Below are 59953 nucleotides of genomic sequence, written 5' to 3'. Positions count from 1 at the left end.
TCCTTACTGACCCCAAACTTTTGAACGGTAGTGTTTAATGTTACAAAATCGTTCTATTTCAGATAAATGCTGTTCTTTTGAACTTTCTATTCATCAAAGAATCCTGAAATAAAAATGTAAATAACTGTTTTCAACATTGACAATAATGAGACATTTTTCTTGAGCAGCAAATCATCATATTAGAGTGATTTCTGAAGGATCATGTGACTCTGAAGACTGGAGTAATGATGCTGAAAATTCAGCTTTGATCACAGGAATAAATTACACTTTACAATATATTCACATAGAAAACAGCTGTTTTAAATTGTAATAATATTTCACAATATTACTGTATTTACAGTATTTTTAATCAAATAAGTGAGCAGAAGAGACTTCTTTTAAAAACATAAAAAATCTTACTGATCCAAAACTTTTGACTGGTAGTGTATGTGTATGTAGCTATAAAATGACATAATCATCCCTGAATATATCATTTTATCAGTAACTACCTGTCTTTGATTGATTATAGCAATTTGTCTGAGTTACATAATTCGCATTGTAAGCAATAGCTCACTTTTTGACACCTACTGTTATTTTCTGATTCATTCTGATTCTTATCCTTTGCATTACGATCTTGACGGCTCCTGTTGTTATGTAAAGTCTACGAGCTGCTGCTGTGTCTTGTTGCTTTTTCCACTAAAAGCCCATACTTGGGATGATCCAGGAGAACAGTTTGTGAAATGCATGATTACATAATTTTCCAAAACCCAAAAAAGCATATCTGGTGTGTGATTAACAATCTCAGTAGGAGCATTGGCTAAATATGAACATGTCTTTACAGCTTCACAAGTCTGTACACAGACTCATGTCTTTTTAAATTCCTTTCACAACATGTAACTGACATTCGTAACAAGAGAATGTGTGTGTGTCATGTCTGTATTTCTCTCCTGTCTCTCTCTCTCTCTCTCTCTCTCTGCCTGGTACCGTCTCTTTCCAGAGGTTATGAGGTCGAGAGGAGAAGAGAGAGGAAGAACTAGCCGTCAACGTTACAGTAATGCAAACCCTGCTCCTTCATTCATGTAAACAAGTGCAGTGAAGAATCTTACCTTTGTGTTTGAGGTCAAAACGTCCTGTTTATGCATCAGTGTGTGTTACAGACGTCTTTATTTGTACTTCTTTCTCCATTCCCACTTGAGAAGTTTGTATGCAACCTGCCTGAGAGAGATACAGAGCACGACATGTCATTCTTTCCATTTTCCTTTAATGTAAAACCATCTGAGCACAACAGTTCCAGCATTCACAACACACAGAAACAGAAGATCCACATAATTAAATTATATATATATATATATATATATATATATATATATATATATATATATATATATATATATATATATATATATACACACACATATATATATAAACATTAGCCGTGGACAACAAAATATAGATGTTCAATTGAATAATTTACATAATAACAATAGTAGTAATAATAATAATAACAATAATACTTATTATTGTTGTAATTATATATTTCACAATACAATATTATTATCATCTATTAAATAAATGATATTACTTTTAAATAATAATAATAATAATAATAACAATATTAATAATTACTCATTTTATTATTATTATTATTATTACACTTAATATTATATTAAATTATCATTATTATGAATAATTTAATATAACAATACAAAATTAAATTATTCATATTATTATTATTATACCACAATTAAATAATAATAATAATACATTAATTACCACCTATTAAATATATTATATTTTATTACATTTGAATGATAATAATAATAATTGTGATATATTTAATAATACAATTATAATGACATTTAATTGTATAGTGCAATATATTTTTAATTATTATCTATTAAATATATTTAAAAACAATAATAATTATTATTATACTTAATATTACAGTAATAATAATTTATTATAATACAATTATTATCATACCATATGTAAATGTATTGGGAAAAAAACATATTACTTTTAAATAATAATAATAATTATTATTATTGTATTCTATCTGTTGTATTCTATTTTTTTATGTAACATAAAATATTTATATTTTATTATGTTAAACAAAACAAATTATAAATAAATACAGGCGCATTGGTTTATGACGTTAAAATAAATAAATAAATAAATAAAATAAAATAAAATAGTAGTTGTAAATAATAATTAAACCCTTTCTGGTTTCTTGTCAAATGTCTACACTGTAAAACCCAATAAGTTAACTCAACTCAAACTGATTGCTTCAAACCATTTAAGTTTAAAAACAAATACATATGAGTATATTGAACAATTACATACAGTATATTGAGTCATATTCACTCATAATTTAATGTTGGTTTAGTCAATCATTTTGAGTAAATGTAACTTGAATATTTTACATTCATTCCATTAATTCAGAGCTAAAATAACAAATAGGTTATTCATAACTTATTAGGTTTAAGTTCTGCTAAATGCATTGCAGTTTTTGAGTTAATATCAAATTTTTTATTAAGTTGAATTAACTTTTTTAAAATAAGTTAAATGTACTCATTTCGTTTAGTGACTTTCAGTGTTAGGTTTTACAGTGGCATCTCTATTATCTATAGCATCTTATCTTATTGGCTAACTTTAGCATCTATGTTTAGTTGAGCTTATGTTTGTTGACTGAGATTATTTTCTTTTTCTCAGATATATCAGTTTAGACAGACTGTGGTTTAGTGATTCACAGCTCCTCACCTTCTCCATCTCATTCCCATCAGCCCGACGAGAGACTCGTCTAACCGAGCTCAGGTGCTAAAGCTGTTTGTTCAAAGCTAAAGGTCTGCTGTCATCAAGAGCTCCCCACATCTGTCGAGAGATAACAGAGACACGCACACACACACTTATAAAGATCTGTCTTAGCAAGCATTGTTCTACATTAAGTGTGTGTTTTCAGTACATCCGCAGGCGAATCTGTCGAGACAGGCCTCACAGAAACAGGGGGATTCTTGGGAAATTTGGCGCCCAATCAAAGGCAATATAAACTGAATACACCCTCTTGACATCCGCTCAGTCGGATAAGGTAAACAAACTCAAAAAGATCATTCGCAGCACACAAACATGCGCTCGAAACAACCACCGGCCTTGTACCAACACACAAGGCCTGTCTGGCCTTCTTACGCACGTGTAGAAAGAGACTTTTGTGTGCGATTGTGTATATGTGTGTTTCTATGGAAAGAAGGGCAGCTGGACAGTCTTTTGGGAATGATGGGGGTGGGAGTGGAAGAGTAGGTCAGGATATGTCTAAAGAGAGATGTAAAAGAAAACCGCAGCTGTATAAGACTGCCGCCAACACGGGAAAATGCTTAAATGCATTGAAACGCATGAGAACATGTGAGGAACTAACGATGACTTGGGGGAATGGGAGGAATGCAAAAAACAGGTTTCTTTAATATTTCTCCTATAGATCAGTGGAGACTTTTGCTTCTTTGGGTAAAGAGACTCTATTGTTTGTCTCAACTGTGGCTCAAACTGTGCTTGAATGTGCAAAGATTTCAGTCTGCAATAAAATATGGATCTCAATACGACCTCAAACATTTCTCATCGAATTCTTCCAAGACCAAATTAGTCGAGCTGCTAGCCATATTAGTTTTATAGCTATATGTCAATAACGCTGACTATACGTCAACAATTTTTCCATTTATGCCTAAAATGTTATCAGATATTCAAAGCTCACAGAGTTACACTGCAAAAAAAAAATATATATATATTTTCAAGCAAAATGACTTGTCTTGTATGCTAAAAATATTTTAAGTGAGTTTATGCTTAAAACAAGAAAAAGAGATCTGCCATTGAGGTAAGAAAAATAATCTTGTTTTCCCTTTAAATTAAGTTTATTTTCTGACTCCTTTGTTAGATATTTTTTATTTATTCATTTTGATATTTTTTTAGCATACAAAACGTAATATTTTAAGCCATTTTGCTCCTCCAGTAAATGTATCTTGATTTAAGAATGTTTATATTTGTACTGGAAAACAAGACAAAAATACTGAGGAAGATTTTTTTTGCAGATTGCGCTTAATGTTGATTACTACATGTTCAAATACTCACTTATTCAAAAGTATAGCCACAAGCCATGAACAATATGAGTGTTAGCATGGAAACTGCTACTAACCTTTGCTGTTAAGTTATCTACAATTTTACAACTTTAAACTAAGCTAATAAAATAAATAATAAACTAAACTAATAAAGTAAAATATACTAAATAAAATAAAATAATAAAACAACTAAACTAAATAAAACAACTAAACTAAACTAATAAACTAAAATAAATAATAAACTAAACTAATTCAATAAAATATACTAAATAAAATAAAATGATAAAATAACTAAACTAAGCTAATAAAATAAATAATAAACTAAACTAATAAAATAAAATATACTAAATAAAATAAAATAATAAAATAACTAAACTAAATAAAATAACTAAACTAAACTAATAAAATAAAATAAAATATAATAAATAAAATAAAATAATAAAACAACTAAACTAAATAAAATATCTAAACTAAACTACCGTAATAAAATAAAATAAAATAATAAAATAACTAAACTAAATAAAATAACTAAACTAAACTAATAAAATAAAATATAATAAATAAAATAAAATAATAAAACAACTAAACTAAATAAAATATCTAAACTAAACTACCGTAATAAAATAAAATAAATAATAAAATAAACTAATAAATTAAATATAGCCTACTAAATAAAATAAAATAAAACAACTAAACTAAATAAAATAACTAAATAAAATAACTAAACTAAACTAAACTAATAAACTAATAAAATAAAATATAATAAATTAAATAAAATAAAATAATAAAACAACTAAACTAAATAAAATATCTAAACTAAACTAATAAAATAAAATAAATAATTAAATAAACTAATAAAATTAAATATACTAAATAAAATAAAACAAAACAACTAAACTAAATAAAATAACTAAATAAAATAACTAAACTAATAAAATAAAATATACTAAATAAAATAATAAAACAACTAAACTAAATAAAATAACTAAACTAAACTAATAAAATAAAATAAATAATAAACTAAACTAATGAAATAAAATATACTAAATAAAATAAAATAAAACAACTAAACTAAATAAAATATCTAAACTAAACTAATAAAATAAAATAAATAATAAAATAAAATAATAAAATAAAATATACTAAATAAAATAAAATAAAACAACTAAACTAAATAAAATAACTAAATAAAATAAAATAACTAAACTAAACTAATAAAATAAAATATACTAAATAAAATAAAATAAAACAGCTAAACTAAATAACTAAACTAAACTAATAAAATAAACCATACACTAATACAGTAAAATAAAACACAAAACAAACAAACAAAAGATAAATCACAAAACCAGAGTGTGAAGGTATAATTTCTTTAAAAAAAAATCATCATTATTTTTATTTGTTTTTATTGTTTTCATTATTATTATTATTATTAATTATTATTTATTTATTTTTTTAATTTGTGTGTGCCAACCAACATTATGCCTCAAATGCTGTCGACAAAGCTTAAATGAAACTGAAACCAAGAAAGTTTTTAAACAGAAAACATCATTAAGCTGACACCATAATCCCTCTGCATGTGCATGCATTTACAAACATCCGTCTAGATCGAGACTCTCCTTTGACTTCAATGCATGCAGTCTCTGCTGCTGCTTCTCATGGGAAAATAAGATGTCACCCATTGACATTAAGTCCGCCGGTCCGCCCATGCAGTGCCCTTTATCCACACTTACTCACACAAACGGATGACTAAATCCGAGATGAATGAAAAAGATCATGTGCGCTTTACTAGTTTTAACTCCAGGCATTATGTGGTTTCCATTCAAAACGATCAGTTCTAGCACAAACACGCTCTAATAAAGGATCCTTCAGCGGACACCAGATGAGGACACAAGGGCCTCATTGTATTTGTCATGGATATAATAGCTGTTTTTTTTTTGTGGAAATTCCTTTTCCACTGCGGAATTCTTTCCACGCTTTTAGGAATGCTGTAAATACACGAGGGACTCTCGTTGCAGTGCAGTGTCATGATTGTTGCGATGGATGTGATGGATTGATTTCTTGAGATGCAGCGGTACAGCTGGCAGGGAGATGCGGTGTGGGAGCGCTGCATGGAAAAGTTGTAAAGTGGGTGTTGGCGCTATAAAATTGGGAAACTCTGAGTGCTGAAATTGTGAAGAAACCACTGCTTTTTTCCTGAAACTTATAGGGATGGAAAAACAGCATTACCTCTATAACGCCCATGATTGCCTACTGACTGCTATAGATACAAAACATGCAATGACATGTACATGGTGGTAAATGAACACAGATTACCAGCCATGTACAGGCGGAGACACATACCTACACATGGGGCCCATATGGGAAGCCATAAAAAATGTGTAGTGCACAAACAAACCCTCGTGACAAACCTTGAGCATGGCAGGGAATGGAAGTCAGGTCATTCAGACCACAAAGAGGGAAGTTAAAGTGACGCAGGTACTGAAGACACACAAGGGTCAGGAAGGCAGCTCTTCACAAATACGGGATGCATGGGAAACCCCTCTGCGTTCCCACAGTATTTTTAGAGTTTGCATGAAAGGTGATCATTTATGTCTTCTGTCTGGTCCTCATTAGTGAACGCGGGCCTCACGGGCTCCACGAGTGCTTCTGATTATCGGATCTCAACTTGCCTTGCCTGCATTTCTGCGCACAGATAACAGAAATCAGATAACTGATAACAGCTTTGTTTATTCTCATGCCTGCGATAACAGTGCTGCTTTCAACTTGAAGACTTTGGGCCCTATCATACACACCAGGCGCGATGCAAGTGTTTTTTTGCAAGTTTCAGCCCGACGCAGTTAGCATTTTCACGTCCTGCGAAACATTGTTTAAATAGCAAATGCATTTGCGCCCATGGGCTGGTCTGAAAACGAGGTGTGTTCGGGCTCATTGTTGGCGCGTTGCTATTTTGAGGCAACTGAAATAGACTGCGCTGACCAACTGAAACCTGGTCTAAAGTCAATGGCAAAATATTGTTTTTGTTATTTAAAGAGCGCATTAGTAATATGCGCCTATAGGCGGGGCCAAAATACACGCCCACTTTCTCCCGTACATCTGTTTCCTCTCTGGAGAAGCAACCAGTTTTTCCGCTTGCCAATTCCGGCAAGTAAATAGCGAATCCGTCATGGCGCGAGCGGCGAGCGCAACTGGCTTTTCACGAGTTCACACTTACAAATAAGTCAGATAGAATAAATGCGTATTTGGCGTGCTGTCCGAGGAGAGGGCTCCGGGCTCGGTATTCGGCCCGAACCCAGAGTACTCCCCCCGTATTCCTGGCTGTGAAAGAACAAGCCAAGAGTGAGGAGTCGGGGTGGTGGAGGGGTGCTGAAAACTGTCAAGGAAGTTAGATGAGTTGACAGAGTGAATATATATATGCTTCCTCTCATGCTGATAGGGTAGACATGGTAATTGTTTGATGGGTTGATTGATTACTTGATTATTTGAACGTGCTCCTCCCGAACTTTGTTAATAAAACATCATTTAAAGGGAATTGGAGATGAGGCTCTGATTGTTTTTTTGCTCATTATGCCCAAAACACACCCATTACTCATTAAGAGAAAAGGGACAACCCTTTTAGACCATGCAACGGGCGCATCGACAAATGTTCCTGTCGTTAAACTAGTAAAAGTGGATTCAGACACGTCCTAAGTGCGCTTGCGCCGTGCGCTTTAGACCATGCACATAGATCCTTAAAATAGGGCCCTGAGTCTGACAGCTGAGAGCGCATATTGTGCACAAAACTGAAATGGCAGTTTTTGATTCACCAAAAAACTAGTATTATCCACAATTACATACTCTTTCCGAGGGAACGGTTTACGGTTAAAGTACACTTCACCGCTGAAGAGGCCGCCTTAAACCAGAGTGAATTCGATTGTGCCTGATTTATGCAAGTCAATAACAAAGCCTCCAGATCCAGAACCAGCTTGTCAGTTTTCATTTTAAATAAAGAAAATAAGAAAATGGTGAGCTTATTGAAGCGTTCCGGTCTTTAAGTCACCATGAAATCAAAATGGACAATACTTATTTTTTTAACAGAATATTGCAGTATTTATTATATGATCTATCCGTGCACATCATGATTATTTATTTTAAATCCACGTGCCTCGTAATCTTTAATCTAAATAACTTCCGCTCCTTCTTGCAGCAACATCTCAGCAAGACTCCAACTCTTCCAGCTAGTGACGTACCACAGCCATGCAGAAACTAACAGTATCTACTCAACCAACCAGCATGATCTTTTTAGTCATTAAATTCTTGTTAGTAAAGCCTGATAGAGACAGCAGCAAACCGGCATTCAAAGCAACATATGTTGGTCCACATTAAGAAAACTGAGCCGTCTCAGAGGAGCTCTGAGTGCCATGCCTGTACCCTACCCTCATACCCACTCACATCCAATGACTCAATCCAGTTAATAAAAGCCCTATAGTGAGATCATGTGACCATGCAGTTCCCAGGACAATGCTCACTTGAACAGCCATTAGCCATTTTGGCTGAGAACTCAGACACCTATTTGTGTTTTCATGAAGCGCTCTTGAAATTCAACACACCTCAAGTGGAAAGTCCAAGCTTTTTGACTTGGTCCTTGATTAAAATCTGCTCTGCAACGCTATTTGATATTCAAATCACTCTCCTCCCACTTTATTTCCACTCTCGACACTCTCTGGAATGATATTACCTCACCTTCGATGAGAATAACAGAGTATCGCTGGACAACTTGCTTTGCAAGTCAATACAAAAAGCTGTATGCACACATTCCAGAGCAGCATTTTTCCTTCCAGAGCAACATTTTTCCAGGTGCACAGATGCACCTGATTTATTGAACGATTCAAAGACTGGACAGTGTACAAATGATGACAGTCTTATGAGGGTGCGTGTCTGTACTGGTTGGGTGCAATGCACAACACTGTCCCGACACTGTGTTGCACGATCACGTTTGTACAGTATATGAATTGCAATATCCTCCAGTCATTCATTTTACAATCTCTGCAGAGGTTTTGAACTCTCCACAGGGTTTGCCCAGGGATAGTTCAAAGGAAGAATTGCGGTTAAGTTACTGACTGTAAATTCAGCGCCGCAAACGTCATATCATATCTGTTTGCTTAGTAGGTGTGTAATGGTGAACTCGGCTTATGGGATTTTTTTTACACTGTATACGAAATTTGCTGCATGTGGTCCAATACAATGTTTGGTCGAAAGTTGTGTTTACTACTTCCTTATATACAGTACTTACTCTATATAAGACTTTATCTCATCTCCTCAGATTGAAGTGACTCACGTGTGTGTCTATTATTAGGTGCGTCTGGAAGTGTGTACCTGTAAGGCAAACACAATAAAATGAAACCATGTTCACAAGTACATTGTTATCAAGATAACAAACACTTCACCATCTGCATATCTTCCAGAAAGAAACTGAAAATATCAGTTGAAGCATGCTTTGTTAAATATCTTTTTAGTTATTTAATTGTACTGTCCTCAAGAAGGCTGAATTTCTTTGAAAAATACTCTGAAAACACTATTGTAAAATATTATTTCAATTTAAAATAAGTGTTTTCTATAAAATATAACTTATTCCTCTGATGCAAAGATGAATGTTCAGCTATTTTTGTCATTAAATAGTTTTATTCGACAAAGATGCATTCATTAATAAGACAGCAAAGACTTAAAATGTTACAAAAGATTTATATTTCAAATAAATGCGGCTTTCAACATTGATAATAATCAGATTTTTTTCTTGAGCAGCAAATCATAATATTATCATGATTTCTGAAGCATCATGTGACACTGAAGTCTGGAGTAATGATTGAGCTTTGACCGCGGGAATAAATTAAATTTTTACAATATATTAAAATAGAAAACAATTATTTCAAATTGTAATAATATTTCACAATATTAATGTTTTTACTGTATTTCTTTAATCAAATATTGATATTTATTTATTTATTGCAAATGATATTATATTATGATGCATTATAATCAGGCCTATATTTAACTATATTTAAGTACACTTTTGAAGTATGCATTGACCCAAATGCATGACCAAAATGCATATCATCACTCACTATATATGTGTAAAGAAAAAATAGTGTCATGGGATCATATGCATTAGTGTCAACTAAAAAGCTCTACTGAAATAACGAACAACTGAACTCTCAAGTGGCCAGTTCTAGTTACCCATAATGATACATATTATATGACCATTCCCTAGCAAGAAAATAACTGTAACATAAAGATCAGAAGGACCAGAAACCGGGCACAGGTTCAAGATGGTGACGCTGGGACCCGTCTAAAGTACTAGAGGAGGAGTGCGCAGTTCACCGAGGGCGGGAGGAACATGATGCATTCAGTAGCCATGAGAGAGAGAGGCTTTTAATCCGAAACTGCTTTTGATCCACACTGAGTAGTTTATGCCAGGGCAGAAAGTTTCGTGTTTATTTCGATCTCGACGCGCAGAATGTAGAGTAGCCTCGTCGCGCAGGTGCTGCAGCTGCACATTTTATTGCAGTTCTGGTGACTGCCTGCATTGAATGAGACTTTTAAAGTGAACCGTGAGGATTTTAGAAATAGAAATCGAATAGAAATTGTGCTAGGCGATGTAGACGCGTTAAAACGTGCAGAATTGACTATAATTTTGACATAAAAGTCAACCATGGAGGTCAGAAAAGCGCTCACGTGTGTTTTGATCAGCGTGTTCCTGTGGACTGGTGACGCTCAGGACTCGGTACCTGATTCAGGTGAGTCGTTTCAGTCATGTTTTAATTCGGAGCTCAAGTATGAGATTTCGTATTCTTTAATCCACAGGACGCGGAACACAATTTATTTGAGTCTTATGTGATAATTCTAAACTTGGTGCCTGATTCAGCCGAGTCATTTGAGTCAAGCATTTCATTCGGATCAAAACCAGAACGATAAGGTATCCTGTATGACTCAGTAGGCTATGTTAGTGGATTATAGTGGTTAAATCAGCTTTCAGTACCTTCTTAACGTCTAGTTAAATACTCTTGGTAATTTAGGTAGATTATTACTGTTCTCCATACGATGAAGCACATTGGTCAATTCAGAAGTCAGTATTTGATTTGAGTGAGTCATGTTTTAGGACAGGTGATTCATCTGATTCAGGAGTCAGGACAGGTGAGTCATGTGGGTCAGTACCTGATCAAGTTGAGACATCACTCAGTACCCGATTCAGAAGAGCAGATCATCTTTTATTTTGCAACACACAAGAGCAAAAAGAAATTTCATGTTAGTTATTATTGCTTTAACTGCTGTTAACATATATAGCCTTAAAGTGTTAACAATTTCTTTAATAGTGCATTCTCCAGAGCAAACATGCATTGAGTTTGAGTGCTATAATAATCATTACTAATGTAAATCACTGACTCAGAGTTAACATTTACCTTAGCATTCTAGGCAACACTTTATTTTACAGTCTTTTTTACATATTACATGAAGTTACTATAGTAATAACTATAAATTATGCGTGATTACATGCAACTAACCCTACACAACAAACCTAGTCCTAACCATAACCCTATAGTAAGTACACATAGTTTATTAATCTTACGCAGTTCTTAAATGTATAATTACACTGTAACAAGGACACCTTAAATTAAAGTGTAACCATTCTATTCTATTCTATTCTATTCTTGGTTAATTCATCAAGATCTCAAAGCGTTTTAAACAATAATTTGACTGAAAGAAGAAATCTGGAGATATAGTCCAGTCATTTTAAGCCAAAATGGGGGTCAACCTTGAACAAATTGCAACAGAAGCAAACTCAACTGATTTTGTATCCTCAATATGTCCTGAGTAAGGGGAAAAAAAGTCCCAAAGAATCCCATTAGGGGAAAGTTTCGAAAAAGACCCAAATATAGCCTATTCATACGCCTATTCATTCTTTTTCTCACATGAATAGGGAAAAAATATCACCATGATATCACCATGAAAATTACTGAGTTGATTACTTACATCAAGACAAACAAAAAATGTATTACAAGTTTTTAAAATTGTTTGTTAACATGGACAAATGGAGCATAATCTAATGACGTATGTGCTAATTTGCATAAATACCACAACAGATCTAAACATTGGCTCTAGCCAGGTGAAAATGTCTTGTTGACTCTTGTTGACACATAACAGTAAAATACTAAATGTTAAGGTCTGGATGGAACCCATTTAGGCTACCCATGAACATTAATACATAGAGGCAGCAAGAAGTACTTTAGAAACCAGCCTTAAATCATTTTTAAGAGATGGGGTTTGGGGCTGGGTCTGTGGGACTGTTTCTGGGGGACGAGTCTGAGGGAGACAATGGTAAGGAGAAGGCAGAAGACAAAAGGTAGGTAAAATAAAAAGTGAATCCCCAGAAACAGTCCCACAGACCCATCTCTGCAATAATAATTAATAAATGCTGGTTTCTAAAGTACTTCTTCCTGCCTCTATGTATTAATGCTCATGGGCAGCCTAAATGGGTTCCATCCAGACCTTAACATTAAGTATTTTACTGTTATGTGTCAACAAGATTTAACAAGACATTTTCACCTGGCTAGAGCCAATGTTTAGATCTGTTGTGGTATTTATGCAAATTAGCACATACGTAATTAGATTATGCTCCATTTGTCCATGTTAACAAACAATTTTAAAAACTTGTAATACATTTTTTTGTTTGTCTTGATGTAAGTAATCAACTCAGTAATTTTCATGGTGATATCTAAAGGTTAAAATTCACGTGAGAAAAAGAATGAATAGGCGTATGAATAGGCTATATTTGGGTCTTTTTCGAAACTTTCCCCTAATGGGATTCTTCGGGACTTTTTTATACAAAATCAGTTGAGTTTGCTTCTGTTGCAATTTGTTCAACTTTTTTTCATAAAATGACTGGACTAATACTTTTATTTCATAACAGAGGATTACTTTCTGTTAAACATGACTGATGGAGCACCAGCAGACATACATTACAAACATGAGAGCTAGAAGAGAAACATGTGTGTAAAAGCATTTTCCTTCACACATCGTGTTAGGGGATTCTTTTCTTTCAACACATATGGTCCAAGTTTAAGTGATTCACGCAAAAGAAAAGAAAAAAGTTTATGTTGAATTAAAGCATTTTCTCTCTGCACTGTGGTCTGATTATCTTCTCATATTTTGCTGCGTTAATATTCATTCACAATTTGGATTGACAAAAAAATTCTATAATTGATGTCTATGCCTTACATTTTCAGGACTTATAACTGACAGGGAGTATTTGCTGTATGAATAGAACAGAAATAACTTCTTGTCAACACATCACTGACATGCACATTGAGTGAGGCGTGCAAATTAAAGGATTTTTCCTGTCAGTCACTAATGTTAGGCTATCGACCACTTTCACGAAAACAAATAAATGGCAGAAAATAGAGGTATTATGTACACTTTGCCTCTGTTGATGCCTATCATGACATCCCAGATCCCACTGCACTCATGAAACGCTTGATGAAAGACAAGCAACAGAGGAATTCATGCATGTATTGTTTCCAACTCGCTGACTCACTAGTGAATGTCACATTGTTCACTATGAGAGAAAAAACGATCGTATTCAAACACAGCTCAATTCGAACAGCTGAACTCAAACATGCCGTTTGCATGCCAGTGTCATAACATTTTGGACTTTAATCAGATTTCAAACAGCATATGTGGTTTAGACCCCCGTGGCAGATCCAGACAGGTGGTGCTGGGGAGGCGGAGGGCACAGAGTTCTGTTGCTTTTACACTAGCACTTTTGGTGTGTAAAAGTGTGTAAAAATATAAAAGTGAGGCATTGCTATGCATCGCTATGCATTTTGCCACCTTCTCCTGCGCCATCGTTACCAAGTAATGGGGTAAACACCCAAATCGGACCCAAATAATATAATCTGAACACAGTCCAGCCGGGGCAGGGGAGCAATCGATCTCGGGTTCAGACCAGGCAATCGAACTTAGTGTGAAAGCACCCTTAGTGTGTTCGTTTGGATGAGATAAAATATTCTTGCGATACTCCAAGACATATTGTAAAAGGTTAACAAAAAATGTACTGTTAATTAAAATGCAAAATTTTGGTATTGCATTGGGGGTGTAAAGTAATAGGCTTGGACTTGGTGCTGCAAACCCAATGCAAAGGACAATGGTGACACTAGAATAAAAATATAAGCTGAAAATACAGAATTATTTTAGAAGAACATGCTTGTACTCTGTCACTGACCAGACATATTTAACTATAATGTCAGTCATTTGGCATTATCATGACCCACAGATATTCCCCCATTGCATTGTTAATACATTATATTCAACAGTTTAATGTAGTGCTGACACTAAAACTCTGCAAACTTGAAATTTTTCTCACACGGTAATTTTAATTTTGGGTGAACTACACACAATACATATTGGCCCTCATTTATCAATCTTGCGTAGAAATAGGCGTATATATTGGCGTAAGATTATGCTTACACTCTTCTCATCGCCTGATTTATGAAGCTGTGCGTACCTTTGAAATTCTGGTGTACGCAATACCTGCCCTTGATAAATGCCGCGGCTGAAATCGATCGTCATTAGAATAACACGCCCCTATATATTCAAGTCTCCGCTCCCCCCACGCCCTCATTTTACGCCATGGACACACGGAAGACGGCAAAGAAGAGAAACTTCTTTGAGAAAGAGAAAGCGAAACCAGGAAAGTGGAAAGAAACAAAATTGATTTCTAGATTTTTATCATTAATGACGCTTATTGTTATTTAGAAGAATAATTTCGTTATTATTTTTATTATTATTTAAAATAAGAAGAATGGCATTTTTATTATTTTGTCAGTCTGAATTATTTTTTTGGTCATTGAAAGCCTTTCATTACTAAACCCAGTCCGTGCACACCTGCCGGGCCTAACCCTGGCCTAACCATCGTTTCAAAGAATAGTACAACGGCGAGCGCGTCGAGTATAAACGCCTCGTCCGTTTGGGGAGGTGCGCGCGCAGTCCGCGGAGACTCGCGCTGCGGGGCCAGGCGAAAGTATAAACAAGGCTTGAAACGTCAGGTAAAGCGCACAGGCTCGCAACTTAAGGAATACATATGTCTACAATTCAAATGCTTTGGTAAATTCACACAAATTAAACATTGAAGTCCATGTTGCACAAAAATAAACACTGAAGTTTATAATTACTGTGTTGTTGTTTTTTTACAGTGGGTCATAATATATTATATCTTTTAGTTTGTCAGTGCGTTTTGTGGTGTTAGGAATTGTTTTTCTGCGCATTCCCGCACTCAAAACGTGCGTACACCACCTCCTGAGCTGGCGTAGGATTTGAGCGTGCCGTACGCCAACGTCCATATTGATAAATCTCAAAGTCACCGTGGTTTTGGGTGTACGCCAGGTGTACGCTGGAAATTTGGTGTAAGCACTTTTGATAAATGAGGGCCATTGTCACTATCCACGATACACATTGTTGCATTTTTGCATTGCGATATATTGTGACACGATATTTTGTTACAGCTCTAGTCGAGGGGTCGATTGACTGTGGTTACACTGAAACAACCAGTCAGAACACGAATAGAGTTTCAAGGCTGAACTACTCATTTGAATCTGACTGCCACAACAATTGCCACTAAAATAAAACAATTATTTTGATGCCTGCCTGAACAAAACTATAGACACACTAACAGTGACTCACAGAGAGTAATTTAGGAAGAGCCTTAAGCATTTCGGGTTTGACTCCAGACGTTTCTGTATGCCACCGCACCCTGGTTCCAATCCGTCTGGTAATGGTAACACTTATAGGTTCAAGTGACCCTAGGCTCTTCTCTCTTAGCAAAGCGGAAGAAAACTATGAGAACTTTTCGATTTTAGTAGAATTCATTGGTTCCACTTGTGAAACTGACCTTCTTCATCACAAAAAATGGCCTACAGAGAAAGCGATTTGCAAGATTCTCTTATAATTCGATTCAAATTACGCCTCCAGATCTTCACACAGGACTTGGCAGGTTGCCGACTTTGGATTGTCTTAGGTGGCAAGGCGAACGCTTGGCAGCATTCATCTGAACCCTCGCCCACTTGCTCTTTTCTGCACACACTCTTTCTTCCTCTTCAGGGAATAGCCACTACATTCCTTCTTTTACTTCATATGGAACAGCCAATTCTCACCTCCCCCCTTGTTCTCCATGCATGCCCGTCAGTCCGGTTGTAACATCCAGTAGCAGGGCTGTTCCTTCCCCCATCTGTTTATGTTTATCAAGCTGCTCCAGGTTAGAGGGCTCCTCAGCCAGGAAATTCCTGTAAAGGCCAAATCAAATGTTCCATCTCTTTAAATATTGTGAAGCCCCCTGTTCTTCCTTGTCCTAATACATACTACTGTTTTCTTATCCTTATTTTAAGAATCTACCGTTCCAGCCAACTTCCTTTCGCAAATGACTAATTTCCTCACTTGGTTTCACACGTATCTTCGTTTGGCCGCTCTTTCTCAGAGTTTCTCCTCGTTTTATTGTGTTCGCTATAAACATTTAATGAGTTTAAATGTTGTGCATCCAAACTTGTAAAATCTTTCGTCAACTTCCAGAGTGAACATCTGAAGCTGTGCAATTGAATTAATTGAGGAAAATAATCGAATTGCGAGTAAAATGCTGTGCTTGTTTGTAGGGCTGCACAATTTGCCGTAAAATTTTGTGATTTTATCAATAAAACTAAAATAATAATAATACAATATTATTATTATTAACTTTATTAATAGTATTAATTATTTCTACTACTACTACAAAATCTTACCATTTAAGATATTTTTATTTAGTAAATATTACTAACAAATAAGTCTTAATGCAATATTCACAGACATATTTCAAAAACTATCATACTAACCCACATTTCCTTACAAACCTGTATGACTTTTTCTTCTGTTGTTTAGAAGTTGATGATGATCTTTTCCATAATGCAAAAGCAAATATTGACCATGGCATGTCAAGCTCCAAAAAGGACCAAAAAAACAACAACATTGTCAATAATAATAATAATGATGATAATAATAATAATATTTTAAAAAGTATTCGTATTTTTTAATACTATTAAAAAAATAATACATTTAATATTAAATATGTATTCAATTTTTATATATTAAAATATAATATTAACTCTATTACAATAATAAGAATTTAATGAAAACTATGAATTTATTGCAAACAAAATAAATAAATACATTTCAATTAATTTAATCAATTGTGCTTCCCTACAAGACTATAACCCCTAACCTTAAAGGGAAAGTTCACCCAAAAATAAACTTTATTCCCCACGAAAGTCAATGCGGTCCAAAACTCTAACACAGCTTAATCATTCTTTCCAAAATCCTCTTTTGTGTTCATTCGTGCAGGTTTGGAACAACATGAGGATGAGTAAATGATTACAGAAAATGCATTTTTGGGTCAACTATCCCTTTAAATATTAAACTTTGGGGGCTTGTTTGTTGTTAATGATATCTAAAAATCATGTGGCTTGTTGAAGAGAAATGTGCTTTTACTTGTTTTTAACCAACTGGACGATTTACAGCTGGCGGACAATAAAACGGGCAGATAATATACGACCATAGTAGCTTGACTATACACACACACAAACTCCTTCTCCTCATGCCTTGAAAAGTCTGGAGTGTTTCAGTGCTGCTTCAGTATGTCCTAAATAAACACTGAGATGTTAAACCATGAATCATTTACTTAAATGTTTCTGTTGTTTTTCACCTACAGTTTTGAACTGCTGCGAGGGCGATGTCCTGTTTCTCCTGGACTCCTCTGGTAGCGTGTCCTCCTACGAGTTCTCCCGCATGGTGGACTTTCTGTCAGAGCTTCTGCTGCCGTTCTCGCTGGGGCCGGATCAGGTGAGGGTGGGACTGCTGCAGGTTGGGACGGAGCCCCATCTCGAGTTCGGCTTTGACGCCTACAGCTCCCAGCGAGGCCTGCAGGCGGCCCTGGAGAGGACTAAACAGCTGAAGGGCGACACCAACACGGTGGATGCTCTTCTGATGGCTAGGAACCAGGTTTTGAAACAGGGTGTCCCGGGAGGTGCCAGACCGGATCTTCCCAGGGTTCTGGTTTGGCTCACGGATGGAGTGGATCCCGGCGAGATACGGGAACCGATGGCGAGGCTGCGAGAAGAAGGGGTGGCCGTACTGGTGGTTTCCACTGGTCACGGGAACTACCAGGTGCTGAGAGAGGTCGCAAGTCCACCCACAGAGGAGCACCTGTTCTTTGTGGACATTGACGATATCAACATCATCAGTGAAGACTTGAGGAATGCAATTATTGGTGCGTTTCATCGAAATATCTCAAAAACTGCATTAGGCCATGGCAAATACATATTCCATTTTACAAAAGTAAATATCGACCACACATGGACTGTCAAGCTCCAAAAAGGGGAAAAAAACTTTTTCTCATTATTGATAATAATAATTATACATTCAATATGTAATATATTTTTGTAATATTAAAATGGAATTTTAACTATATTACAATAACTAAAATCTAATGAGAACTATTAATTATTGCTGAAAATTTCTATTTAATGGAAGAAAAGATTCTATCATATAAATTTCAAACTCAAATGTGAAATGTTGGGACCCAATTTATGCTCATTGTTAAATTGAACATGGCATAAAAATTGATGCACATTACCCCCCCCCCCCAAACCTAAATATTAACCTAAAAACTACTGAAATACCATAAAAGTAGTCCATAATTATGACTGCTTGTATAAAGTCCTCTGAAATTATTCAGTTGACTTTTTCAGTTCTCAAATTTCATTTAAAACCATTTCTTGTAGAAATTCATACAAGTTTGGAACAAAATTAGGTTGAGTAAATGAGGACAAAATGATCATTTTAATTCTTTCCCCACTTGCATCTTTTAAAAAAAATGCTAGTTGTTGTATGAATATCTGGACATGCAATATGTCAAAAGAAAGAACCGAAAAAAAAAAACATTTTATTCTATAGTTTCATACATTAGTTTTCTATCCGTTTTATCAATGTTTCATTCAGTAACATTAGACAGTTTTGATTTATATGTTGTTTAATGTTTGATTTTACATATGCGTTATTTTACATATGCATCTGCTTACATTTGATATCACTTGTTTCTGCTTCTTCTTCGCCTGTGTTTTGATCAGGAGATTCAGTGCTCTTTCAGATGCAGAATTATTCAAAATTGATACTTTATGAAACTCTGTAGACCATGATTTCATATTTCACCCAGAGTAACAGTCAATCTTATGAGAGTGTTCTCTAAATAGGGCGAGTGATCTGATGTGTGTGTGATGTCCGCCCCAGTGTGCCGAAGGAATCTCGAATGCCAGTCAACTCCAACACAAATAGCTTGAGACGGCTCACAGATAAGAAGTGGCAGGAGGAAAAGGGGACAGAAACCGGCAGACACTGTAATGCGAGATGAGGGCTATTTATACAGAAGTGATTTTGTCATCACCCCCCCCCCCCCCCCCCCCGGAGCGCTAGACACAGCTATTATTAGTGGCCATTCCTTCGCACATATATAAGGCGTTACACATGTGCAACTTCCAGACACTTACATAAACAAACGTATTGATTGCACGCTATACTTCAGACCAGGTGGGGTTTTATCCTGTTAGAAACTGCCCTAGGCATGGATTTAGTGACTAGAGTACATGATTTAACTTACGCCATGTTTGATTTGTCTTTGTCTCTGATCAAACGCAGAGATTATCCGGGCCGAGAGACTACAAGTGAAGTCGGTCACTGCTACTTCAGCTCAGCTGGAGTGGAGGCCTGTGTTGGCTGGTACTGGCTACTATGATATCCAGTTTGGTCCCATCCGAACAGGGCAGACCGGAGGAACTGGAGGTCCGGGCACCAGTCCTGGCATTGGCTTGGGTCCGTTTCAGAGGATCACCCGGCCTGGAGATGCCAGCTCGGCTCAGCTGATCGGCCTGCGTCCTGACACTACATACAAAGTCACACTCACACCGAAAGCCAACCTGGAGTTCCTGAACTCGCTTCAAGCCACCTTTACTACACAGACAGGTGCTCAATATGCAGATTAATCATCATTCAAACTGAAGCTCATAAAGCCTGTCAATACATATATATATCCAGATCATATTTCATCACAAGTCCAAAAGAAAAAGAAAAAAAAAACCTATACTTTGCATAATGAAAATATTTTTTTCATGATCATTACTTTTTGGTCGTTGTGTCTTCAATGTTTAATTCATGCTTTTAATAATAATAAATAATATTGATTAGCATTTAATTAAATATGATAATTATTATTATTGCTATTAGTAATATTATTCATTAAATTAATTAATTATGAATGATTCTTATGGCCAGTACTTTTTTCATTGCCTTTAATGTTTAATTAATGCTAATAATAACAATAATAATAATAATAATTATTATTATTATTATTATTGTTAAATAGCATTGATTAAATACGAACATTAAATGTATTATTTTTAATTATTATTATTATTTTATCAATAATTCGACTTAATTAATTAAATGTAATCATATTTATTATTATTATTTTTTAAATTAACAAAATGTATTATTAATAATAATAATTTAATGTTCGTATTTTATTAATATTAATTTAATGTGAATTAAAATGCAATTTTAGCTCTATTACAATAATTACAATTGAGAATCACTGTGAAATTCTGAAAAACAAACTCAAAAGTAAGGCATATTCACTGTTAAATTCAACATGAACTAAAAATGGGTGCATATTATCCCCCCTTGTCTTCATACAAAAAAACTTTACCTTTTGAAAAGTAAAATGGGATGTGATCAGTTTATTGTTGTCTTTACACATGTTAAGCGACACAAAAGAGCCCTCAATATATTTTTAAGGGACAAAAAGTGAAGTTGATCTTTGAAATGTCTCCCCGTCATCCTCCAGTGAACCCTCCTCAGCCAGAGCTGGAGACCCTCTCCACAGTGAGTGTGTCGGAGTCGAGCAGCAGGAGTGTGCGTGTGAGCTGGGCTCCACTGCTCCCTCACCTCATCCAGGACTATCAGGTGGAGTATTCAGCTCTTCCTTCAGGCCCGCTCCGGGTCATCCGCCTCAGTAACACGCAGAGCTCCACCGTCCTGACCGACCTCCAGCCCGACACACAGTTCCTGGTCACCGTGAGCGCGAGGCAGTCCAACGGCAAAGAGAGAGCCATGTCGGTTAAAGCCTGTACACAGGAGGGTAAGGACCAACCCATCTCTTATGCACGCCTTTATAAGTGTAGGGGGAGACTAGGGACAGTTGGAACACTTTTTACTATTTTTAGCAATACATCAAAAAACATTTATACTGGAATAACCAATTTGTTATATTATAAACTTCAATCTGTCAGCTGCTGAAACAATGTATTTAAGTGGTTTTATGAAATATGTACAGGTTGCAGAATTGATTTTAATACAGTCTCTCCACTGTCTAAAACATGTCTAAAATATACATAATGAATCAATCATATAATCAAATTGGAAAATATTATTTATCAGACATGTTATTGTGACTATTCATTTCATGTTTTCAAGTAATGATTACCTTTTTTTCACACTTAAAATGAATTTATATTATATTTATTTTAGATAATTACCTTAAAATGTGATTTGATGACATTTTACATTTAATTTGCAATGCACAGTGCACATTTTACTTTTAATTTGAACATTAAAGGGAAACTATGCAGATTTTTTTAGCTAGATTAGTTTTTAAAAGATAAATGACACTTGGTTGGTGATACTGGGACAGGGGCGTTACAACCGTCCCAGTATCGACACCAACCATGTTTTCATCTCATGTGAGCTAGCCTGACTGCTAGTTTGACACTTGTTAGCCATTTCTATTTTTAGCTTACAAAACAGTGATTCTAATAATACTTGTTTGAATTCACAGACATTTGATCTTATAACAGCATCCAAAATAGTACATCAGAAAGAAAAGTAATTTTTTACCTCAAAAACAACCTTTTGGTTATATTTCGATATATTGTGCATCCCTACTTTTAGGGTCGCATCTCGTGACATCACATCCTGTTTTTGGTTCGTTTGCATGTCTTTGGTCCATGTTGCATTCATATATCATTTGAATGTGGACTGAGACCCATCTTTTCAGCGCTCTCGGTCCGCTTGTTTGGTTCACACTAGGGTTCGGATGGCAGCGTTCACACGTATTCAAATAAACCGCACTGACAGAGCAATCGCTCCAGAGTTCATTTTAATTGAACCAAACCTGGCAAGAGTGAACACACCTTTAATGCGGTTCGTTTGAATAAGTGTAAACGCTGCCATCCAAACCCTGGTGTACCACACAAGAGGACCAAGAGGGCTGAAAAGATGGGTCTCAGTCCACTTCCAAACAAACTCTGGTGCGGTTCGACGGAAATATGAACGCAACACGGTCCAAAGACATGGAAACAAACCAAAAACAGACATGATGTCACAAAATGCGACCCTAAAAAGGACAGAATGCTTAAGCACACCTGTTTTTTCTTGTCGTAGTTTCAATGTTGCCCATTAACAGTTCAGTACAGGTGTAGGAACTGGTCTCCTCGCAGCACATCTTCGTTTGTGTGACGGAGGGATTCCTGCTGCCGTTTTGACTCCTTTACACATTTTTTAAGCTCTTCAAAAGTTCTCAGCTCCATCATACTGTATGTTGCTACGCACATACAGCGAGCGCATTTAGCCCGGTACACACCACTGTTTCGGATGTTTGACAAGTTCCGTCGCAAAATATCTATACGTATAGTGTGAACGCTAAGCAAATCAGGACTAAATGTATCATTTTCTTTTTTTATCCGGACTTAAAAGAACCAAACTACACCCTTATTGTTGTTATAAGTTAATTAAGTTTATTCCTTAATTAAATTCATTTGGAGCATGTGTTGGAATTCCTCTTTCCTGCTATTATCCTTCCCACATCCGCTCACCTCGCTTTGATTCCCAGCAAGAAACGGGAAGCTTGACCTTTCTCCCTCTTTCTGTCAGTGTTGCCGGCTCTCTCGGATCTGCAGCTGACCACAGTGGGCAATGAGTCAGTGCAGCTCCGGTGGAAGGGGAGTTTCGACGGCCTGCGCGGTTACTGGGTCACATGGGAGCGAGGTCAGAGCCAGCACTCCACCCTGTATTTACCACCCAACCGGCTGTCCACCACCCTCACCCACGTGCCCTCCAGAGCCCGCGTCTGCGTCTCCCCGGTGTACCGGACGGCCCGTGGGGAGGGTCTCTGCTGCACTGCGTGAAGCGCTCCGGTGAGACGCCTGTCTGGGAAACATGGGGATTATGGGTTATTTTAGGACATGAAAAGAGCCTGGCATATGGCGTAATATAGTCTGAAATATCACATTGTTTGAAATGGAACAGTTTGTTGAACCTTTAGAGGAAATATATCTAAAAAGTTTTCATGTATCATATTTGAAATTTTTTGGCTCATAAGATAACATAGAGCTCACACTCAGAACAGAGGCCCAAACTGAGCAAAATATGACATTTGGTGCAGTTGCTGCTATTTATATGCACTTTATTTTTTACAGTAGGCTACACGATTTTATCAGCTTTTGTTAAAAATGTTGCCTTTTTTTTATTGATAAAATTTCATTCAAGTGTTGATTAAATAAAAAAAATGCATGAATCTAGAATAAAACACGTTTGTTTAAAAGCAGAGGCTCTGTTCTTTCTTCTGACATATTGTATGTTCAGATGTTCATACAACAAAATATTCTGGGGTTTTATGATTTTTATTTTGGGGCAAAACATACAATGCAATACAATGAGGATTGAGAGATGAACAAATAAACCTTCCTCAAAAGCCTGATCATGTTTGATTTTAAAATATGACATATTGATAACCATAAGGCGCTTCAGTCCAGTAAGTGTTCAAATTGAAATATTACTTACAATATAATAGTTATCTTTATGTTTACTTTATAAAAATCAGTAAAGATTGAATTGCAAAAAATCTAAAATCTCTTTTACTTGCTATAAAGTATGAATTATCAATCAGAAAACAGAAGGCATGTAGTAGATTGTGTTTTTTACCAAATTTTGGATCATGTTGATAATTTAGAGGCCTTCGAAATTTGCGTATCAAATATGATCCAGCAGGATTTATAGGGTTAAAAGTAAAGTCATTTTACCAAACAGAATTGTATGACGTAATATTGCATAAATACATTGGTTGGACAAACAAAAGAGGAATTGTTAAGCTCTTTACACTGCATAAACACACATTTATTATAATAACAACGCCACCTTTTGATTGTTTTTCTTCACAGCTGCGGTGATCTGGAACCATGGAGCACCGCTCTGCCAAACAGGAAAGATGGAGGGATGAACAACACCAAAAGTTTTCCACAAATGGACAGATGGGAGGACAGGGGGGTCCAGGACTCTGTTGGAGAACTCGTCACCCAAAGATGGTGATCTTTAAACACAGCAACACAACATGCACTGACACACACACCCCGAACGACACTTATAATACAGAGACTAAATGACTCTGAGCTCAAAAGTGACTTTTAAAGGAATGTTTGGGGTTCAATACGAGTTCAGCACTATTGGGCGCATCTGTGGCTCGCTGCATATTACCGCAGATCATTTTGTTTTCATTTGACTCATCCCTCATTTTGTAAACAAGCTAAATTCACATTTACAGTAATGCACTTATCCTCGCGCATACTGAGTGAAAGTTACAGGGTTTACGCGGCTTTATATGATCGTTGATGACTATAATAGACAAAATTTAACATTTTATCATGTGGCTATACTTTCCAAACTGTGCATTTTAACATTTATGTACTATGTCTTGAACCCATGATATTCCTTTAAGTTGCTAGAATGTTAATGCATTAGAAATTCAAGCTTTTATTAAGAGTTATATCACCGAAGCAATATTTTGTAAATATCCTACTAATGTTTATTGAGTTATATTTATCAAGAGACATAGTTGGTTACTGTATTTTTGTTTTTAGATTCCTCCACACAGTTTTAAAAAAAGGGAACAATAAGACACTATTAGGGGGAATCTGAATGACCTCCATCACTGGTTTTTCTTTAAGGTCAATGCAAACATTGAAGCCCTGCTTAACGTACACGTTACCATAGCTGCAGATTCTCTCAGCGGTGAAACACTGAAAATCTGGCATGGATCTTGATCACTGTGGCTAAAGTATTAAGACTTTGCAGATGTTGGTCGCAGATGTTTTGTGGTTCAAAAGGGCCACGGTTGGTTGGTTTGAAGAATAGTGACTTTTTCATTGGGTCAAGCTTTACCCTGTGCATGCATACTGTAGATTAGATTGATCATTTATTAATTATGTTCTCTGTAGTTGTGTCTTAACAGGCAAGCATAAGTTCGCAGGCTGGATCAAGGTCTTAAAATAGTGTTTACAGATACATCGTTTTGTTGACTTGACTTGACTCAAGACATAAAAAGGAAAACCATTTTCATCCCTATTTTAGGGCCATTCTGCAAGAATTTGTAGTCTATTTCTATAGCTATTCAAAAAAAAAAAATCAGCATCTGGTATTTTGTGCCTTTGTTTGTTGCATCATAATGGCAGGTCAAGCTTTATGTATTATGAAAAGGTGCTTGTTCATTCCCAGCTTGGCTGCACGTCTTACACATCACTGTTTTTAAAATGTTTTCAGTTATTAAATAAAAAAAGGATCGATTTCAATCCTTGTCTCCTTTGGTTTCTAAACATCTGTGCAATAAAGTCATTATTTATACCTTCAGAAAGTTATATTTTATTTCCTAAAAATAAGAAATATGTCTAATATATATATTTTTTTATAGGGCACCTTTCCCTTGCTCAAGGCAAATGAGTCACATTTCACCCCATAGTAAATACAAATAATATTTCTGCATAAAGAAAATTAAGCCTTTTATTATCCATTAACAAGCTTTGCTACTATTTGCATGACAATAAAGCACATTTCCACCAAATTTTTTTTTCCATTAGATTCTCATTCCTGTAATGCAGTCATTTACAATGTTATAGTTAAAAAAAGATGTATACATTCTTTACGTTAAAGGAATGATAAAAGCACTTGTCATAAAATGCAAAAGCTCTAAATAGTGCTTCATAGCATTTTCTTTAAGCAAAATATGATTTATATTTTGAGGTGAAATGTGAGATCCTGAAATTCACCCTTGTCGTGAATAAAATTTTAATACTACACAATTTAAATCCCATTTGAAAAGTTTATTTATAGGATTTCACTGCAGAATATGAAGTCGCCCAACTGTCTGGAAATGAAACGCTAGATTTTAAACCATGATTATTTGAATGCTCTATTCTTAAGTAGCTTTCAAAAACTGAAAGTAGGGGCAGAACCGAAAGTTTTTTAAACAAATGAATCAAAAATTCCCCAACAGGTTTAAATAGTGGTCCATCATTAATCTTAAACTCTTTCTCCTCTCAATATTCCAGATCCCTTTCCAAGTGTTCTTTGGCTGAGCTCCGATGGGTCAGCTGACATTAATGAGGGTTAATTAATTATGTTCGGTACAAAAAAAATCAACCGCCAACAATCTCACGCACAGCGTACAGCTCCACGTATCTCAATGCCATCCTCTTGCTAAAGAAACACGCGCTCAATCACACAACACAGTTCCTGTACATTCAAACTATTAAAGTTTCTGGTTCATTACACAGTGTACGGACCACCCAAGACTGATCAGGGTTCATATTTGCTCTAGATGCTCAGGGTGTTGAGCGCTGGAACAAGAGTGACGGCTTCAGGTCCGTTCTGATTCTGGTCATGTGACCCTTTGCCCTGTAAAACCTTCTGTTTATGTCTCTCCTCTTGCCGTTTCTTCTTTTCTAGACGCTGTTGCTCTTTCCTTTGTTTATTAGAGAGCTAAAAAGGATACAAATACACAAATACGTTATTATTTTCATCTGAGAAACTCGAATATTACATTTTTATCATTCAAAAGAATCTGCGTTACCTTGGGTTTATGTGAGATGCTGCTCTCTGTTGGCGATTTGATTTCACTACATTCAGCCTGCATGCCTTGACATAAAGGCTGTGTCCCTGAAGCCGAATCTCTCTGTGATGATTGGTTGTTCTGTTCAGACTCCAGCCAATCACTGAGGCACATCTGTGATGTGTCATTTGATTGACTTAGATTGTCTGATTGACCTGCGGACACAAAACAGTGGTGAGAGCATGTTGGGAGTGAAGGGAAACAGAATTAAACTGAATTAAAAATGGACGGACTGTCGGCACAGAGATCGCTCAAGATCAGCTCTTCATCTTCAGAGAGAGAGTGCGAGGGAGAGGCACCTCTCGACTTATCCTTCTGACCCTCTCCAAAGCGTCCGGAATTATTCAGACTCTATCGAAAGAAAAGATGAGAAAGTCACATGATAAGAGCTTAGTAAATCAGCATTTCTTTGATAAAAAAAAATAATAATACAGTAAAAACAGTAATGTTGTGAAATATTTGTTTTCTGTTTTTATATAATTAAAAATGTAATTTATTCCTGTGATCTAAGCTGTGTTTCAGCATCATTACTCCAGTCTTCAGTGTCACGTGATCCTAATATGATGATTTGATGATCAAGAAACAATTTTTTATTGTTTAAAAAAAAAAAAAATCTGGATCATTTGATGCATAGAAAGTTCAAAGGCATTTATTTGAGACTGAAATCTTTTGAGATAGAAATCTTACTGTCACTTTTGATCAATTTAATATGTCCTAACTGAAGAAAAATATTCATATCGTTCCAAAAAAACCTGACCCCACATTTCTGTCATCAAATCATCATATTAGAATGAACTGAAGGATCATGTGACACCGAAGACTGGAGTAATGATGCTGAAAATTCAGCTTTGATCACAGGAATAAATTACATTTTACAATATATTAAAAAAGGAAACAGTTATTTTAAATTGTCATAATATTTCACAAACCAGTCACATGGGTCTATTTTTTTAAATTGAGATTTATACATCATCTGAAAGCTGAATAAATAAATAAAGCTTTCCATTGATGTATGGTTTGTTAGGATAGGACAATATTTGGCTGAGATAAAACTATTTGAAAATCTGGAATCTGAGGGTGCAAAAAAAATCAAAACATTGAGAAAATCACCTTTAAAGTTGTCCATTTATGTTCGCGATTGTGCTGCATTCACTCACAAAAATAAATGTTTTATGTATTTATGGTAGGAAATTTACAAAATATCTTCATGGATCATGATCTTTACTTAATATCCTAATGATTTTTGGCATAAAAGAAATATCTATAATTTTGATACAACGTATTGTTGGCTATTGCCACAAATATACCCGTGTGACTTGTGACTGGTTTTGTGATCCAGGGTCACATATTACTATTTTACTGTATTTTTAATCAAATAAATGCAGCCTTGGTGAGCATAAGACACTTCTGTTAAAAACATAAAAATTCGTACTGATCAAAAACTTTTGACTGGCAGTGTGTGTGTGTCTGATGTTTGTTTAGCAGACAGACCTCTATACGTAGATGTGCCGGACTCTCAGAGTTGTCTCCAATCTTTCGGACGCTGTCATAATGGTCTCCATAGCGATATGCGATGTGTAGCTCACGGCATGACGGCTTCTCTGTACCATTTATCTAAATGGCAAGAAAAAAAGCATTAATAACGACACACTTTAGACTTAAACGAATCAAATACATTAATGCTCCATCACCTCCCACAATGGAGCGTTCAGCTGATGAATAACCACTTTCAACTGTTGGCTGCGAGCGAAGGCCACGATGGCGTCGTTACCGGCGAACATGCCCGGCTGGGAGAGGTTCGACACTGAGAGAGAAATGACAAGGATTTCTTCAATGACATAACTTTCCTGCAGGAATTCACTGGAAGAGCTGGATAACACAGCACTCACATTTAGTGTATATGTTACCGGCAAAGTGTGAAATCCCGGTATTGTATAGAATGCCTAGGCAATGTATAGAATGCCTGATGGTTTTTGGCAAAAATACATTACCTAATTCTATACATTACCTAGGCATTCTATAGAATGCCGGATTACACACTTTGCCGTAACATATATATATATATATATATATATATATATATATATATATATATATATATATATATATATATATTTACACACACATATATATATATATAAAGTTATAACTTGATTTATTTTTTATTTTAACATTGTTTAACATTTTACCATCATCAATACAGTGTTTCAATTTTGATATTTTATTTTGATATTTTCCATTTTTGGAATTTTACTGTTTATTTTTGTCAGTTTTATTGGTTTTAATGAGATCTAAATGTAAAAGAATAGTCCATTTCACAACTATAATGATGAACGGCACAGAGGAACAATATCATTGGAATCACTTTCAGTCAGAATATTATTTTTTTCCAGCTGAAAATGTTTTACAATGAACTTTTTGAAGCATAAAAGTGTTGTAGTCGCAAAGCTGCAACATGAGGGAGAGCAATTAATGACAGAATTTTTGGGTAAACTATTCCTTTAACGTTTAATTTTTTTTCAATTAACATAAATGTTTTTTAACAGTTTTATAGTGGCTTAAGTCAAATGTCTGTACAAGTTATTTTTTCAAAGTTTAAACCATAAGAATGAGCAATATTGATAGTGATCCTTGACTAAGCAAACACCACTAATTAATTAACGATTAACAGTCAAGTTTCTGCAGTTTCTGAAGTTAATGCGAGTTGCAATGCAATCTGATTATTTTAGTCCAGCTTATTTTGACCAGAAGAGGATTTATGGCAACAGACACACACACACTTTCGAGACTTCTCTTACAATGCTGTGTGAACGGCACTTCATCTTCAACGAAGGGCTCGAAGTCCTGCCTGTGCGAGGTCATGTACTGCACCGTCTCCTGCCGCAGATGCAGGTGACCCCGCGAATGTCCCTCCAGCTGATCTCCAAGAGCCCGGAACAAACAGTTACTGCGGGACAACATGAGAAACAGAGGCCTGACTCCTTAAAGAACCGTATATGGTCATCACAATCATCCTGTGACAAAAGCCCACACATACCCGTCTCCAGGCACCTCTCGGAGTTTGAGACCCAGAGCCTGAAGCTGGTTGGAGAAGCTGACAAACTCCTCTCCATCTTCCCCTCCTGGAGGCCTGTTCTTTTTGTCTTTGGCCAGAGCCCGACGGGCCGCCCGCTCGTCTCTCTTCCTCTCCAATTCATACTTCCTGTTTCCCTTTATGGGCTTTCCTGACTGTTTCCTTGACATGATGATGATGCGCTGTATTACACTCAGTGATGACACAGCCGTTTATCTATCGCATACGCAAGACCTAAAACACACCATAAAATTCATAGCATCACAAAATCAGTTATGACAAGGGGAAGTGCTTAAAATTAACATTTAACATGACACAATCAAAATAAACACAGTTAGCACAACTTTTTCCTCAAATAACATCATTTAATAATAATTAATAGTACAGGAATATAGGATTGCATTCAAACGGTTTAAATGTGTGGTGGCTAAAACCAAAATAACTTAAAAAAAGTGGGTAACACTTTATTTTACAGTGTTACATATGTTACATGTACTTACCATAGTAATAAGATTAAATTATGCATAATTACATTAGGGGTGGTGAAAAAAATCGATTATTGATTAATCGCGAGTATGTTATGGACGAGTATGAATCGATTATCAAATTTTCAAAAATCGATTTTTTATAAAAAAATAAATAAAAAAAAAATCCACTCTGCGTGCATTTAGAGCATGTTATGTTATGAGAGGCGAATCACAACTACTTCAGAAAACCCAGCACAGTATAGGAACTACCAGGCAGTGACGTATGTGTACGCTGAAATAAAAAGTATTTCACCTCAGAAAAACGGACGTTCCTGTCCTGTCAGCCGTTATACTGTACTCGTAGCGCACACTCTTCAATTGCACGCGCAAATGCGGAGGGGCGCGCCGTGTATCGCTTCACTGTATAGTGCAAAGTGCAAAGGAAACTACGAGCATGCAACGTTGTTACGTTGTAAATTAGTAAGTCATGAAATAAAAGTAAAATACCAATAAATCACGTTACTGGTACGTCGTGTGTTAGCTGAGAAGGATTTGCATGCAGGCATGATTTTCATTCTATTCACCAGGAGCAGTTTCCATGTTTCATTAACAGTTCTTGTTAGTATTGTGTATTCACCATGGTAACTGTCGTTTCAATATTAACGCCAAAATGCCACTTTATTTTCACTTTGTGTTATTTTTTATATTTGTAAAATACTGTGGTGGCTCATACCAACATTGTATTAAAAGCTAGTTTGGTTCAACTTGATGAGTCACAACACAATGTGATGTATTCATTTCTGTGTTCTACAGAACATAAGCTACATACAAATAATTCTGAAGTTATAACTACACGACACAGAAAGTGCTTTGAGTTGTTACTCAATAAAAGAGTTAAGTAATTCAGCAGCTGACTTTTTTTAATACTGCAATCACTTAGTGTATTTTTGTTTACTGTTGTGAACTGGAAAATCAATAATCGCTAATCGAAAATCGTTAATAATCGAAAATCGACTGTAATCGAATCGGGACTTCAATAATCGTAATCGAATCGAATCGGGAAATCAGACAGATTAACCACCCCTAAATTACATGCAATTAACCCTAAACCTAATCCTACCCTAACCCTATAGTAAGTACATATTGTTAATTATTATTACTCAGTACTTAAATATATAATTACACTGTAACAATGACACCTTAAAATAAAGTGTAACCAAAAAGTGCTGTCAAATCACACAGTAACAATAGTAATATTAGTATTATGTTTTTAAATTAATAAAACGTTCCTATTTCCCAGGTATAATCTGAGACCATATGATAGATAGATAGATAGATAGATAGATAGATAGATAGATAGATAGATAGATAGATAGATAGATAGATAGATAGATAGATAGATAGATAGATGTTGAAACGTATATAATTTTCTCTCATGGTAACGTTAATGTCATTAACAGTGGATATGTGTAGTGTTGTGCTTATGTATTTACTCACCTAAACTGAAACCAATGAATCATGTTTGCAGATGTGAAATGTTTGTTTGCTGTCTGTCTCTATGAAGTACTTAAAATTAAGTAATGAATCCAACAAGAACAAGTTCAGAGTCATGAACAGCAAATATCCCACAGAGAGTGATAGGAGAACAGCAGCGTGATGTGTCAGAAATGTCGCGTGATAAACAGTTTCTCTCAGATTTGGCAGTGATTACACGACAGAATGAGAATGTTTGTAGAAGAGAACAGAGAGTTAAAGTGTGTCATACAACTGTACTCACATTGTTTGCTTGACAATAAGAAACACGATCACAGCACGACAATTTGTCCGGTAAATCTAACTCTTGAGTCTGAGCTGTCCTGGGTTTGTTTACTTCCTAAAGAAGCCCGGGCCTCACTTCCGGTTCCGGCTTTGCTTTCAAAATAAAGGCACGGCCGAGGCAAGTCATTAAAAAATACATGTTTTAAATTAGATTATTTATTTATCTTAAAAATTACTAGAATTGTAATAAACGTAGTAGTTATTATTGTTGGTAGTGTTGTCTGAGTATATTATTTGTGTGAGAAAAAACATAAAAATGTTTTTCTCACACAAAATGTTTTGAATTATGAGTTCTTGGATTATGAATAATGAATCATAGTCTAGCCATAATAATAATAATGATAATATAGGGATGCACCGATAGCGATACTGGAATCGGGCCCGATACTGCGCTCTCGTACTCATAAAAATGCTCCAATACCAACAACCAATACTACGCAGTGTGTGTAGCCTACAGTGTTTGTGTCCAGACAAAGAAACACTTACAACAGAGAGTATATGGGGATAAAAATAAAAAGAAAGCTGTCTATGAAGTAAATGTACCTAATTAGTGGAATATTAAATGAAATTTAGTACCATCTGTATAGTGGTGCACGAGCTGATAAGAGAAAAACGACACCCAAATTATACAGTGATTAATATACAATGATATTTCACATTTGATTACTGTGTTCTATTGTATTTATTTGTGCTATTTATAACCTGATTATTTGTTCTTCTTATTTTATTACTGATTGCTTACTTGTCTTTAATAATGTTTTAAATTCACATTAATTACGCTAGTAGTTTTTGCTGTAGTATCTAAATACGAATAGAGAGTTATGATATTTCATAGTATCTGAACATTTGAACCATTGACACAATCCTCAGCACTGAGCCCTGCTGAAACAGCTCTGAGTATGCGCTGTGCAATTAAATGATATATAAAATATGATAGAGCAATAGAATGAACAGTGAAAGTAACAGAAACTAATTAAGGCTTGATTAAGCAAGAAAATTTGCTGAACAAATTAAGCCAACTAATATGATTCATAATTACAAATGCAGTGAAAATACAGGTATCGGTATCGGCAAAATTTAAAGTGTCGGTATCGGACTCGTTCTGGAAAAAGTGGTATCAGTGCATTCATAATATAATAATAATAATAATTATAAGGTTGAAAAGGTGTCATTCCCTTTATAGACAAACTTTCTTTATTTTTTAGTGTATATTTGTAGCATATTTTAATCACCATCATTTTTTTTTTTTTTTTTTTTTTTTTCTTGAAAGAAACCATTTTCAGAGTGAACAGAGAAGATTCCTTTATCCGATTTTCCTCCTAAGGCATATGCAAGCATGTTTATGTAATAATAAATGAATTAATTCCACAAAAAGCAAAACTGAGAGAAGACTCTTAATATGACATTAACAACAAAACACCCTCATTTTTTGATGCAGAATCAAAGTATCATCTTACAGTACAACAGAGTGATGCAGAGATTGAGCAAATGTGAATTTATTTAATGGCAGTAAAAGTTAGCACACTCTACACATGACTTTTATACATCCTTTATAAATAGTTATCATCTGATAAAAAAATCATTACACCACCTGAACAGACATACGTAACAGTCGTAAACTATCAAGTCGTTTCCCTCTCCGTGCTGCTCTGCAGCGCTGAGTACAATAACTGGGTCCATACGGTTCCTCATGACGGGTCAGTGCACAAGCAGAACTTCATTTTGGCTCAGCTTTTGTCATGTAGGCATAAACAGCATCAGGGCAGGAGCATTATGAAGCATGAGCTCTGAAGCTCATCCGCCTCTGTCTGATGGGCAGTTCCTTAGCCTTGGCCTCCATCGCAGCATCCATTTCATCATCTTCAGGGATGATGGTTTGTGGCTCCTGGACCTGCTCTTTTTCTGTTATGATCTCCTGCACCTTTAGCATCCCAAAATCCGGCTCCTCGTGGTCAGGGAAGAGGGAAGCGGCGACCTGCACTACACCGCTCACCATTCCCAGGACGGCAAACGTGCCGCCCACTAGGTAGACCTTCAGGCAGCCTTTGGAGGGACCGGACCTCAGCATCTCCTTAGCAAAAGGGATGATCTCATGCATGGCCATTTTCAGTTGTGTTACTTCTGTGAAAGAAAACAAGAGCGTCAAAGGTCGTGAGATGAAAATATAACAAAATCAACTGAATTGCATTAATAAGTAGCCTACTGCTGGTATGAAGGCTTATCTTAAAATCAACATTAAACGCTGTTCGCAAAACAGTTTATTTTTATATCTCATGAAATAAACTCAAAATTGTATATAGTGCCCAGGAATATGCATTAAAGGGATAGTTCACCCCAAAAAATGAAAATTCTGTCACCCTCAAGTTGTTCTAAACCTGTATGGATGCTGTTGAACACAAAAGAAGATCTTTCGAGGAATATTGGAATGGACCCCATTGACTTCCATTGTATTTTTTTCTCCATGGAAGTCAATGGGGTTGAATAAAGGATAAATGATCTTCTTTAGTGTTCAGCAGAATAAAGAAATTCATACAGGTTTGGAACAACCAGAGGGTGAATAAATGATGACAGAATTTTCTTTTTTGGGTGAACTGTCCCTTTAAGAAAATAAGCCTGAAAGCAACATTTGGTAACACTTTACAATAAGGTCCCATTAGTTAAGGTTAGTTGATGCCTGAACTATTATTAACTAACAATGAGCAATACATTCATTACAGTACTTATTAATCTTTGTCAACATTAATTAACAAAAATACAACTTAATTCATCTTAGTTCAGGTTCAATAATTTTAAGATACAAAAAAGATTATTATAGGCAACATTATTAATCAAAAAAATATCAAGTAAATGTACCATTAACTAAGGTAAATATCAAATTAAAGGTGCACAGTGTCAGATACAAAACCCCAACACATATGACACTAAAATAATCTAATAAACTCTAATTTAGCAAATTAAGATGAGACATAAAACGTACGTAACTGAGAAGAAAAAATTAAGAAATTAAGAAACAATTATTTCACTGAAAACCATCAAATGTGAGCTTTCTAAAAACTGCAGGCTTATTTTACTATAATAAAATGACATGAAACGTCCCATTTGATCTATAATATATAAAATACTTACTTGCAAGACGTAGAAGAACCCGTTTAGGTGATAACTCTTTATGCTCAGAGTTTCAGTGGGTGCTGCAGGATCAGATGCTCTGCCTATTTAACACCAGTGGGCAAAGGTCGACGCCCACAATACATGAATATTCATGAGGCTGGAAAGCAGATGCAACTTTTGTCCAAGTTGCTTCATGTGAGCGGTGAGTGACTCCGGGTCTGCTGACCAGATGATGAACCCTGTCTGCCAAGTTACACAAAGACAGTGGAGGAAACCTGTGTGCTGGTGGTTACGTGAACACGCCATAAAAACGCACTCTACGTGAGGAGTGTGTGTAAACAAACTGAAGAGGTTTATTTGTACAGAGAACTTGGTGATTCAGAACTTAGTACAGATTCAGAGTTCACTGATAAGTTTTATAGTATTATGTGGAGCGGTACAGTGTGATGTTTAACAACAAATAGGCATGGATTATCTAGATGAAGGCAGATGATATGAGACGTAAACACAGACATGTGAGGAATAGGTCTATAAGCAAAAACATAAGCAAAAGGTCTAAAAGCATTCAAAAATGTACTGTAGTGTTACCATGGTACTTTTATAGCCAGAATGTTTTTGAAAAACGTCTCCTATGCTCACCCACCAGTTTATTTAATGGAAAAATGCAGTTAAACAGTTTGAAAGAATTGTTTTCTATTAAAAATATATTAATTCATGTAATGCTAAGCAGAATTTTCAGCTTCAGTGTCACATGATCCTTCAGAAATCCTTCTAATATGCTGCTTTGGATTCAAGAAACATTTCTTATTTCATGTGACCCTGAAGGTTAAGGTAATGGATTCAGGATACTTTAAAGAATATTACCATGGTATATGTCCAAAAAGAATAGTGTTTCCAGCATACAATGTGCAAATAAAAACAGTAATACTGTACACTTAATAGTGTACCTTAAGTGTTACATTAGTAAAAAAAAAGAAAAAAGAACATAAGGTGCATCAGAAATGTTCTGTCAGAAAACTATACTGGTAAGGTAAATACCGTTTGTTGTTTTAAGACAGGAAGTTAGACTATGATAAGAGACGCCACATCATTCGCTGTCATGACCTTTACTCCACTGCCCTCTGTTCATGCTCTTATATTAACAAGCCTAATGAATAAGAGAAACAATAATAAAATGCATTGCAAGCTAATATGGTTCTCCAAAAATTTGTATTTCAAATAAAAAATGAGCTGTTCAATTGAATACAATTTATTTAAATATCATAATATTTGGTAACACTAATGCCAGGCAGTCTGGTTGAGGAACGACCACTACCGAGAAGACAAAGGACCTTCCTGGAAATTAACATTTGACTCTCTCTTGAGAAACTAGCATCCCCGAGTCAATAACCTCCCCCATGTTGACTCTCTCACACGCTGAGATCACCAGATATTCACCCAAACATCTATATGGTTTAGTGTGAATAATTATTATACAGTGTTATACATATTTGGTATCATTTGAAATGTCTCAGTGTGACTGGTACAAATGTCTCATTCCCAAAGAAGTAAACCAAAAGGTAATAAAGTTCTTAAGAGTTTAGAGATAACTTGCACATATAAGGGATGGGTCCTCCAGACAAATGGCATTCTGCTCTCAAAAAGGTTTAAACTCTGAATGTAAATACCCATTGTTAGCAAAAGTTTCTGTCTAACAATCAAATGTATTGCTAAACTATTATAAAATTGACCAATAACCAATTGGCAATCTAACCTAAATTCGAGGTCGTGAACTTGTGATAAAATGGAGTCAGATAAAAGCTTAAATGGAATTAAATTACTTTGCCACGTGGAAAGACAGGAACACGCAGATACCTTCACCCATTCTATCGAAAACCATTGGGCCGATTTAGACGGGCTTACATCGTCGTTACATGTACTTACCATAGTAATAACAGTAAACTACGTATAATTACATGCAACTAACCCTCAATCAAATCCTAATCCATACCCAACCCTATAAGTACATGTAGTTAATTAATATTAATCAGTAGTTAAATGTATAATTACATTGTAACAATGACACATTTAAAATAAAGTGTAACCTAATATTTCTTCTTTTTAATCTTTTTATTTTTGTATTCTCTTCATTTTTTTATTTTTGAGGACTTTTTGTGCTGTAGTAAGTTATCGATAGTTCAAAAGCAGAACACAATATGCCATTAATGCCAATAATCATTTAAGATACTTCAATATCTTTTCCTTCAATAACAGGTTATAAACACTGCATCAATGATTTTGCATTAATATGGAGTTTTTAAACAGCAAACATGCTGACCTTTCACTTTCAGTAATATCCCAACTCAAGCATATCCTTAAAATGGAGTAAGAATCATCAGTGCTGTGGCTCTCATGAGGCTGGTTGCATGAGGTGAGAAGGCAGATGAATGTTGGGTAATGGACTCACTGTAGATATGCTGCCGCATCAGACGCTTTTGACCCGTTTGGCTCTGATATGTGCCATGCTCTCTTCCCTAGATGCACAGACAGTGTTGGGAAACCACGTTCAACACGCGCAGATCGTCCTGGAGCAGCAGACGTGACAGTTCACACTGTAACATAGGAAGAAACTCATTTCTGGCACGACAATTCTCTGAGTGTTTGGCATGGTAATGGATATGACAACGTTGATAGGTTTGGTCTTGGCGGAATAGATCTGCTATCTGTTATTGCTGCTGCTGCAGAGCGAATACGGGACTTTCTACTGCCAATACATACACAACACGCTGCTGCTGTACAATATACATGAAGTACCCGTATCAGATCTGTACAGGTGGAGCTGGGGAAGGAGGAGGGTTTCTGAAAGCGCACTGCAACTGCTACAGCAAATGCTGACCAGTATTAAAGGTTGAGCAGCGAGTTCATTGGCTACTGATACAACAGGAACCAATCAGCTGTGCCCTATGGAGAATGATGTGATTATAAGCAGATTGAGACCTATCAGCCGCCGCCATCTAGAGTTTCATGACAGAACTTTGTATTTAACAACAACAACACGACTCAGAACAATGCCGACATATGCCAATTGCCAATGCTTACTTATGAGATTGTTTTAGTAGTTTGATGTTTATCTGCAAAGTGTAAAGCTAAATATTGGCTAAGTGAGCTGACTGGGGTCAGAAGTTTTTTCTTTTTTTCTTTAAAGAAATTAATAGGCTACTTTTATTCAGCAAGGACACATTAAATTGATTATTATCTATTATATTATTATCTTTGTCATTGTATGTCATGTATTTTATGTATTTTTATTATTTTATTTTACTTTACAATCTCTTGGATGTTTAGTCCTTTGGCCTACAACGTAGCATAAAGGGCTATATAAATAAATAAGACTTGAGACTTGACTTGATTAAAAGTGGCAGTAAATACATTTATAATGTTACAAATGATTTTGGTTTGTAAATAATTTCTGTTCTTTTTAACTTTATTTTCATCAAAGAATAAAAAGAGATCATGGTTTACACACACACAAAAAAAATGTAAGTAGCACAACTGTTTTCACAATTAATAATAAGAAAATGTTTCTTGAGCAGCAAATCAGCATATTAGAATGATTTCTGAAGGATCATGTGACACTGAAAACTGGAGTAATGATGCTGAAAATTCAGCTTTGATCACAGGGATACATTACATTTTAAAATATATTCAAATGTTGAGTATAAGAGATGTCTTTCAAAAACATTGTAAAAAAAATGTACCAACCCCAAACTTTTGAATTCTAGTGCCTAGTGACACACACACACACACACACACACACACACACACACACACACACACACACACGTCTATGCTCAAAAAAACGCTGTTTAATTAAACATTTACAGTAAATGCACCTATGAAGCTCAAACATACCGTTAGAGTAAACATTTTAAAATGCCTATGCCCCAAATTATTTGAATCAAACATTGAAACGCCCTATAATGTAAAAAAAAAAAAAAGCCATATATTTACTTTTTATATTATTTACCACATCTTCAGTAAGCAGGTGGCAGTAAATGACAGTAAGACCAATCATAATGTCAGCAGTGTCCGTGTGTCCTCTTGCATTAGTACACACTCAGCAGTAAGATGACTAAAGTCTCATGCTAATCTAAGGCTCAGGTGAGTGACCTGTATAACGTCCAGGTCAGATGCTGGATGGAGCGCAGTCGTTATTTGTTTACTGGGACCATCTAAAAGTTTCATTTATCACAATGCTTGAATGTAATGTCAGTAAAGATAACATATATGTCAGCCTGAAAATAACAGGTTTTAAAGAGAAGGTATTTTAGGCTTTTTTTACATGTTCAGCTTTTTTTAGTGTGTAATGTTGCAGTTTGAGCATGAAACAAGTCTACAAAGTTACACAATCACACTGAAATACCTTGATTGTGATCTTGAGTTTTCTTCCGGGAACGAACATGTCACAATATTCCTCATTTAAATATTAAATGCAACATGCAAATAAAGGGACCACCAGGCCTGGTTGAGTTAGTTAGTAGTGTGTTGAAATTCACAGTTATGGTTAGGGGCGGGACATTACACAAACACAATCGTAGCGATTGACCAATCACAACACACCCATTTTTTTAAACATTCAAGCATGAAAATCTAATCTACTATAGTAGACACTAAAAACAAATTTAAGAGTTCGTGAAAGGGCATAATATGGCCTCTTTAATTAGATCTAAGCATGCAAAAAAGTACAAACATTAGACCAGTTAGAAAACTATAAGTGATAAATCTGAGGGTTTATTGGTAAAAATATTGCACAAAGCTTTGACAGTATAGCAGCCTACACAAGCATAATCCCTTTCTGTAGTTCAGAGGACACTTTATTATAATCTCTTACATGATAATTAGTCACAGTACAGTATTTCTAACAGTGAAGTTCATGTGTGTCATGTATACTGCAATATAGTGCACAGAACAAGGGCTATAGTCTTACAAAGGTGGTGGGAAAAGGCGTTAAATCATTTTAATCTGCTTTATTATGACAAAAATATATAATAGATAAACATACAATAATAATTTCTGCATTAGAAAAATAAACCACTCTAGATAAATTACTCCCCAAAAACTATTTAACGAATAAATAAAGGCTGGGACTTTATGTTTACAGTTGGGTAGTTTCTTATTCCAGCGATGTACAATCTAATATCGATAGGTACAGCTTACAGTTTTACACATTATTGCACATTACAAACTAGCCATGCATTACAGAGAAGCACAGAATTAATACTCCTCACACAAGCGTCCAGTAACACGGACCCCTGCTCCAAATGGTTTAATACAGAGATATTAATTGTCCTTGATAATGTAAAACTGTTTCCTCAAGGGAAAATACAAAATTTGAGGTTCAGCACTTGAAGTGTAACTGTATACAGGGACACTGTGTCATCATGAGTGTGTGACAGGCTGTATTTGTGCTCTGTGAGCGTGTGTGTGTGCAGATATGGAGGCACTCCTCTGAACTTCAGTATTTCAGAGCGGTGCGGGCCGGTGGCCATCTGTCTTGCAGACACTCTTGACCAGAGCAGAGCAGCAGGACCTGCCCACAGAAAGCAGCCAGTGACTGGGTGAAAGGTCACAGACCTGTAGCCAGCATGAGAAAGTGAGGCATGTGGCATATATATATATATATACAGTATATGTGTATACTGTATGTGTTATTAAACAATCAAGCTGTCAGCTTTACCTGTCAAAAATCACATAATTCCAATGCAGCCAAATCACATGACAGAGCAAACGCCAGTCTGCAGGTTCGGCCCGCTTCGGTTGGAGCTTCTTTTTGCGTACCTGAAGAATTTAAAATACATAATTAGAGTAAATCAATCAATGGATAAAAACAAATTATGTTGCAAATTTCTCTCCTTTAATATCCTGTTTCACTCAAAAATATATTTCAGATTACAGAGGGGAACAGGCAATGTTGTTTTTGAAGTATTTATCTGCAATTATAGGATTTATTAATATTTATATTTTTTGATAAAATTATTTTTTTTATTTTAATTTTAAGTTTTAGACATTTTTGTTAAGTTTCTATTTAGTTTTAATTTTGCATTTTCGTGTTTTAGTCATTTTAGTACTTAACATTATGCCAGTTAGTTGCAAAGGCAACATTTCAATTTTGTTTAAATATGTAATATTTCTATTACATTTTATTTAAGCTCTATTTTAATTAATGTAAGCTCTATTTTTAATTAAAATAAAAAACTTTTATTTTTAGTTAACAATAACAATACTGGCAATTTGTTATGAATAGCACATTAACTTTAAATCTTGTTCTAACAGCTTTTGGCAAACTCAAACACTCATGATATCCACTAATAATGTAAGTCAAGGTTTCTCACACCGAAAACATCATCATTTACTATTGCATGACCATTTTTTAGTTTTCGCCACTGTACCTTTAAGATGTAAATGACCTCTTTTATGATTGGCTAGGCTTCTTGAATGTGAAATGTGTAACTATGCTCACACTAGGGGGCCGTTTACACGACACTGTTTTTAACAAAAAGATTGAGAACTTTTTATGCATTTTCACCATTCATTTACACGACAACTGCGTTTTGGGCGCCCGAAAACGCAAACTTTTGAAATCAGGTTTCAAAGAGCGTGTTTTGGAAAAGATACAATTATTGTCTGGAATGCGAATTTGTGAAAACGGTGTCTAAATGCGCATGCGTATTACACGTTCAGTCTATAAGCGAGTAGTGTTTCTTAACAAAGTGACATCGCCATCTACTGGCCAGGCAGCGAAATACAGCGTTCGGTAACAACTTTATTTTAAGGTGACGTAGTTACACGCTACCACGTGCTTTCGATTGTAATAACAGTAAATTATGCATAATTACAAGTAACTAACCCTAAACCAAACCCTAACCCCAACTCTACAGTAATTCTAGTACATGTAATTCATTAATACTACTCAGTACTTTTACGAGCAAGTACAATGTAACTACGTCACCTTAAAATAAAGTGTAACCCAGCGTTTTTTTTTTGTTATTTTTGCAGATCTGAGTGAGGCTATAGCTTAAACCAGACCAGAAAACTAGCTTAGGCTGGTTTAAGCATTTTGTTTTTCATCAGGTACAGTATGTAAACATAGGAGATGTTAATATGCTCATGGTTGACTTGACAAGGTGGTTTCTGAACATTTTCATAGCTTAGAATGTTAGAGTTTTAGTACAAATGATCAAACAAAGATCTGTTTTCCATGACATGACCTTTAAACACTAACACATACCCATTTAGATCAGCTGGCTCCGAGTGATACACATGTTTGCCCTTCTCTGCAATGGTTAGGGTCCCGACATGAGTGGTCTCGCTGTGACTGACCCGCATCGGGTGGTACTGACTCTTTGCCTCGGTGGAGCCGGACGGCACGTTCATCTGATGGCTGGGCGCGTGGCCGTTTAGTTGCGGGGTCTCAGCGAGCTGCTTCTTGCGGACGGACTCAGGTGTGTTGGTCGCGATGACCTTGATCTCAGGCACAGTTGGAGGGTTGTGTTTCAGACAGGCCTCAGAGTTAGCCAGCTGCAGCTTCTTCATCTGGCGAATGGCCACTGTAGCGTTGAAGGCTTGCTGGAGGGACGAGATCAGGACTTCAGATAGTCAGTATAGTGCAGGAAAGAACAAAAGCTAATAGACAGATTCAGTACCACACTTTTTTAGTACCAAATCTCACTTTGGATTGTATCTTGAAACATGAAGTAAAATGAAAAAGCAATCAATGCATTTTAATGGTGCACAAAAAAATAAATAAATAAAAATGACCTTTAGACCTGTGCAATCTATAACAAACACATGCAGTATACAAAATGAGCTTACAGCGATGAGTGCTGTGTCCCATAATGCAGTGCACTTCCATTACCAGCGTGACATTTAAATGTAAAGACTTTTTCATTTGAAACCATATGAAAAACCATACCAGTGTACCAGTTTAGAGCACAGTATGCATTGAGAAGTGTGCTAAATATGCAAATATAATGTGTATGTTCGGAATTGGACACTGGTTTACAAACTAAAAATTATAACTGTACAGTTCATGAGACCATGCATTATAAGGTGCATATTAAGGCATAATTAAGGCATTACAATAATATTAGAATGCATTATTGGATTTAAACAGGCAAATGCTTAAGGATCATTATTGCAAGGATTATTATGAAAATACTCAGCAATGGTGTGGACTTATGAATTTACACATGGTTTTTCTTAAAGGGTCATTTCACCCATTTGAACATTGTTTTTTATTTAAAGTGGGTCATATATGTAGTCGAAATGTAAAATAATTTTTGAATTTGGTGCCTTCATGACCGAGAAAAGACAAAAAATAACTTCAGAACGCATTTGTATGAAAGACAACAACTCCCACAATGCACCACATTGCACAGCTCCGCAAGCCACTCCCACTAATCCAGAAAGCGCATATCTGCCTATAAGGGAAATCACTCTTCCGTCTACAAGGCTAGCTACTACCAGAGCTTGAAATTCATTTCACATTCACACAAAATGTCTAGTTAGTTGGCGAACTCATATAGTGCATTACTCCTCGTTTGTATTTCTTTCGAAAAGGTTAATTATTGCATGGTACCTGGATGTTCAGTCAGAACATATGCGGTGCGAAACTAGGATAGTTCTCAACACAAACGTCCGTGTCCTCGTCTGATTCAGAGATTTCGTCCAGGAGAAATTGTCATCGTTGAAATTCTTTGCCGCAGACGGACTCTATCTCTGTGTTCGTTGCGGTTCGTAGCTGCATAGTGAGATCACCGGCGCCACCAGTCCGCCCTAACTCGAGCCAGTCCGGGCTCCTCGTCCGCGGCAGGCAGGTCTTCTGCCTCGGCTGCTCTTCGCTATAATGCGGCTTGTAAAGGTAGCCACAAACACCTGATTCAAGCATCAGACTTCCGAAATCCTCTTCTTCTATATCATATTGAGCACTCTCCTCCGCTATTGTCATAACTGTACATCTGTCTCCACAGCGCCTGTTAGCTTAGCTTCAAACAAGATGGAGGATATTGCTTTCAGTTTCAGAGAGTAAAGTCCCACCCACTGATCTGTAATAGGTCTGTAGCGTGAGCGCGCCCCACCCTGGGAAAGATGAGAAACTAGTGTCTGTAGTCTTAACAGAAATCCCCCCTCTAACACTTCCTCCTACAATGACGCAAAATGACGATTTTTGCGTCATTGTAGGAGGAAGTGTAAGAGGTAAATAACAGATTTCTCCCGTCTCAGGGGAAAATGAGAGAGTGTTGCACGACCATTCAATAGTATGACTGGGTTTCTAACAATGCAAAGCTTAATGCAAATGGGTGAAGTGTCCCTTTAAAGCATATTAAAAACACCACATAGACATATAAACAACATTACGAGCTTGATTTTCACCACAGGGGGACTTTAAGAGTCTATGATTGGATCATTATTGCAGGGATTATTATGTTTCTAACATGTTATATGTTTGGCAACAGTTCTTCTAACTCTAAGTGATGGAGTGTGTAGCTTTTCATTTCTTAAACAACCATGTAAGAAGACACATCATGGCCATATTCCAGGATGACAATGTAAAGATTCATCAGGCTCAAATTGTGAAAGAATGGTTGTGAGGAGCATGAAGAATCATTTTCACACATGAACTGATGACTCTGAGTCCAGAGCTTATATTCTTTGGGATGTGCTGGAGGACTTCACAGAGAGCTGGACTCTTGCATTGGCAATACAAGATCTTGAGCAAATATTGATGCACCTCTTGATAGAAATAAATGTTGCAATGTTATTTCCATCAAGAGGTGCATCAATTTATGTTGCCAAACATACTAGAAACAAAGTAATCAGTGCAACAATGACCCAATCATAGACTCTTAAGCATTTGTCTGTTTAAATCAAAATGGCCGGGCAGTGTATAAATGCTTGAAGTGTTTCCAAAAAATATTTTTCTAGGCCACTGATTTTATTCCCCCAAAATTAATAAATAAATACACCTTTAGATGTCTCAAAGCATAAATCAGATTGCTAAAACTAACTGAAACTGGTCTGTTCCAGATATTCACACAGATGGAGCAATTATAGGCAAGGCGGGTGACCAAATCAACGACTTAAATTGTGTAATCAGACCAGAGATCATCTGAAAAACCCTACTGAGACTAAACCACAGGAGACAGACTCCAAGCAGAGTTATGAAACATGACTTTACCTTCCACTTGGACTTGGCAAAGTTTTTCTGGATCTGCTCACTGACGGAATGGTAGATGTCCTGACTCCGGGCCGTCTTTCCTATAATCCTGCAGGTCAAAGCTGGATTTAAAACCAGAGCTAGTGGAAAACAGGAGGATTTCGTTTCCTCTTTTAACCAGACTTTAAGACAGGAAGAAGTTTAGACCAGTTTAATCTAACAAATCTCATATGTAATCTGTGGGTTTCGTTTCAATGAGATTATACGGAGACTTTTAATATCAAGTCAAGTTGGAGATATCAATACAAACTCAATATGTCTCAAAGTAAGAGAGAATTATCAGTGTTATTTTAGATTATTTTAATATTCTGTTTTTATTTTAATTTCAGTTTAAGTTTTGGTAATTTTGCTATGCGTTTTGTCATTTTTATTAGTTTTTGTATTTTTTAATCTTTCTATTTAGCTTTTTTTTATATATATATAACTTGTTTTATTTCAGTTAGTTGCCAAGTTTTATTTTTATTTTAAAAGTCTTATTTTATTTTATTTCTGCTTTATTTCAATTTCTGAAAACTCTGTCATCAACAGAGGTTCTTTTTCTTTTTTTTCTAAGACATATGAGAAAAATGTATACATAAATTAAACAGCAGATATTTGTTAAAGGGATAGTTCACCCAAGATTGAAAATTCTGTCATCATTTACTCACCCTCATGTCGTTCTAAACCCGTAAGACTTTCGTTCATTGATATTTTCAATTAAATCTCTTCATAAAGAGGTCGTAAAACATGGTTTTAAGTGTGATTAAATCCAAGACTTCTGAAGAGACATGATTGCTTTATATTATGAACAGATTTAATTCAGGCTTTTATATACATAAACGTTGCTCATCGAACATGCATAATATGTTGTGCATTCAAATTTGGTAAACGGAAGCTCGAGCATGAGAACCAATGAGATTCATTCTCACGCATCAAGCAACGACACACGGGTGAGTAATTGATGACAGATTTTTTGGGTGAACTGTCCCTTTAAGATTTTGAAAGAGCAACGTCTGAGCAATAAAGTGTCCTGCGGTCACTCACCAGGGGTGTCTGAGAGCCTGTTCTGTGTCGTAACGCATCTTAGGATTCTTCTGCATCATGTTGCGGATGAAGTCCTTTGCTAGAGAGATAGTAATTATACATGAGGTTAAGGGCTTCTAGTTACAGGTGTGTTTTACAGAATCATAAGAGAGGTTTAGATCAATCTGATAGCAGTAGGAAAGTAAAGAATGGTTGTATTATTGGACGCTCACCAGACTCAGAGATATCATCCCAGAAGGGTGAGTCGAACTCGTACTGCGCCTTCATGATTTTAGAAAACAGACGAGTCTCGGTTTCTTCGTAGAAAGGAGGATATCCACAGAGACTGTGAAGATAAAGCAAAATAAATGGTAACACTTTATATTGACGCTCCACTTTAGACATTCTAATAACTATAACTTTGTAACTACATGTCAACTACCAGTCATTAGAGTATTAGTAGGCCTATGTCTGCCTAATATCTGCTAACACTTTATTATGATCTTTGCTGAACAGACTGACTTCTTCTGACTATAAGTAAATTTGCAAGTACATATCAGCAGAGGTATAAAGTCCAGGGGTCAGAAAGTAAAAGTCCTGCCATGTTTATTCCACCCATAAGTTTACTAATACTCTAATGAGAGTTAGTTGGCATGTAGTTGCAAATGAATGAGAGTTAGTTGGCATGTAGTTGCAAAGACACTTAACAGTTAGCAGAATGTCTATAATGGACAATTGAAATAAAGTGTAAACAAATAAATGAATGAAAATGTAGATTTCCACCAGGGGGCGCTGTGTATCTGAGAGCCCTGCATTGTATTATGTAATCTGTGTGACCTTAACCTGATAAATGAATCAAACCGCTAATCTGTCAGTGTTGACAAACAGTAAGCTTTAGGTTTCCAAATTAAGAACCTGGCATCTGTTTATCACCCTCGGTAAATAACAGAACTGTTTACAGTCCAACTCACTTGATACTGTGGAGTGCATTTTGTGCAAAATCAGTTTTCTTAGAAATGACATTTGTGCTAGGGAGGGACTTACAGGATATAGGTGATGACTCCAATAGACCAGCAGTCAACGGCTTTACTGTAGGGTTTCTGAGCCAACACTTCAGGGGCTGCGAACAAATACAAATACATCCACTTGTTTATTTTCTTGAATGTCTCTAGTGGTTTTATAGTGCAAGATTCACCAGAGCACGTTATTCTAAAACATATTATGTTAACTGAAATAATGTTGCAATAAGATAAATTAAAAATAAAAATGAGTAATACAGTACATTTGTTATACATTCAACTGTTCATGTTATATCAGGTCCATTAAATACTGCCATTAAATATAATATTAACCTTCTGGTGTTGTTCAGTCATTATTTTAAATTTTTTTTACTTAATCAGAATGGCACGAAACTCTGTGACTTTTGCGGCAGTCGCTATGTAACCACAAAAAACAAAAACAAAAAATCGTGGACATTCAAAAAAGCGAAATGGTCATAAAAAAAAAAGTTTGTACTTATGTTGTTCGCGGTCAAAAATGACCGCCATAGGAAATGAGTGGGAAATAGGCACAATGCGAAAATACAGAGAATTATTTGTGTGTACAATCTACAAATCAAATCGATGCAGAAAAAAGTGCACAGCAATGAAGGAGCGACACTCTAAAATATCAAGAGTGTAAAAAAATATAAAGAAATTTTTTTATCATAATTATTGCATAAATATTTATTAGTACCATGAAATTCTCTCAAAATACAAAAGAAAAAATTATATTGAACAAAAATATATTACATTGATTTTCAATATTTTCTGCAAACAACACAAGGTTGACTCCCAAATTAACAATATTAGATTAACATATACAATCTATGGTTACACTTTATTTTACGGCGTCATTGTTACAGTGTAATTATACATTTAAGTACTGAGCAATATTAATTAAGTGCATGTACTTACTATAGAGTTAGGGTAGGATTAGGATTTGTTTGAGGGTTAATTGCATGTAATTATGCATAATTAACTGTTAATACTATTGTAAGTACATGTAACGTGTAACAAAGACACTGTAAAATAAAGTGTTACCCAATCTTTGCTTTTAATAATGTATTAGTAAATGTTGAATTTAACATTAACTTAGATTAACAAAAGTATTTTTCATTGTTAGTTCATGTTAAGTAATGTAGTTTAATAATGTTAACAAATGGAAACTTATTGCAGTGTTTCCAATAAATAAAATTTATAAAGACTAATAATAAGACTACTAAAAAAGCGCAGTATTATAATACCAATACTATTACAGCATACTTTTCCTGATCCCAATGGATAAAATTCAAGTCTCAAAACAGTATCACTGAATGCTGTGCATCACTCAGACAAACATCACATTACAAAAGTTAAATATGTTGTGGATGCAGTTTCACGCATGCTTTTAGAATCAAAACTAGCTGCCTTTTGTGCTTTGACATTCCCTGGCTGTCAATGGCTATCATTCTCACCGACATATCCCGGAGTCCCACAGGCCGTGGACATGACGCCATGCTCTTCCATCTTAGAGAGGCCGAAATCACTGATCATGATCTTGGAGTTTTCATCAGAGCTGTAGTAGAGCAGATTCTCTGGCTAAAGAGAGAATACAGATCTCAAGTCTTTATCTGCATTTATGTACAGTATAGGCACACGTGTTTCTGTGCAGATGCTTGTGTGAATGCGGCGTCTCTGTACCTTGAGATCGCGGTGTACTATGCCGTTTTTGTGCAGGTAGCCGACTGCCTCCAGCACCTGTTTGATAACCTGACTAGCATCCAGCTCTGAGTACATCCCCCGGTCCAGGATCCGGTCAAACAGCTCACCACCTGAAACTCTGACGGGATACGAGACGCTTAACAACATGCTGTAAAGACACAAAGAGCTTTGAGTACTGTAGCTTCAGAGGGTGATAACACTTACAGCTGCATGAGCAGGTAGTAATGCGTCGGACTCTCATAGAAATCCTCCAAGCAAACCACATTGTCGTGTTTGATCCTACAGACAAAAAAATAAGAAGTTAGCATAAGGAAATACAGTTATGCTGTTTTAAAATCAGATAAATGTTGTTTTAAATGCATTTACAATATAAGCTTATCTACACAATGGAATAAAACGATAAAAAAGGTAATTTTAACTTTTTTTTTTTCAGAATTCTAACTTTTTTCTCACAATTTATGAGTTTATAATTCACAATTTAGCAAAAAAGTCAGAAAAAGTTATAAACTCGCAATTGCGAGAATTAAAGTCAGAATTCCTTTTATTGTCAGAATCCCACAAGTGCAAGTTATAAACCCAAATTATAAGATATAAGCTTATCTTATATTTATCTTATCTTATATAAGAGTTTATATCGCAATTCAGACTCTTTTTTTCTCAGAAATGGAGTTTATATCCCTCAATTGCAAAAAGTTAGAATTGTGATCTCGCAATTCAGACTTTATAACTCGCAATTGAGAGTTTTTATCTAAAAATTCTGTGAAAAAAACAGTCTAAATTGTGTGATATAAACTCACAATTTTGAGTTCTGAAGTCCAAATTGCGGACAAACTCGCAATTGAGACATTTGTTTTATTCCATGGCGGAAACGAGCTTCCATAATTTCAATGCCCTAAGTTTGAATTTCTAATGTAGTTTCAATTTCAATTTCATTGCATATCTAAAAGCTAGGGCTGGTTTCATTCTTACATCCGCAACACGGCGATTTCATTCTCCAGGTTGATGTCCCTTTTGTTTTTCTTCTTCACACACTTCATAGCAAAAAGCTTGCCTGTTTTTCTTTCCTTCACCATGTAGACTTCTGAGAACGCTCCCCTAGAGAAAGCAAAGAGAGAAAGATGGGGGTAAGGTCAAATGTGCAATGGGATGATGTTTTTCTGAGCGAGAGCATGATCTTGGTTTATGTGTTGCCGGTGTGGCACGTCCCCCCTGAGAGTAAAACAGGTTTTAATGAAGGCGAGGATGTGACTTTTGAACCCCTGCTGAGACCTCCGCGCCACACTGCAAACCATCCATTTAATAACAGCTAGAAATGTGAAAGAGGCCAGGGCTCTGGCGAGATCTGCTATGTGTGAAGCAAATACTATTAGTGCAAGTGATTATATAATTGTAGATAAACACATATATCAATCTGCTAAATTCCTGGACAATAAAACAAGTGAAAAAATGCCTAGCAACACCCTAGAAACCATCCAGAACATCTTAGCAACATCTGAGAAACTAATCAGAGCACAGACAATTATTTTTTCTTAATTTACAAACTAATTGCGCAACCGGATAATTTAAACAATCAGTAAAATATGGTTGGCTGGTTGTAGGAGCTTTGGAAGATCACCTAAAGCACTTAATTTTCTTTTCTCCAGGCCCTTCTCAGAAGTAACCTGGAAAAGCTGCCCTGGGACGAGGATTACATGCGAAATCCCTTACGCAACGGAAACGCTAATGGCCTGGTATCCAGGAGCCTCGACAAACACAGGCCTGCAACCAGGACGCCTGGCACTGCCTCCGACGGAAAGAGGATCGGTTACAATTAGCATGAGATTGGTTGAATAAGACCGGCTATAAAGAGCAGCTGCTGAGATTACGCATCACTGCTTTATCTGATGCAAATCTTCATATTATTCATGTAATACTCGTATCATCCCAGTTTAACTCTTTTCGTGCCAGCGTTTTTGAAAAAAGTTGCCAGCCACCACCAGCATTTTTGATCATTTTGACAAAAAAAAATTAATATATGTTGTTGTATGAATATCTGAACATGCAATATCAAAAGAAAGAACAACACTTATCAACACTTGAATAAAAAAAGCAACATTTTGAGCTAAAAGCTGAGAAAATCGTGTTTTGTGAAAGACGATATCGGTTGTTTCTGCTTCCTCTTCGCCTGTATGTAATAGCGCCCCCTACCATATAACAGTGAAAACATGGAAAGCCGGAAATTTACGTCAATGGTGGGGAAAGAGTTATAAGCTTAAAGATTTATTATTAATCAGCATTTTTGTGTTGATTCATTTAAAAAGATCAGACAAAGAAAAATTTACCAGAGAAGTAAAACTGTATAAGATATTAAAGTCACCAAGAAATGGACAATTCTTATTTTTTATGGAATATTGCAGTATATATCATAAACGATTTATCCGTGCACATCATTATAATTTTTTTTTAGTCATGTGCCTTGTAATCTTTAATCAACATATCTTCCCCTCCCTCAAATACATCTCTTCTCTGATGATGAGGGCGGGGCAACCTGTCACTCACATGAGATCCACCAATAGCAAACCACAACCATCCAATCAATTTACCACGGACAAAATCAAGCCCCGCCCTACATTTGTTCTTGTTCAAGAATATACGTCAATAGAGAAGATCACATCTTCCGTTTCATGTCGACTTTAAGATTTCTCAAAGAATATTTAAAAAACATTAAGAGAATCTTGAAAATAAGTGTACTGCGTAATTTGAGTGTAAATCTCACTAATGTATTATTATTGCAATATTTTAATAACATTTACAGCTTAAAATAAAAAGTTTAAAGTTTGAAACTCCATAAATAGATATTTTTAAATGTTTAATATATACATATTTTTTAAATGTAGGCATTTATTTTTGATATAGCACTGAATTCGTAATGCTTAAATCACACCTGAAGTGCTACATCACTCAATCTCGTCCTCACACACACACACACACACACACAGAGCGTCAACAAACAAGCGTCCCCTGACACTGCCAGCGTCTATCACATATTCCCACAACACCTTTTTCCAGCATTGAATGCAAAAGCTCAGAGATGTGTGTTAACCTTCACAACAGTCAGGAGTGAATAATCCTTTAGAAAGTCCTGAATTCATTAAATACTGAGGATTTCAATGAAATGCATGAATAAATAAATAAATAAATAAATAAATAAATAAATAAATAAATAAAAACTAAATACAGCTCACACTGAAGGTCAGTGCACAGAATGTGCCCAAAGTCAGAGAAAACTGCTAATGAAATACATAGAAATATGATTTTTCATCATAGAATCTCTGCATGGATTAAGCCAATTTTAGATGTCGTACTTCATCCTGATGGGTGTTAACTCCAGTGGAAGCCTGCTGAGGGATTGTGGGAGTTTAATTCGGGTTGTTTTTGTCAGAGGAAACCACTGTGCTCAACTCCCCATGGCCCATAATGCCCCAGTGGTGCCAGTAACACCCTCAGGCAAGGGCAGGTCGTGACAGAGCTCTCTAGACACAGCAGTTTATGCTTGAAACTAGATCATTATCTCACTTTATGATTGTAAACTTGTAAAAAAAAAAAAAAAAAAAGAAGGAATTGAATGTGGTCTCAAATTGGGTTACTAAAACCCTACAAATATTTCCTTCCTTGAAATAAAATAAACATGAACTGAAGTAATATATAGTATATATATATGAATGTAAACTTATTTAATTGCCAAGAAAACATTTCCCATTTTCATTTAGTTTAAGTTGATGAAAAAAACCCCAGAAAAAAACTAAAACTGACATAAAAAAATTATAAAAACTATATAGACATTTTTTAAAAAACAAACAAAATCCCTAAAACTTTAAATGAAATAAAAATACAAATGGAAAATCTAATTCACAATTATTATAAAAACTAAAATACTATTTCGATACTAAAATAACACTGTGGTCTCAAAACACAGAGGCAAAATTCTCCATATTAAAAGAAAACAGTAACAACAATATTAAAAAGAGAAAAAAAAAAAAGTACAAATCAATAAAAAAAAATTAAATTACAAAAAAAAAAAGATTTACAGAGATTTTGTGCTATTTGGCTTTTCATTGCATGTTTTCTTTCCACTAGTCAGAAAAACATGTGTTTATTTTCTTCACACAAAATGCGAATATATTTAAATATTATAAATATTTTAACTAATCTAGGGCTGTGACGCAATTAATTTGGTAATCGAGTCATTGGTCGATTATCTTGATGATTCTGATCTGGAAATGCATGCAAATTAGAGCATACTTAATTAGATAATGCCTCAACAACATTTCAGATAACATGTAATAAAAAAAGTTTGCAATTCTTAATGTAATTGCATTAAGTAGTGATATTCATTAGATACATTTTTTACCCTATTGTTTCGCCTTAATCAATGAAAATAATCCAGTATAATTATTTACATGGATATCATCATCTGCGTAATAGACAGCACATTGCAGGCCATGCCTGGCAGATTATCGCAAAGCTGTTTCCATCCCGTTAGCTGTTCCCCGGTGCCTGTGATCCCTGTTATTCCTTGTCTGCCAGAGCGATTAACACACACCGGTCTAGAAGTGTCTTAACCTGTGCTTTACCCTTGAATCACCTACAGACGCAGGGCGACATGAATGCTACAGACTCCACTGAATAAATCTCACACCCTCAACATCAGCCAATCAAATGCACACTTTTGGATCACACTGTAACTGATTATGTAATTACAGACTTCCGTGAAACATGGAAACGAACCACCCAAATAATGTTTGTGACGCTTGCACTGATCTCATAGTGTCTGTCTTCAGGGACGAAACATTATTCTGCTTAGTGATCGCTGGACAGTCAGCAAAGGTGATGTACAGCTGCTCGTGTCTGCTGAGCTCACGGTATAGTCAGCTTTCTGCGCCCGCAATGACACAACCGGTTCAGGACAACAGGGCCGGATCATTGCTGTCTGCTTTACAGGCTGAGGCCCATTAAAGGTGCAATATGTAAGATTTTTGTAATAAAATATTTCCTGCAGTTGTGTACTTACAATATCCCAAAAGTTCCCAAAGATTTTTAATTTCAGAGAAAATCCAGTTTTAAATAATGGCTCGTCCCTGGTCATTGTCGCCTGTCAATGACGTAATATCCGCGTTATCCCTTGTTTACGCTTGTACTGCCATGGTAACCATGGTGACAGACATGGACAACTGCATTACGTCTAGCGGCACGCTTACGCTGTTGCTTCGTTCAAACATTATGGACCATGGCAAGCTGACTGTGGGACAAAAGGAGAAATAAAACGAGGATACATATCGGCGTGGCGTTTTCGAGATGCCGAGAGCTCCACATCCACGACTAACTTCGACTTGACAGAGCTTCACGAGCGACATAAATTCATCAACTAACCATTCAGAAATGTCCTGTTGCATTCTACATGTTGTCACTTCTTCTTGAGTCTCTCCATCATTGTCTGAATCCGGTTTGAACATAAAAGGCCCTTTGTGCCGGGAGCAGCAGCTCATTTGCATTTAAAGGGACATACACAAAAACGGTGCGTTTTTGCTCACCCTCAAAAAGTTATATCTTTGCCATGCTATATAAAAATATCTGTGGGGTATTTTGAGCTAAAACTTCACACACTCATCATGGGGACATCAAAGACTTATTTTACATCTTGTGAAAAGGGCATTATACCACCCCTTTAAGGAGAAAATACTCAGCAATGGTGTTGATGAATGGTGTTATGAATTTTCACATTGTTTGTCTTAAAGCATTTAAAAACACCACATAGACATATAAACAACATTAAAAACTAGATTTTTTTTTACCACAGGGTGTCTTTAAGTCAATTTTCTTTAATCAAAGAAAATCCAAACAAAAGGCTTAAAATGTAAGGACACAGTTAAAGAGGGAATCACTAATCTCACAAATGCCGGGCCTTGAATTACCCACACGGTGAAGCTGGGTAAACAATCTGGGTCAATCCTTTACCGGACACTTTGGGTGAGGAAAAACAGCTTTCTGGAAAATGTCTCTAACTAATTTTAAATACTCAGGAAAATATACAAACTTTGAGGTTTAAAAAAAAATGATTTAATGTGCACGATAAGCAACTTTTTAGCACAGTGCTTGTTTACACTTAAAATCAAAAAACAATTGTATTATCAGCTGCATGTAGGAAGTAAATTTAAGGTACACTTCATTAAAAATGCCACTTGAGACATAAATTCTGTCAGTATAAATTTACCACCAAAATAAAAGATCCTACTTAAAAAAATGATGTTAATAAAACCATTCACAACTTTTACAATGAATAATAAGAGGAACTAAAGTTGTACTTACGATCCGAGCACCTCCATGAATTCAAACACATCCTGGATGTTATCCGTGCTCTTTTTCCAATCATAGTCGCCCTCCTTTCGCCCCATTTCTGCGTGAGCTTCTACAGGGATTTCTGAAGAGGATTTAAAAAAAAGAAGAAACCTCTTTATAAAGTGACCAACAAAGACCTACGTCTGTGATCTTTGACAATTTTTTTTAAATGTATACCTTTATTCGCAGCCAAATCCCTAATAATCCCTAACAGTCCAGGAGCCATGAGGCCTGATTCCTAATATAAATCCAATTAGAATTCCAAATCAAGATGAAATATCAAAAACTCTTTTGCATCCTTTAAGGTTCCGTCAGCTTCTGACGGACAGTCGATGGCTTCTTTGACTGGAAGTGTGTTCATCTAACAGCTTTAGTTTTAGTGTGTCACTGATCTGCGCCGAACTCTTTAAAAACTCCACAGCTCCTCATGGGCTGTCCTACACAGCTTATAGACGGCTGTCAGAAAACACTAATCAGGTTTTGGCTGGTCAGAGTACAGACAGGAAGATGTGCGTCTTAATACTTATCTTTTTTGTTGTTGTTTTTTAGTTTGAATTTGAGTTTAGGCGACATATAAGATTCTTTTGGCATTTTCTATGTAATAGCTATAAATAAATCTGGTTGTTTTAACTGGATTGTATTTGGAGAAGGTGGATTTTGTCTAAACTAAACCTTTCACCTCTGCAGACCCAACTCAAAGGTGCCTCTAAAAATGATTGGATGTATTTGATAAAGCCATCATCTCCAACAAAACGCATGTACAATGTACTCAAGCCCATCAACTGCACACAAAGACAGCAGAAATTGCTGATTTACACCATGTCTATTGTGTTTATTTTAAGGTCAAATAAACACAATATTTCTTATTTCTTCATAGGTGTTCAGACATACATGAATTCCAATAAATGTGTCATTTCTAACATATAAAGACTTCTCTGGGATTAGCAGTGAGTTCTGATAAGTTCTGGAAAGCTTTGCTCTCATTCCACTTATATAACGGGTTAAAGGCTCTGATCTTCTGACCTTAAAACAGTGACTTCCCTGATGAGTTCATGAGGTCACTTGCCATTTATAACTTCAATAGCCAAAAATACCAGCAATTTGCCACTAGAGTGTCGTTAAGTAATGAGGTGCAAAAACTCAATGGAATGCAGTAGACTATCAGTAGACCAGTACGACCAGTAATAGACAAAGGTAACCAAGAGAAAAAAAAGAACATCCAATTAAGAGGCAAGAATGGACTGCAGGTCTAAAAAAATACCCCACCATGGTCGCATGCAATCACCGTCAATGTCATAATGGTTAAAGCATAAAAGGAATATGACCATCGCCATATGTTAAACTCATAAAAATAAATGATCAATTTATTAAATAAATACCACATATATTAACAATTAAAATGACAAACATTTAAATGAAGACAAATATTTAAAATATTAAATTCATCTAATTACTGAATGAATTAAAATGAAATAAAGTTTCATGAAATGCACATTCATTTAAAAAAACAAATAAATACAATATGTGTAAAATATTTTTTTTTTTCAACATTAAAATGCATCTTGCAATGCGCAACATTGCAAACTAATCACACAAGAACAACATCAATTTCTGCACATGGCTTTGTCTTTCTTCTGCAGCCCCTTTAATGTTCAGCGAGTCTGTGTGGATTAACACTCATATTTCTGCTGAGCGCACGAGACCAGCATAAACATAAACATAAAGCTCAGCACCTGTCATCATTAAATACATGCATGGGGCGCGTGTCCTGGTGCAAGGTGTCCCATACAGTGACTGACGATCACATCGCATAATTCAAAGTCTTAATCTATAGATCGTACTGTACTCACATGCACCTTTAAGCCACACGCATAATGCGATACATTATTCATCTTTCACAATGTGCATTCTGATACTGCCTGCATGCATAAGCAGAGGTGATTATTTTACAAAGAGCCCGTTTTTGACCTTACCTTCAGGTCTGTAACTCCAGCAGGATTTTTGTCTCTTGCAGAAACTATCGAAGCTCAAGCAAGGACAGCATTGACAAAGAAAGAGAGGCGAGGAGAGAGGTTGATGCGAAACGGACATTTGCAACGCGTCCGAAATGCAATGATGCACATTTATGTGCAATTACAGTTTGCAAAAATCTTTCATATGCACCATCATCATATGAAAAACGAGCATTAAAATTTCGCAAACCACTAAGTCAGAAGTTAATTTCTTAAGCAATTGTTGCGCGCACTCAAGCAATAAAACTGTCAGATAAAATCGTCTATTTAAAAAGAAAAAAACACTTTACATTACAATGTCCATATTGCATAGAAATATAATGGATTACAATAAATAACTGCACATTAACATGAACACTGTAATTTAAAGTGTGACCTGTTTTTGCAGCATCCTCAGTCTCCTCTTGTCTCTGTTATAAGACAGGAATCGGGTTTACTCGGGAGAGCGTCCCGTCCTTTGACTTACCTAGAGAGGCAAGTGCGCAAAAGATGCCCTGCTCTGACTCTCCTGCCAAAAGCCCTCTGCAGTCTGGACAGATTAAACCCGCCGGGAGGAGCACAAATAACCAACAGGTTGAGATTACATGAGCTGTCAATGAAGGAGGAGCGCACAGCGAGGCGGATTCTCAAGGTCTCTTTGATGACTGTCTACTGTACATGTGATACCACACACACACACACACACACACACACACACACACACACACACACACGCAAACACAGAAACTTGCCATGATGGGTTTTTCAATGGCCTTTTCAATATCAGTATCATGAGTGCACAGGTGGTCAATGGGCATATAAATCTGTAACATTTTATGACAGCACCACATGTACACAAAATTTCTTATTTTAAATAAAGACTAAATTTAACTAAAACAAAGCATTCACAAACAAAGCATTTTGGGAAAAAAATAACTTTACTTGACAAGGCTGTTGGTAGATTTTAAAACTGACCACAGGTGAATGACCATTAACAAACACTATTCAAGACGGTGCACTCAACTACAGGACTTGACAAACTAATGGCGTGTTCACACCAAACGCGAATTTAATTATTTGCGCGAGTAGATTACATACAAAGTCAATGCAAAGACGCGAATAGACGCTCGATATTCGCCTCAATCGCGTTTTCCGCGCAAGTTGAAAAATTTCAACCCGAGCGAAAAATTCGCATGACGCTAAGAAATTTTGTTGTTGTTGATGATGATGTGCGTGAAGACACTCCTTTTTCGGGCGATGTTTTTATTCGCGCGAGTGATGCGAAAAACAAGAAACATCCCGTAAGTAGGCTAGCCTAATCTAGAGCGAGTAACGCGATGCGAATTTACATTTAGCGTTTGGTGTGAAAACACCATAAGAACTGAGAGGCGGTTTTATGTGCCGCACTTTGTGTCTGAGCACTAAATCTGCGGGAATGAGTAAAATTATGCGCAATACGAGCATTCCGCTGAAATTCAAGCCCTGTAACAGCAACTATATTCATCCAGAGTGAGTGAGGAGAGGCGGGTTTGTGTGTAACTCGCTGTCGGAGAGATGAGAGAAATAACGGTCTGGTTGTTGTTGGACAGGAGAAATCACATTTTTGGGCTCCGACGTCTATATCTCCATGTCAACTACACAGCCTAATTTTACAGTTCTATATTTTGATATTGTGCATATCATTAGGGCATTAGACAATAGATACATCATGCTTATTTAAATGATGTATACAGTTGTACATAATGTTCCATTTGAACTAAGATTACAATTTTAACACATAATGAAAATGTGCATGAGTTTCAGATGAATTTACAGGTTTCAATATTCATATGTTTACATATGACTCAGTAAAGCCCTGACATTTGGTTCTATTTATTTAATGAATCATAATGTGATCGTATTATTCAACGCACTATTATTATGTTTAAGACATCAACCACTGGTCGATGACCATAATGTTTGTATAAACTGTAGGTAACAACTGGTAAAATGTACATCTAGGTCAT

At 35.8% G+C, this 59953-nt stretch overlaps 4 protein-coding genes across 7 annotated transcripts; 1 reads left to right on the top strand and 3 right to left on the bottom strand.

Moving 5' to 3' along the window:
* The first annotated feature begins 10373 nt into the window (after positions 1 to 10373).
* Positions 10374 to 25801, top strand: vwa1 (von Willebrand factor A domain containing 1). Its single transcript, XM_081387244.1, has 6 exons — positions 10374 to 10852; positions 17842 to 18399; positions 19824 to 20147; positions 21028 to 21321; positions 23112 to 23374; positions 24398 to 25801. The coding sequence occupies exons 1-5, from the start codon at positions 10768 to 10770 to the stop codon at positions 23363 to 23365; spliced, it is 1515 nt and encodes a 504-aa protein (XP_081243370.1). The 5' UTR covers positions 10374 to 10767; the 3' UTR covers positions 23366 to 23374; positions 24398 to 25801.
* A 26-nt stretch (positions 25802 to 25827) lies between these two features.
* Positions 25828 to 32552, bottom strand: otud3 (OTU deubiquitinase 3). Of its 2 annotated transcripts, none has more exons than XM_081387246.1 (8): positions 32155 to 32552; positions 30155 to 30424; positions 29916 to 30064; positions 28809 to 28921; positions 28609 to 28731; positions 27351 to 27468; positions 27079 to 27272; positions 25828 to 26987 (listed from the first exon to the last, which is right to left on the bottom strand). In XM_081387246.1, the coding sequence occupies exons 2-8, from the start codon at positions 30358 to 30360 to the stop codon at positions 26823 to 26825; spliced, it is 1068 nt and encodes a 355-aa protein (XP_081243372.1). In that variant the 5' UTR covers positions 30361 to 30424; positions 32155 to 32552; the 3' UTR covers positions 25828 to 26822. The 2 variants fall into 2 exon arrangements, with proteins under 2 accessions (XP_081243372.1, XP_081243371.1); XM_081387245.1 differs by having other exon boundaries at positions 32435 to 32552.
* Positions 32553 to 33649: 1097 nt separating this feature from the next.
* g0s2 (G0/G1 switch 2) lies at positions 33650 to 35662 on the bottom strand. Its single transcript, XM_081386023.1, has 2 exons — positions 35602 to 35662; positions 33650 to 34596 (listed from the first exon to the last, which is right to left on the bottom strand). Exon 2 carries the CDS (start codon positions 34577 to 34579, stop codon positions 34247 to 34249), a length of 333 nt encoding a protein of 110 aa, XP_081242149.1. The 5' UTR covers positions 34580 to 34596; positions 35602 to 35662; the 3' UTR covers positions 33650 to 34246.
* Positions 35663 to 40253: 4591 nt separating this feature from the next.
* On the bottom strand, positions 40254 to 58500 carry camk1gb (calcium/calmodulin-dependent protein kinase IGb). Of its 3 annotated transcripts, none has more exons than XM_081386157.1 (13): positions 58435 to 58500; positions 55927 to 56038; positions 50551 to 50676; positions 49786 to 49860; positions 49561 to 49699; positions 49335 to 49458; positions 47885 to 47960; positions 47074 to 47186; positions 46862 to 46940; positions 45800 to 45887; positions 42851 to 43188; positions 41300 to 41400; positions 40254 to 41196 (listed from the first exon to the last, which is right to left on the bottom strand). In XM_081386157.1, the coding sequence occupies exons 2-12, from the start codon at positions 56010 to 56012 to the stop codon at positions 41334 to 41336; spliced, it is 1311 nt and encodes a 436-aa protein (XP_081242283.1). In that variant the 5' UTR covers positions 56013 to 56038; positions 58435 to 58500; the 3' UTR covers positions 40254 to 41196; positions 41300 to 41333. The 3 variants fall into 3 exon arrangements, with proteins under 3 accessions (XP_081242283.1, XP_081242284.1, XP_081242282.1); XM_081386158.1 differs by having other exon boundaries at positions 40325 to 41152; positions 58435 to 58493; XM_081386156.1 differs by lacking the exon at positions 58435 to 58500 and adding an exon at positions 56134 to 56342 and having other exon boundaries at positions 40326 to 41196.
* Between the last annotated feature and the right edge of the window lie 1453 nt (positions 58501 to 59953).

The sequence above is a fragment of the Scardinius erythrophthalmus genome (genome assembly GCF_964197995.2).
Source record: "Scardinius erythrophthalmus genome assembly, chromosome: 15".
Taxonomy (NCBI): domain Eukaryota; kingdom Metazoa; phylum Chordata; class Actinopteri; order Cypriniformes; family Leuciscidae; genus Scardinius; species Scardinius erythrophthalmus.
Note: the sequence above shows the minus strand (reverse complement) of the source record. Positions and strands in the feature narration are given on the sequence as shown.

What these genes read in the sequence shown, in the direction of transcription:
- vwa1 (XM_081387244.1), top strand. Translation starts at nt 10,768, where the DNA reads ATGGAGGTCAGAAAAGCGCTCACGTGTGTTTTGATCAGCGTGTTCCTG. An exon ending in GGACTCGGTACCTGATTCAG is followed by an intron (nt 10,853 to 17,841) that starts GTGAGTCGTTTC and finishes TTTCACCTACAG; the next exon opens with TTTTGAACTGCTGCGAGGGC. An exon ending in CACCTTTACTACACAGACAG is followed by an intron (nt 20,148 to 21,027) that starts GTGCTCAATATG and finishes GTCATCCTCCAG; the next exon opens with TGAACCCTCCTCAGCCAGAG.
- otud3 (XM_081387246.1), bottom strand. Translation starts at nt 30,360, where the DNA reads ATGTCAAGGAAACAGTCAGGAAAGCCCATAAAGGGAAACAGGAAGTAT. An exon ending in AGTGCCGTTCACACAGCATT is followed by an intron (nt 28,922 to 29,915) that starts GTAAGAGAAGTC and finishes TTTCTCTCTCAG; the next exon opens with TGTCGAACCTCTCCCAGCCG. An exon ending in CGGCACATCTACGTATAGAG is followed by an intron (nt 27,469 to 28,608) that starts GTCTGTCTGCTA and finishes TTCTTTCGATAG; the next exon opens with AGTCTGAATAATTCCGGACG.
- camk1gb (XM_081386156.1), bottom strand. Translation starts at nt 56,182, where the DNA reads ATGGCTCCTGGACTGTTAGGGATTATTAGGGATTTGGCTGCGAATAAA. An exon ending in GGATTTGGCTGCGAATAAAG is followed by an intron (nt 56,039 to 56,133) that starts GTATACATTTAA and finishes AATCCTCTTCAG; the next exon opens with AAATCCCTGTAGAAGCTCAC. An exon ending in GAAATCGCCGTGTTGCGGAT is followed by an intron (nt 49,861 to 50,550) that starts GTAAGAATGAAA and finishes TTTTGTCTGTAG; the next exon opens with GATCAAACACGACAATGTGG.
- g0s2 (XM_081386023.1), bottom strand. Translation starts at nt 34,579, where the DNA reads ATGGCCATGCATGAGATCATCCCTTTTGCTAAGGAGATGCTGAGGTCC.